This window comes from Coffea eugenioides, unplaced genomic scaffold (assembly GCF_003713205.1).
Source record: "Coffea eugenioides isolate CCC68of unplaced genomic scaffold, Ceug_1.0 ScVebR1_18;HRSCAF=85, whole genome shotgun sequence".
Lineage (NCBI taxonomy): Eukaryota > Viridiplantae > Streptophyta > Magnoliopsida > Gentianales > Rubiaceae > Coffea > Coffea eugenioides.
The window spans coordinates 744,238-816,326 of record NW_020862338.1 but is presented as its reverse complement, the minus strand read 5'-3'; the positions used below and the strand labels follow the sequence as shown (position 1 = coordinate 816,326).

General features: G+C 33.7%; 4 protein-coding genes and 2 long non-coding RNA genes across 6 annotated transcripts; 5 read left to right on the top strand and 1 right to left on the bottom strand.

The window, feature by feature from the left end:
• Window positions 1-3,026: 3,026 nt before the first annotated feature.
• On the bottom strand, window positions 3,027-4,456 carry LOC113756022. Its single transcript, XR_003465824.1, has 3 exons — window positions 4,384-4,456; window positions 4,191-4,239; window positions 3,027-3,146 (listed from the first exon to the last, which is right to left on the bottom strand). It is a non-coding gene; the product is annotated as an uncharacterized LOC113756022 (long non-coding RNA).
• Window positions 4,457-22,849: 18,393 nt separating this feature from the next.
• Window positions 22,850-24,805, top strand: LOC113756015 (calcineurin B-like protein 3). Its single transcript, XM_027299842.1, has 5 exons — window positions 22,850-22,973; window positions 23,916-23,998; window positions 24,169-24,228; window positions 24,410-24,518; window positions 24,789-24,805. The coding sequence occupies exons 1-5, from the start codon at window positions 22,850-22,852 to the stop codon at window positions 24,803-24,805; spliced, it is 393 nt and encodes a 130-aa protein (XP_027155643.1).
• A 7-nt stretch (window positions 24,806-24,812) lies between these two features.
• LOC113755998 lies at window positions 24,813-25,839 on the top strand. Its single transcript, XR_003465823.1, has 3 exons — window positions 24,813-25,043; window positions 25,133-25,228; window positions 25,426-25,839. It is a non-coding gene; the product is annotated as an uncharacterized LOC113755998 (long non-coding RNA).
• A 1,459-nt stretch (window positions 25,840-27,298) lies between these two features.
• On the top strand, window positions 27,299-28,083 carry LOC113756014 (cytosolic sulfotransferase 17-like). Its single transcript, XM_027299841.1, has one exon. The coding sequence runs from the start codon at window positions 27,299-27,301 to the stop codon at window positions 28,079-28,081; it is 783 nt and encodes a 260-aa protein (XP_027155642.1). The 3' UTR covers window positions 28,082-28,083.
• Window positions 28,084-46,534: 18,451 nt separating this feature from the next.
• On the top strand, window positions 46,535-48,833 carry LOC113756013 (pentatricopeptide repeat-containing protein At3g22150, chloroplastic-like). The gene has a single exon (XM_027299839.1). The coding sequence runs from the start codon at window positions 46,535-46,537 to the stop codon at window positions 48,812-48,814; it is 2,280 nt and encodes a 759-aa protein (XP_027155640.1). The 3' UTR covers window positions 48,815-48,833.
• A 19,171-nt stretch (window positions 48,834-68,004) lies between these two features.
• LOC113756012 (cytosolic sulfotransferase 12-like) lies at window positions 68,005-69,066 on the top strand. Its single transcript, XM_027299838.1, has one exon. It carries the CDS (start codon window positions 68,005-68,007, stop codon window positions 69,064-69,066), a length of 1,062 nt encoding a protein of 353 aa, XP_027155639.1.
• The last annotated feature ends 3,023 nt before the right edge of the window (window positions 69,067-72,089 follow it).

Sequence of the window (72,089 nt, the reverse complement as noted above, 5' to 3'; positions counted from 1 at the left end):
TAAAATGTATGAAAATAACACTAGAAAACTCCTAGAGATATGGAATTCCTTACTACTCTTGCAAATGAGATTACCGGTTAAGTGAATGCTATTATCTTGACTAGTTATGGCGTAATTTCCTAATGTATGTGAAACCAACTTTCGTAGTGAATCAACTATACTTGTAATTAAGCCATACCTACTCTCGTGGTTATGAAATTAACTACAAGTTCATTTCTTCTATGAAATTACATGAAACAAGTCACTTAAGCCACATAGGTGCACCTCTACTTTCGTGAGTGTACTCCCTAGGCTTATCACTTCTTTGAACTAGTGTTAAATTCCAATTTTCATTGCAAACTTAACACCTTATGATTATCATAATTAATGGCCAGTTAATCATGATTAGATAACCAAAAGTGATAAATAATGTACTCAAAATAATATCATCAAATAGCCAAGTAAACCTCACAAACAAAATATAGCAAGTTCAACCATAACTCTAGGCATAAACTTTAACTAAACATAATAAAAACACAAAGCCAACTTGTATTATAATTAAACATGAAATCCAATACAAGAGAGAAAGTAGTAGAAGAGATATCACCCTTGTCACATGAGATCAACCTCTTCATCTTTGCCCCTCCAATATTCATCCAAATCTAACTACAAATACAAGATGGATAAACTACTCTACCTATACTATACTAATGAACCAAGGAAACTCTAGTGAAAACTACATTTCTGGTGAGTTTCTCTAGCCTTCTCCCAAGTTATTTTGAATCCTGCAAGTCCATGGCTATATATAGATGAATGCAATCAGGAAATGAGGCTTGAAACATCCCTTTTACAGCTGCTAATTGGTTGTCATACGTTCATCCATAGCTGTAAATTGTTGAAGGAGAAAACAGGTTGTACCAGCAGCTATTTCTGACCAGAATCTGGCTACTTCAACTGCTATTTTCTCTATAATGACGGCTAAATTAGCTCTTGTGAAAAACATAGAAGTTGTAGCCCATTGAAATAGCTGTCCAATGCCTCAAGAATCATCCAATTTAGAGCTGTATAGACCGATATATGATAAAAATACCACTGACTGGTCAATTCCGCGTTTTCAGCTCTCAGCAGCAGACTTTTACTTCTGTATTTTGACATTTTGACCAGGAAAACAACCGAATTGGACTTTTGATGTCTTCATACCAAATGTAGATCTGTCTCTTAGCTTTAAAATGATATAAAGATCATCTGAATCCAATGTATGTAGCCCAAGATATAGCCAAAATACCAACAGATGCCAAAGCTGACTTTTGTTTGATTCTTTTGTTCTCAAGTTGCATTTCTCAGCTGAGTTGAATTTCGGTATTTCAACTTTTGGACAATGAAAACGGCTGAATTAGATTCTGATGTCTTCATACCAAATTTAGATCTATCTCTTAGCTTCAAAATGGTATAAAGATCACCTCAATCCAATCTGTGTAGCTCCAGATATAGTTAAAATACCAAAACGTGTCAGAGTTGTCAAAACTGACTTTTCTTGATTCAAATTGCATTTTTCCTTTTACACTTCATATTTTATTTTCACCACTTTAATCCATCTTCAACCATCCAAATATCTTCTCAATGCACTTCATTTGATGATTGAATCATTAAACCTACAAAATATGAAGTTTTTACCATAAAAATCAATAGAAATGCAATTTTCACACTTTAACCACAAAATGCATATTTTCACTAGAATCTTAGTTAATTATTTATAAAACTAAATAAAACACACCAAAACTAATTAATAAAGCACACTAAAAATATGTAAAATATATACTTATCAGAACGTCCGAAAGGATGAAACATCAAGAATAAACTCCTCGGGAAGCTCGTGAGGAGAGCATGGATGTCCGGGAGATCGACGCAGTTCTTCGACGCATACGAATTGCGCTTGGACGTCCTAAAATTTGCAAAGTTTTGATACCTCTCTGGACGTACATTCGACGCAATATGCTTCGGACGATAAAATCCACGGACGTCCGAACGACAAACTTGTGAGTTTGGACGATGGATGGACGATGAATTATCTGTCGGACGTCCGACAGCCCAACGGCTAGCTACTCTCATCTGCTTCTACGTTGAAAACATAATGAAAGCCATTTTTAGTCCCTTCAAATACAAATGACTCTGAACGAGAAAGTACTTTTGCACACTTTGACTACAAGATCTAAAAGATATTTTAGCTAGAAAATAGTCCCAGCAGATTGTTCTCCTAGTTGTGTGAAGTTTGAAGCTCTTCTCTTGTGATTTTCAATAGTGTACTTGGTGAGGGTTATCTGAGTGATAGTAAAACTCCTAACTTGACTAATGAGGCTGGGGCAAGAAGGAATGATCCCATATTGTACATTGAGTTAATTATTGTCATCAAAGAGAAGGTGCTCATCTTTGTGATTGGTTTTCAGGTTTGAGGAAAAGTTGGTAGACAATCGGTTTGATACTCTATCTTATTTTTTTGTTTAATAAAATTCTCATTGCTTATATATATTCTTATGTCTGATCAACATTGTTCTCTTTTTTAAATTTACTTGATTGATCTCTACTAGAAAAGAAGGTAAACTTTTTATTAAGTAAAAAGTGCCTAAACTCAATTAAGTTTTAATCAACCTAATTCACCCCCCCTCTTAGGTTGTCTTTGGACCTTACACCCATCATTCATCTAACCAAAATTGAAACTGAAGATAAAAGTCAGAAAATACCACGTATAATAGAGTTCGCTAAGAGTTCACTCCTAGTTTGTACAAATAAAAGTAGATACCCTGAGAGGGGGCCAAAAAAAAAATCCAGACCTAATGAGTTTTAAGAATCGATACAAGGCCCAAAAGCATTTGCTTTATCAGTAACTAAGCTTGTATGAAAAAGCTAGGTTGTGGAAGGGACTCATAATCTTTTGAGATTGGTTTTTCTTGAAGAAATCTAGTTTTCTTGATACTCTTTGAGATTGGTTGTGGATGATGCATGATAATACTTCTAGATCGCAGAGGAAAGAATAAAGGGTAAGTACCTTCCAGACTTTGAAAAGTGCCCTGCACCAAGTTCACATTTGAACAACAGCAGATTATTATCAGTTTTTGTATCTCTCAACTTTGCTACGTATTTCGCAGCTTCAGAATACATAACCCGCGGATCTGTCACAACATGAACAGGTATCATCAGGACCAGGAGAAGAGATTCCCCCCCCCACCAGAAAAAAAAAAAACCCCCACCCTAAAGGGAAAAAAAATACCAGGAGAAGAGATTCTGCTAAATCACTCTAGATTCTCCATAATGCAAGTTAAATACAAAAAATATGGCAGTGAAGGATAATTTAAAAGAGAAGATAAAAATCCACGATTATTGCGTCAGATAAAATAAACTTTCAAATATATGACAGGTGCTGATAATTATTGAATCAAACTGTATCTTTCATGTTATCCTCTCACAGTAATGGATCCCAAGATCAGACAGGTATCTAATTGTAAGTTGTAACTCGTAAACAAAACCATGACATAAGAACATAACACAAATACTGTACTAAAGATCTGCAATAAGGCTTTCCATTGCAAGAGATAATTCCAACAACTCACAGCCATCAAGTATTTCATCCCTCCTCGCAAATTCCTCAAAAGCATGCAACAAAAGATTTCACCAGAAGAATGATTTTAATATGCAACTGACTAGCTGACTTACCATTACCTTTCTCACGAGCCTCATTTTTTTTACTTTTTCCACAGTTTCTATTTTCATGCAAATAGTTTAGTTTCCAAAGGACAAATTCAAACTCTTACCTGAGTTGACCTAAATGGATGATAAGCAAGAATGGGCATTCAATAGACTTAAGATTGCTATAAGCAGCAACCAGGAAGGAGAGAAAAACATATTCTACTAATGTTTTAAGCTTAAAATTTACGAGCATGCACAATTCTGAATGTGCAAGACATAACTCTCTCGCAAGGCATATCTCAATGTCCTTGACAATTTACAGATTTAACCAAAACAAATTGCCAAAGAGCCATTAACTTCATTGTCACAAACCCCACATTCCAATTTTCAAGTAGAGACACTGTTACATGCAAGGATAATGCCATCTGTGACTGAGTTTTAATTATTTAAGCCCCCCACCGGTGTTGGGTTTTGATTATGTATGTCCTAAGACTTGAAACTAATATGTTACATTTGATGGTTCCACATACCATTCAAACCAGCAGTAACAAGAATTGCAGGATAATTTTGTGCCTTCACCTGTTCAGCAGGAGACAGACTTAGTTCAAAAGCTAGTGTAAAACAAACAGAAATCAGATAAAGAAAAGGTTACCTTAGCAGAATGAAAGACCATAAAGAAAATTATACAAGAGAAAAGGAAAAGAAAAGCAGTTTGTTACTGACATTATCAACAGGGGAATATGACTTCATATAAAAGTAAAACTCTTCTTTGCGAGGATCACCCCATTCCTGCAACGATTCAAGCGACTTTCTTAGTTCAAAAATACAAACTGCACAAACATCAAATCTCAAACTTCAAATAGAAAATGAGATCGCGCTTGATTAAAAAGTTAAAATTTTGCAATGGGAATAAAATACTAAAACAGAAGTGTTGAATAAGGTCCACGATAGACCTGATGGGAAGACAATTTTGGTGGAACTAGTTCAGGAGTTTCAGAATAAATCTCAATTGTAGCGTTACAATTATTATTACATCAAGTAAATTCCTATCCGGATACCCAGCAGAAGACGGGAAACGTCAGTCCTGGACCTAACTTATCCTAGTCATAGACTCCAAAGATCGGTTATGTACATACAAATGCAACATGTAATTGAATCAGATAAAGAATCTATACTTTCTCAAAACAGGCTCAGCAATTTGATTTGTCATACTTCCAAGATATTTACAAAAGATCTCTTTTCAATGTCAACCTCATAAAGAAGGGACATCCTTTCATAGGAAGGTAGAAAACCGGTGTAAGAAAAAACTTGCAAAGTTAAATAAAAGGATATAAGCAAGAGAGGGGTTTAAAGGACCTTCTTGTCAAGGAATAATGGAGTAAAACAAGATAGAATTTAGAGGCTTAGATTGTTTTCTAGCCTAGTTTTCAACCTAAATTAAGGAATCAGAAATGCTTAGACATGTATGACAGTCAATATATGGCTACTTTAAGCTATAGATGAACATACTGGTTCTCACACAGAGCATCATTTGGAAATTCCAGGAGACGATATCAGTTAATAGAATATAACAGAACCACACTCTAATTGGTTTTCCATTTCCATAAAGGATATAATTGACAAGCAAGGCTGGAATATACAAGCTTAGGATAGAATCTATGAAATCTAATAACTTGTTATAAGTTGTACACGCAGACATCCAATAAAAATGTAGATGTTTGTCTACACCTGTATAATAGTTCCATCATTTTGGACAATGTGTCATTGGCCCATGGACATGTTTTAAATTAGCCATCCATAAGGAAATATTTGGATAGGCTATTTAGCATATGATATAAATCAGAAATATCAGCCAATATATATGAAGATGATGCTTATTGTGTACCAGATCTGGTAGACTTATGCTTTTGCCACTTACCCAATAATCAGATAACTACATCTTTTTTCTTTGGCAGGAAACTTAGATTGAAGTAAGAGCCTAGAGACCATGACAGGCATACTTTTCTGGTAATATCTCTACCATGTATAAACTCACGTAGGATATTCAAGAGGCATGCAATGACTTACTTTTGACGACCATAATTTTGGGAGAACTAAGCAATCAATGCATGTGCGAAATCTTTCCAGAAACTAAAGAACTTGTGCTCAAGAACAAGATCTCGACATGTACTCGCTGCTTAGCATGAATTCTAGATTTCTTTCAAGTAAATCAAGCTTAAAAATGTCCACAGTGTTTTTATTCCTTTTAACTATAATGTTAACTTATTCTGAGTTAAAAAACAGTTAGTGCCGAACGCCATTTTTTCTTTTCAATACTCAAGGACAAAGGCAATTGCTTGTGATTCTTTTAGCATCAGTTTTAGGTATAAACTTCCTCATGTACATCTCAAAAAGCTAAAACCAACTAAAAACAGGTCAACAAAACAAAAAAGTTTGCACGTGGAGGCTTCAGAAAAATCCCAGCAATATAACTGACGGGTATTTTACATACGTGCAAGCTAAAAAATACCGAATTACACCCGTTCACTGCAAGTATACAGATCAACTAGTAGTTTAGGGTATATATCGGGTCGATCCCACAAGGAAGAGTGAACAATTACCGGTATTACTAAAGCTTCTCTATTATTTAGACTATCAATGAATGATAAGAAATTTAACCTACTGCACTTATACAAGAAATTAACAAATAAAAGCTCCTTAGGTTGTGGTATCCCTAACTACTCATGCAAGTGTTATATTTGGATCATTGAATACTACATCTAGGCTAGTTATGGTGTAATTTCCTTATGCATTTGAATCCTACTTTCGTAGTGAATCAATTATACTTATAACTAATCCATACCTATTCTCATGGTTATGAAATTAGCTACAAGTTCATTTCTTCAGTGAAATTACATGAAATGAATCACTAAAAACCACATAGGTGCACCTCTACTTTCGTGAGTGTACTCCCTATGTTTAGCACTTCTTGAACTAATGTTAAATCTCAATTTTTATTGCAGAAATAACACCTTAGATAATCAGAATTAATGGTACCAGATTAATCATGATTTAAAGAGCCAAAGTGCTAAATAACTTGCTCAAATCATAGCAGTCAAATAGCCAAATAATAAGCACTAACAATCATAGAAAGTTCAACCAAACCCAAGGTATAAACTTTAAAGACACATATTAAATATAAAATCCAGAACTTGTATATTAACTAAACTTAGAATCAAGTACAAAAGATAAAGAGTTGGAAAGGAAAAATGACCCTTGTCACATGAGCTCTTTCCTTGCCTTCTTCATCTCCTTCTTCATCTTTGCCTAGCTAATAAACAAGAAGGATGAACTACTACTCTATACTAAACTAATCTAACAATAAGAGAATGGAAAAACTACATTTCTGCACTTCCAAGCTTCTCCCGTATGATTTCCAATGTCCTCAAATGTCTCTGCATATAAGCTGATGAAAAGTCCTTCCCTTACCAGTCAAAAATTTCTGCTATGATTCTCCAAATCTGAATTTGTTAAGGGAGTCAAAAATAATGGCTTTTGACTTGGAACCTTGGCTATATCTCTTCCTTATGTCTTCTGAAGCATGTGCAGCCTACGTTTTCTCTCCAACTCTAGCTGGAAAGTAGTGTGAAGATGAGAAAAATGGCTGAGCAAATTACAGAAATTCGGCTGCCATACACGTTTTTACTTTTGACCTCACTTCAACTGCATTCTTCTCCATGATGAAGGCCGAACTGGCTTTTGTGGAAAACACAAAAGTTGTAGCCCTTTGAATTAGCGTTCCAATGCTTCAAGAATCATCTTATTTGGAGATCGGTGGACGGAGATATGGTCAAAATACCATAGACTGGTCAATTCTGGGCTTTAGCTTTCGACCAACCAGATAAGTTTCTGTGTTTCGACCTTTTGACCAAGAAAACGGCTGAATTGGATTTTGATGTCTTCATACCGAATTTAGATATATCTCTTAGCTTCAAAATGGTACCAAGATCACCTTGATCCGATCTGTGTAGCTCCAGATATAGTCAAAATACTAAAACGTGTCAGAGTTGTCAAACCTGACTTTTCTTGCATTTTTCCTTTTACACTTCATATTTTATTTTCACCACTTTAATCCATCTTCAATCATCCAAATATCTTCTCAATGCACTTCATTTGATGATTGAATCATTAAACCTACAACATATGAAGTTTTTACCATAAAAATCCATAAAATGCAATGTTTAGCCACTTTAACATAAAATGTAGTTTTTTTACCAAAACCTTAGTTATTTTAGTTATAAAACTAAATAATCAAACCAAAATTAACTAATAAAACACACTAAAAAATACGTAAAATATATTCTTATCAATAACACTTAAACGAAAGTCAAATAACCAGTGCCAACATGACTAAAGTAGTTATTATATAATTACACTAATATTATAATAAAATATATAATTGTAATATATATATTATATATAATTATATATTAATTTTTTTAACGAGTAACAGGACGAGCTCCGTTTCTAAAGGGGAATCAGACTTAGGTTTCGTTCAAAACCTTCCAGGTTACTAGAGAATTGGAGAATTTCAAATTTTTAGATATAATTCCAAAATTCCAATTAGGATAGTAATGATCCAAACAAAAATTATGTAGTTTATTTCAATTCTCCGTTCCGAAATTCTCTTACCGTTGGTGGCTTTTTCTCCCCTATTTACCCTTTGGGAATGCAAGGGCGGTTGTTTGGGTGATGTGGCCAATTGTGATTAGCTGGTGAGTGGTCCCAAAATTTTGCCACTTTGTGATTGGTTCAAATGTCGTCGTCCTTACCACCTGCACTTTGTTCCCCCTATTTTCCTTTCTTTTCATTCTTTGCTTTAGCCGGAAGCAATGGGCTTGAGGTGACCGCTCCAAGTCACATCCATTCTTTGTTCCTCGTGAAACATGAAACATAAGATGCAACATTCACGAAATACAAGTCTGGCTTTTTTTCTTTTTTTTTTTATAAGCAATGAAATAAGATATAGGATACAATTTCACAATACCTTCTCATGAACTGTGCATACAATCCATTTAAAGTTCACTCGTACAATACTTGTATATTATTGGAAAAAAATTCAATGTATTAGTCACACAGGAGTTTCTGGTTACTTTAGCAATTATTAGATGATAGATGCATATATGAATGTTAACTGTGGTTTTCTAATATACAGACAAATTATAAATGAGAAAAAAATTTGACTTGTAATGACATGTGTCGAATTTGGTCAATGATAAAAAAGAGTAAATCTTTCCTACACTGACGGTGTATACACTATCATCGTTAGATTCATGACATGTGTGCAAAAGTTGAATTTCAAATTCAAATTATGCATAGTTGTCAATCATCCAACTCTGATAGTGTATACACTGTCAGTGTAGGAAAGATTAATCCGATAAAAAAACCTACTCGAGAAAATATTAAATGTGTATCGTAGCGATGAGCAGGGTCGTCTCCATACGGATTCAGAAAATCTATTTCTTTTAGATCATGAGTTAATGGAGGGTTTTTGAAAAGTTAAAATAAACAATTAATTCACATATAAGTAATTAAATGGAATTAAACTAAAATTAAATCTATAATAAGCATAGCTCTAGTCAAAGGAGTAACTTTTAGAAATGCTTCACTCAACTGATCCTTGATGCATGAATAAATTCAAACATTCATTGATAAACTAGTTATAGCTATCAACAAGCTTTGACAGTGACCTTTCCTTACTGTATCAGTAATCAAGGTATGATTGTTAACTAATTTCCTAATCAAAAGATAACCCTAGGTATGATCATAGGATTCAATCTTCCAATTGCATTAAAAATTAGAAAAGTCTAGTTCTAACCAACAAAAATATTACGAGAGTTTATTTAGATTATATTGTATGTCTCCTTGATACAAATCTAATAATGCCAGTCATCACAAGGATTAAAATAGTCAAACGATTATGGATTCAACTATTTTAATTGGTAGTAGATTATTAGGTTAATTTAAATATCAGACCCTTGATATTCAAAACAATACAATAATCATAAGGAGTGAAATCAGAAACATACAAGTACAAATGAATTGAAACACACAATTAAAATAAAAGTTCTAGTCAAAGGAGAAACAATTGATGCACGACTAAATTCAATCATTCATTGATAAAATAGGCCCTGACAGCCAAATTTTCCTTACTATATTAGTAGTCAAGGTACAATTGTGAACTACTTCCCTAATCAAAAGATAACCCTAGGTATGACCATAGGATTCAATCTCTCAATTGCATTAAAGATTAAAAAAAGCCCAGTTTTAACCAACAAAAATGTTATGAGGGTTTATTTAGATTTGATCGTATGTCTTCCGAACACAGACCGAATCATGCCAGTCATCACAAGGTTTAAAATAGTCAAAAAATTATGGATTCAACTATTTTAATTGGTAGTAGATTATTAGGTTAATTTAAATATCGAGCCCTTGATATTCAAACAATACAATAATGATAAGCAGTGAAGTTAGGAAGCATACAAATACCAATGAATTGGAAGAAACAATTAAAATAAATTCGATCTCATAGTTATATGTAAAACCAAATTCTCAAGTTATCCTTTGACTGGAAAAGGGCTCTAATTGCTCCTGATGCAGATGACCCCAGCAAAAAGATGAAAATTGCAAAAGTCACGTTCCGAGAGAGAAACAGAGAGTCGAAGGATAGCTAGAGAAAAAAGAGAATTAGCCAAACCCTACTTCTAATTTGTTCCCTACTTTTATAGCAATAAAAAATAATAGCCAAATTCTGATAGGAAAAGAAATTCTAGAAAAAGGAAAACTAGACTAGTATGTTTCATAATGTGAGTTGGAAGCTCGCGTCTGAAAAGCAATCTCAAATTGTATCCGATGTTTGAGTACTCTAACTCTTCAAAAAAAAAATCACACTTCAAAATCTTGTTAGCATCTCCTTGTTATTCTAACTTGACGAACACCTAACATAAAAACCTATGAATCTGATACTACTTATTGGTATAAAAAAATTTCACACAGCAGAAGCGATTTTTAACACATAAAGAAATATGTGAAAAGAGAAAAATAATTAAATTCAACAAATACTTAAAAATTTTATTAATCAAATCTCAACAATAAGACCAAGCCATAGTTTTTTCTCTAACGCCCGGCAACTAACAAATCTCACTAGGCTCTCAAATTTCTTGGAGCTTCCCCTTCAATCAAACAATGATGCATGCAATGTATAAAGGCATCCTGCAGACTCAAATTATAAAGAAAAGGAAACTCGCTAAACCAATTATCACTAGGACTAGACTTACCAAGACTTGACTGTTCAACCCACTAGGACATATAAAAGAAACCAATAAGTGTAAGGACTCTAATCGACCAAAAAAAAAAGTAAACTCCTTGAAGATTTAGGGTGCATTTGATGATGTTTGAAAATTGAAATCTGAAATATGAATTTGTTAAATTATTAAATTGTTAAGTACTAAATTTGATGTATTTGAGTGTTTATCATATTAAATGATAGGTGAATAGTTTTTCACTTATTTTTCAAAGCAAGTTTTTTTAAAAAAATTTAGTGCCACTTAATTAATTTGAATGTTCTATTTTTTATTATTAAATACATTTGAACATGTTAAGATCTAAACCTATTAATTTTAAGTGTTGAATTGAATTATCAAACAAAGCTTTAATCTAGTAACGCCAAAACAAGAAACTAAAATAATTAGGATATAAAATAGCTTAGTTTGATTTTCATCATGGCCTCTCTATTGTCATTACTTCCAATACTATCAATGATGTATAAATGATGTATCAATGATGAATCTCCATGAATAATTCGATTGATGTATAAATGATGCAAACACTAACTTGCAAATGACTCTAAGTTTCATCTTCACACAAGGTATTGTATGGAACTCGTACTTGTCAAATAATTTCTTGGCATCATCTCCTTTGTTGAAAAACTCAAATATGTTCACGCACTCTTCATCAAATATTCCATAATTTAATTTTTCCATCACCAAAAAAATTTTCTAAAAGCACAAAATCATAATTATTAGCACCAAAATTTCTAGCATAACTATACTTTCGTTTTGATTGGTTCATGCCATCAATCCAACTAATTAAAGTAGAGATACAACTTTCACTTAATCTCACAACTTCATAATTGGTATTAACCAACTTCATTAATTAATTTTTCTCCTTAAATAATTTATCAATAGCAAAAATCAACAATTTCTGTCTCACCAATGTCTTCAATGACCTCTTCAATTCCACCAATGACTTCATTTCATCTTTGTGCGCATCCATAATTTATGCAATTTTTTTTATCTGCCTCATTCAAAAATTCTTGTTAATAATTGCACCAAACAATGCATGCAACCTAGAATCATTAACTAATTCAAAATTTTCATAAATTTCTCTATCTTCTTTTTTATAGTGTAAATTACAGGGTTCGAATTTGGAATCTCTCACTTACAATCCCTCCCCCGAACCACCCAACCCATCCCTCTATTTACTTCCAAATTTCTCCATTATCTGTATACCAGTCTTAATCAAAATCTACTTTCCATGTATTACCAAATTTTGAAACATAACCATAATAAGGATCCATATCTATCACAAAGTCCAAAATATCTTGCTAAAAGATATGAGGCACATGAGAATAACAAATAAGCTTTTTGAAAAGCATCTCAAAAATTGATTTTCTCACAATTTGAAAAAAAAAAAATTCTATCTTCTTTTTCTTTCTTTTTTTGTCATCTAATTTGCACGATATCATAAATAGTCTGTCCTAAATCGCATTAGTAAAGATATCTTTACATTGGTTATCTCCGACATATGTGACCAGAACAATATCTAATATAAGTTGTCATCACACCAAATTTTTCGTCAGTAACCAATCTATACACAATGGATAAATAGGATCAAATGCCAACTAACCTGTTTGACGAAAGTATTCATCAGTAATATATCTCGGTTAATTTTTTGGACTCCACAAATTGCAACAAGTTCAACTTCAACGAGGAACTTAAGTTTGTTTGATTGTTGTTGTCAATTCCAATCACCAAAATTAACAACCCTGGTAGGGTATCCTTTTAAATCTCTACCAAACTACCAATTTTCCATCCTAATTGTCAATAACAAATCTTCTAACTTTGTTCCCTAATTTCGTGAACAAGCTCCATGATCAAAGCGCAGAGCTTTGAAACCACTTATTGGGACAAAAAAAAAGCACACAACGGAAACAATTTTGATACATATAAAAATATATGGGAGAAGTGGAGTTTATTATTAATCACACAAACAACAAGTACACCCGACTTTCATATTAAGGCTGGCATAAATCTAGGCAAAATTGCCTTTACAAACACCTGTCCTCTCATTTTTCTCAACCGATTACAATACTAAAACACCTTATATGTAGTACATAAGACTTTGGAAATTAAAAAACTACTAAAACACCAAACTACCAAACAGTTACTCTTACGTTAACCAAGTAAACTACTAAAATATCACTAGACTCGAACATCTAATTTAGAAATAGGAAACAATAACTATTAAGAAGACCCTCTTTTGGATGGCTTTATCTACAAACGACCACCATACCAATCTTAACATAACAAAATTCAGGTTTTAGAAATACTGTTCCTTTTCTTCTCCTTCTCTCTTCCTTCTCTTTGAAGAAAACTCTTTAACTAAAACTTCCTTCAACTCTCCCATAGAAAAGATTAGATTTTTCTGATCTTTTCTCATGGGAGGAGCCCTCTCTATAGTTTTTTTTTTTATTTGTGTGAATAAAATTTCTCTTAAGATTTTCTAGTGCTTCCCTCCTTAGGATTGTCTATGCGAGTTTTCTTCTCTCCTAAATTTTGTAGTGAGAGTTTTATTCTCTCTTAGGGATTCTTAGTGAGAGTTTTTGATAATCTTTTCATTTATCTTTTATTAGATTTGAGTTTTTTCAGATTTTGATTATCAGATTTGGAATTTTTTTGATCTATTCAGCAGATCTCACCATAATATCTGGGCTTGAAGCACTTAATCAGCAAATTTGCGCGAGTGGAAGCATGCACAAATGTTCGCGGAGTTACAATTTTTTTATCTTATTTTTTAAATTTGGAGCTTTACAATATAATTTTTATTGTTCTTCAGATTTGGAATATCCTTTCTTCATATATGTCTTTTGATATCTGTAGATGTTTGATGATGTAATTTCTGTCATTAGTGTGGATTTTAATGAAATTATGATATTTTATCAAAAAAAAACCTTAAAGTAGATTCAATTCTTTTGATGTAGATTACAAATCAAAACAATGTGACTTTATCCACCAATATTCCAACTATAAAATAAAGTCGTCCTTCCTTTAATTAGAGCTTGTCTGGATGTCGTTGTTTGTCACCCTCATTTGATTCCACCAACTTGGCCAATGCAATAGACATTACATAAATCATCAACCGCTATTAATTGATAGGCGTATTGCTCTTTCTACCCCTTGGTGGTTTTTGCCAGCCACATGATTCCGCCACATTAGCCCCCAATTTTTTTTTCTTTTTTTCCAAATAATTAGTAGTCAGTGATGTTTAGGGCTGTTCATATACACCTCAGATTAATCTACGTGCTTAATTCATCAAGCCTTGCCATATTGCTATGATCAATTATATAACATGCTTCAATTTAGATTAGCAAAAGGAACTTATCTTTGCATAATATGCATTGCAATCATTCATGACCTGAATGTGAATGATTCGAATTATTCATCCCAAGTCTTTTTTGTGAATCATTTCTAGGGATTGCCAAAAGATATTTGACTAGAAATATTCTTGTCGTTACTTTCACTCATATTCGACAAAAAAGTGGATTCTAGTTCCAAGTAAATTAAGTGTGTGCATTATTTTTTCACTTTACTCCTTGCGAGTTGAGCAATTCCCTAACACAATTAGCCAACAATTTAAAAGGTACATGAAAGAAAATTATTTTCATAGGAGATGGTGGGTGGTGAATCCAATAAAATAAAATTTCTCACTCAACAAAAATACAAATTTATAAATAGCAGTGAGTAAGGTCGTATTTACAGGGACTAGTGAATTTATTTTCTTCACAAAATCAGGAATTAAGAGGGAAGTTTTGAGAAACTACACCACACAATAATATAAAAGAAATTAATAATGAACAATGAAGTAAAACTAAATCAATGAAAACAATCCTTGTAGCCAAAGGAGTAATTTCACCTTTTGATTTAATCAATTGATTGTTGATGCAAAAATCAATTTATATATTCACAAATAAATTGGTTATGATAGTCAATATGGTCTGATTCTTTGCCTTTCTTTACTTTCTCAATAATTAAAACAAACTCTTTAATTACTTCTCTTGCCAACAGACAATTATAAACAAGCTCTTAGGATTTAATCTACCGACAACATTAAGGTTAGAAAAGTCATCGATTCTATCCAACAAACTCATGATTTTGTTCATTTAGATTGGATTGTACATTTTCCCGACACAAAACCAACTATGCCAATTGTCACAAATATTAAAATTATCAAACAATTATGGAATTGACATTTTAATTGGCATTAGATCATCTAGTTAATTAAATATCGAACCATTGATATTAAACAACATAACCATGAGCAGTTAATTTAGGAAATATAAAAATATTCATGAATACACAAAATAGTAAGAATAAATTCTTTCTCACAATTTTTTCTGAACCAAAGCATTAATTATCCTTCAACTAGAAACCAGTCAAGAAAAATAAAAATAGAGCTAGAGTTTTTGTTCTCGAGAGGAGAGAGAAAGTAGATAAGATAGTTGTTGAAGAAGTTTTATCAAAAACATAAGAACATGTTTAAAACTCCTAAACATTATACTTCACATAAACAGAATCAATCGTGGCCTCCATGATTCTTCAAGAGATAACTTCTCATAACCTTGAAATTTCCTTACCAAACGTGCCACGTTCTTTTTCAACAAATCTTCTGAAATTTTCTCTTTTAAACATAGTTTAATCATGAATCCTGAATTCAACACAAAAAAAAAAAAACAAATTATGAGAAGAATCAGTGAATTAGCATCTTGCCAAAATTAAGAACCCTAAATTCAACACAAAAGACAAAGTATGAGAAGGATCAGTGAATTAGCATAATAATTTTCCAAAAAATTAAGAAAAGAAAAGTCCAAATAAAGCACCTATTAAATTCACTGTCAGGAGAAGAGGACAGTCTTCCAGTCGTCTTAAAATTTCCTGAATATTGAAAACAACCACTGAGAATGCAGTAACATTTAGCAGCTGGACGAGCCAGCAGTTTATCTCTAAAGCCAGAAGACATTTGTCATGTGACAGAAGCAAGCATGTGCAATTTATATTCTCTGTTTCTTCAAAGTTCCAAAACTATTAAAATTGTCTCCTACTGATTATATTATCCCTTTGGCCAAACGCCCTTTCATACGCAACACTTGTTTTAGGCATTTCACTGTTCTCAACTTCGTGATTTGACCATCTCTTTTTCATTAGTCTAATTTGTCTCAACTTTTTTGCGCACGTCATGTTGACATCACCTTTCTTCTTACCTATCAACTAGGAGCACTAAATATTTTTCTAGAATGTTAACAAAACATGCTAGAAGGCCAGTCGTCACTATGGTATATTTCTTTTTAGCAAGACTAATAGATTTCATAAGTACACACAAGAGAGGGGGTGTGGGGGTGGGTAAGGGGATTAGAAGGCAATAAGTCAATATCAATAGCTGTAAGGAAGCACCAAAACTGGCCATGAAAACACTCTATATGGTACTGGTTTAAGAAGAGGGCAGAGTGCATTTATAAAGTTGGAGAGGAGAGCCACGAGGGATTTCAGGCACAACCTCAACTTAAATGCTCCCAAAACACAAAAAACCCTATCGGAAAGCATCAATAAGCGCAATGGAAGTATGTTGTATACACTGAACTCTAATCCCTTATGTGCCATCAAGCCATCTTGTTCTTAGCTGGTATAGGTAATAATTAATGTCAGAAACTCAAACTTTGTCCTTGTCTTTTCACCACCTTTATTTCTTGCCTCAAAATAATATGAACCGTGGTCCTGCGTCCATTTTCTTTACTTTTTAGCCTTACATATTCCAGCAAAACTTTCTGAACTTTAGTGCAATCTTTCTTTTGACATACAATAATTAGGCAACCATGTGAAAGTTTTTGGACTCCGTAGCACTGTTTGAGGTCAAGGTTGAAAGGAAAACACTAATGATTGTTTTTGAGCAGTGTTGGGGAGATGTGATGGTCCTGCATTACTGCAATACCACATTTTGATTTTGGATGGACAAAATTTATGAATATTGGCCGTCATATTTAACATGTGCCCTGGATATCTGTCTATGAAAAATTTGAGCTAAATATTCCCGCTTGTTCTTTTCTCCTAAACAATCCCTACCTATGACTTTTAGCTTGGGATCCAGTTGTCAAGTTCTACTGTGAATTGCGCTGTTTACGATGCCATTGAAATAATTGCCCATGGATGACTCACATCAGCCATGTCTATATTGTTTCCTGCCATTTCAGCTCTCAAGCAGAAATGTTCCTGCTGGCCACGTGATTGCCTTGCTGGCTAGTGCATATTGATAATGTAGATTTGCTGTTCTAGCGATCTATTTGCTTCCATCAAATTTTGTTGTTATCTTTACTGAGATTCCATCACACGTTCTTATGCAGGAGAGGGATGCTAGTTCTCTTGTAAGGTCCATTTCTCTGTCGCCCTCTCTTTTATTGCGGTCCTCCTCGTCAAATTCGCAAGAATGATTGAATTTTGAGCCTGCCAGCTTGCACATGTACTAATCCAACTATCTTATTTACAATAGGAATAATTTCAGAAACCTCCCCTGAGGTTTCTGACATTTACACTTACCTCCCCTATAGTTTGAACAATTACACTGACCTCCCCTGAGGTTACTAATCCTTTACAAATTCAGTCCAAATGATTAAAATATTATTTTAGAGAGTGAAATTAGAATTTTGTACTTGATTTATCCTTTGTGCCACATGTCCAATGAATGACAAAGTATTACAAATTAATTAACAATTATTAAATTTTAACGAGCGTAGTTTATAGGCAAATACGTATTGCCTTTTTAAAGTACCAGCTCTTTACATGTATTTTACTTTCAAACATTTACTTTATCACAAATATTTATTCTCAAATACAGATTTGTATTTACTCTCAAATATTTAATTTTTGTTAAACACAAAACCTACCAGTTTTTCTTCCGTAGAAATATTAATATAATATAACACTTTTTCAATTTCAGTTATAAATATTTATGTATTTAACATAAATTAAATGATTCAGGATAAAATATCCATAAAGAGCCAATACTTTACTCATGTAATGGATGAAAGTCATAAAAAATTAATAGTTTATGAGGCCATTTATTTTTTTAAAAATATTTAATTTATATTAAATAGATAACCTACTAATTTTTTTTGCAAGAATATTACTTTAACAGTTTTTAATTTTTAATTACAAATGTTAATATATTTATCATAAATTAAATATTTGAAAATAAAATATCTGTAAAGAGCCGATACTTTAAATAGGATATCCGTATTTGCCTATAAACTACACTATTTAAAGTAAGGAGTATAGTTTATTGATTTAAGTTAAGGAGTGTAATTTATTGATTTAAGTAAGGAGTGTAGTTTATAGGTAAATACGCATAACTTATTTAAAGTACCGGCTCTTTACAAGTATTTTATTTTTAAATATTTAATTTACAATAAATATATCAATATTTGTAATTAAAAATTAAAAGGTGTTACAATAATATTCTTGTAAAAAGAAAATCGATAGGTTATCTATTTAATATAAATTAAAATTAAAAAAAAAAAAGAAATGGCCTATAAAATGTTAATTTTTTATGACTTTCATCCATTACATGAGTAAAGTATTAGTTCTTTATGACTATTTTATTCTGAATCATTTAATTTATGTTAAATACATGAATATTTGTAACTGAAATTGAAAAAATGTTATATTAATATTTCTACGGAAGAAAAACTGGTAGGTTTTGTGTTTAACAAAAATTAAATATTTGAGAGTAAATACAAATCTGTATTTGAGAATAAATATTTGTGATAAAGTAAATGTTTGAAAGTAAAATACATGTAAAGAGTTGGTACTTTAAATAGGCAATATGTATTTGCCTATAAACTACGCTCGTTAAAGTTTATTAATTGTTAATTAATTTGTAATACTTTGCCATTCATTGGACATGTGGCATAAAGGACAAATCAGGTACAAAATTCTAATTTCACTCTCTAAAATAATATTTTAATCATTTGGACTGAATTTGTAAAGGATTAGTAACCTCAGGGGAGGTCATTGTAATTGTTCAAACCACAGTGGAAGTAAGTGTAAATGTCAAAAATCTCAGGGGAGGTTTCTGAAATTATCCCTATTGATAATGTAGATTTGCTGTTCTAGCGATCTATTGGCTTCCATCAAATTTTGTTGTTATCTTTACTGAGATTCCATCACACGTTCTTATGCAGGAGAGGGATGCTAGTATTTTCTTCTCTTGTAAGGTCCATTTCTCTGTCGCCCTCTCTTTTATTGCGGTCCTCCTAGTCAAATTCGCAAGAATGATCATAGTTTGTTTGGATAGAGAGAATTTGGAAAAAAATATTTTGCCTCACAAATCCCAATCACCTTTTTATCTTCCCAATCACCTTTTTATCTCACACACATCACATCACAAAAAGTGCTACAGTAAATATCTCAAATAAATCATCCAAAGAAACTCTTATCCAAACAAACTCTTTTGAGCCTGCCAGCTTGCACATGTACTAATCCAACTATCTTATTTACAATAATCTCGTATCATAAATATAGTGTCTACCAGCCTCCAGATTTCAAGTCCCAATTCCTCATGGCAATCCCTTCATTGACCCAAAACTCTTCTTCCTACATTGAAGGTGGTGATGAACAAACATTAATGTTTAACAAAGAAAAAGAAGATGACAGTGATCAAATCCTCTCTGTGCTCCCTAGGGAAAGAGGGTGGTTAAGTGAGCACATTCACTTGTACCAAGGTTTTTGGTGTCCCACCATAGTTCTCAAGGGACTCCTAATTCTCCAGAAACATTTTCGGGCACAACCAAGTGACATTCTCCTGGCCACATTACCAAAATCGGGAACAACCTGGTTAAAGGCACTTCTTTTTCAACATAAGTAGATAAAGAGCCGAAGAGCTCTGATGACCTGGATGGTTTTCGTCGTCCTTTCACGTGCCAAGCATGTGAGTCACCAGCCTTTTTTTTTCCGCGCGACGCGCCAACGTCTGCATATACTTCCTCTCTAGGGTTTTCGTAAATTTCCTCCGCTGCCGCCGCTTTCTCTCTTCTCCCCTTCTCTCATTCGCCCGACCTTTATCCTCAGAAGCTAAACCCATCCCAACGCCAACAGATTACTCGCTCGGTGCTGCAGTTTCACTACTGCTGGTGGCAACAGTAGTAGTAGTAGGTAGGACCATAGCTGTCACACTCAAATGGACCAAAATGGCACCGTTAATTCCCGTCATCGTCAATTGCTCATGTAGTAGATGTTTTTGGTCCATCGTCAATTACTCTTAGTTTTGTCATCGTTAATTCCCGTCAGTCGTCAATTACTAGAGATTGGAGTTTGTCAACGAGTAGTCTGGATTGCTCACGTAGACTATTGATATTGATGGAGCTAGGCCTTTACTGCCGCTACGCTTATTGGTGCTGGAGGAGGAAAAGGAGAGCTAATTATGTGGTGGTGCCATGGAGGAGTAGTGGTGGTAGAAGGTAACTCCTTAAATTTGCCTGTTTATTTTCGTTTCTATTTTTTTCTAATTTTTAACCTATATGTCCTCCTTTTTTTTGCCCTCTTCGAGATGATCTGAAAGAAAAGCTTCAACTCCAGATCTTCAAGCTAAAGTAGTAGAGCGAGGTATGCTTGATTTTCTCCACTTTTTTTCCTAATTATTTCATTTCATTGGGATTTTTTTTTCTGATTTTTCCTAAAAAAGAAAGAAAACAGAAAATCGTTCTTTTTTTCCCTTTTGTTTCTTAGGGTATTTTTTCCATTAATTGAACTAGGATCTACTTATTTTTCTAAATTTGTATGGACCATCTAATCATTTTCATTTAGTGCCCTTTATTTATTATTGGTGATTTTTATAAATTGAGTGCTTAACCTTTACTATTGTAGGTTTGACTGTAACAATCCTAATAGCTATATTAGTAGCAGCAGTAATCCCAAAAAGAAAGATGGATTCCTTTAGGTTATGCCACCGTCAAGCAAGAGGTACTTTTTTCCTCCTCTTTTTTTTTTAGAGCATTGGTTTTATGTGTTCAATTTTTTTTTAATGTTCCTTTATGAATTGACATTGTTCTTTTTCTTTTTTCTACCTCTTGGATTCTGAATTTTTCTCATGAGTTTTGAATCAAGGAGCTGGAGTAATTGGGTCCCAATAAAGGCTGGTGAAAGATGTTGTCCAGAGTTTTGTGGATGATGACCTTGTTTCAAAAGACAAGATAGGGACTACTGTGAGTAAACTTGTCCGTATGGAGTTAGAAACATAATTCATATTTGACATTCTGTAGCTGAACATTGCATAGAGTAGAGCATTGGAATCACTGCATTTGCTGCTTCTGATGTTTTTTTTGTTATCATACACTTGTGCTTTGACATACCAGAGTAGTATATGTTTGCGCAATATCTCAGTTTTTTTATTGTTTAAATTCCAGTGCAAATATTTAGGTAAAATTAACTTGGAAAAAAAAGACTGTCCTTGATGATTGATGTGATAATTTGGTTTCCCTTTCTTTCCCTTTAGTTGACTGTCAGTTAAAATTTGCAGCAGTGTGGCCGCAAATTAAAATAATCTCTAATTTTGTTGCTTGTTACCTGGCATTTGCTTGCAGTCTATGCCAGTGTCAGGGCTTTTGTTTTTCTTAATCTAAATCTTCTTTTCTGTGTTATAAATGTTGAAAAAATTATGGGATATTACTAATGTGATATTTTCTTGAACTGTTGGGGTTTTTCCATATTGGATCAGCATCGAGGATTGTGGGGTACAAACTGGGTTTGGTGGTTAAGGGCTTCCTTACAAGCATTGGTTTTGGACTATTGAGCTGATCATTATTTGTTGACTGGCAGGAGCACAGCCGTGTAAAAAAAGGAATTTTATGTTCTGTTTCTTCTTCTTCTTTTCTTTTTTTCTTCTCCTGGTAGGGGAGGGTTGGAATTTAGGAAGCAGGATAGGGGAAGGGGGATTTGACCCGGGACCTCTAGATCCTGGGGTCTCAGCATCTGTTCTCTTTCAGAAAGTCCAGACTTTTGGGAATGTTATGTTCGTATAAGCTACTTTGAATTATATAAATGTTAAACTGAAATAATTGATTATCTGGTGGCCATGGTGTCGTTTTTCGTCTGGCTGTTGTGGTCAGTTCACTTTTTTGGTATCTGTTTTTCATTATTGACTCCAAGTATGCTTGATTTCTGCTTTTCTAACATTGGGTGTGCTATGGTGGATTCTATCCTTTCTTTTTTCTATCGCTCAGCCATACACATCAGCTATTAATTCAAAGAGGAGATTAATAAATAAGTTGGTTTTAAGTTCAATTTGTATGCATTATCAGGTTTTAAACATCAGCGTTTGTAGTTCAAAAATTCTGGAACATATCTTTGTATGTTATTTTTTTTTTACTGACATATAAGCACACGAGGATATCATGTTTACTAAGATACTGATTTAATATTGCTATCATCAGTAAACAATTCAACTGTGTTCGTGCTACTGTATGGCCAAATACTTTTATTTCTATTCAAAAAAAGAAAAAAGAAACATATGTTGTGCAAGTATGTCAAAAGTATGGAAAACACATTAATGAATTAAAAGGTGATGTCTTCAGTTAAAGACAAAAGTGTATGGACAAGTTACACCTTCAATTGTTTGCAATTACCTATTCTTTTGCAGTCCATTCTTTTGAGTTTTTTTACTGTTATCTCATTGATTTGTATTCTTTTTAAGTATATCCTATTCTTTGACATATCATTAGATGTTTTTTCACTAATTCAAGCATCAACACTTTTTCTGAAATGATATGTCAAAAATTTTGTAACATTTAATTTACAGGTATGGAGTGTTTTGGTTTCTGTAAGATATCATGTTGCGTTGCTTAGACGGTGTGAAGCATTTACTTTCTGCTGTTGTCAATTGCTGTGATTCTGAAATTTATAAGCAACCCCGAGGATTAGAAAATCTTGAAGCTCTTGCAAGGGAGACTGTCTGTATGTCACTCAAGACTGATTTCTAGCATTGTACCAAGAGCCTATATTATGTCACTTGCATTTCTTTTTTCACACTGAAGGAAACGAAATTGTTACTTAGATCACGTAGCCTTATTTTCATTGAATGGCACGTGCTTCATCAACATAATTGTTGCGCAAATTGAGAAATTAATTTTACTTAGTTGAACTTATGGCATCTGACTGGACTGAAATTTCTACTGCTGATTGGCCAGGGGTGATTTAAATTAACAAAGACTGCAGTATTTGCTCTATGCTATTCTTTTCACAGTGCATTTAAGCTCTGAGTTAAAGCTGCATGAGGCAAAAATAAGTTACCAGTGTCCATATAAATTCTCAAAGACCGAAGGAGTTTCTCTAGCACTTGGTGACTCCTCCTTCCATGTTAATATCAGGTGCCATGTCTTAACTTGATGCAAGCTCAGGCCACAGATTGAACCATGGCTTCTTTTGGAGAATTGGTGTCATATCTAAGGAAAGGCAAAGGTATACAAGAAAGTAGTGGCGTAGAAGATATTAATCATGAAGAGACCACACTTATTTGAAGCACATGTAGATGATTTAAATAGTCTTGAAGATAGTAGACATGATCATCTAGCTGGTTCTTACTTCGCATATCTCCTATGTGATAAATGGTCTAACAAAGATGTTGAGGTTTGCAGACCTTACAAGTGTTTTTTGAAAATGTGGTGCATTTTCTTAGTAGTAGATTGCCTAAAATGGGGCCATCTGGAGAGTTTGTCTTCTTTGTACCGTGCTCAGCTCATTTTCCTTGACTAAATGGAATTTCTAATATTCAGAGCTTACTTCATTTTCGTGCTGATAAGAATTTTTTTTATATCAGTTGTCTACCAGTTGTTCTGATTTGGAAATTTTGCTGTTATTTTTTTTTCTTTTCCCCCTTTTTGGAAAATCTAGCTGCAGTCAGTGTCAGTGAGATAGAGGCACTGTATGAATTATTTAAGAAGATCAGCAGTGCTGTGATTGATGATAGGCTTATCAACAAGGTAATAGATTTCACTGTAAGTGGTACAAGTGCTATTCAAACATAGCCATACTGTCAATGCACTGACTTGTACTTTTTCTGTCTCAGTTACATCCCTCATGTTTTTGTTTTTCTATATTTTGTAGTTGATTTATGTTTTTTCCTTAATTATGCTAATTAATTGCTTTGCAGGAAGAGTTTCAACTTGCACTATTTAAGACAAATAAAAAGGAGAGCTTGTTTGCTGATCGGGTACTTTCTGCAAATGTTGAACAATAGAATTGATATGTTTGATTCATGTCTGTCTCCATTAGGAGTATGTAGCTTTTCTGAGCTGTTTTCCGACGCCCCCTGTTCTCTTTGTGCGGAAAGTATTCAAACTTAGTCACCTTTCCTTTTGATAATCGATGACAAAATCATTAAAAATTCCCAGGTATTTGACTTGTTTGACACAAAGCATAATGGGATATTAGATTTTGAGGAGTTTGCACGCTCTCTTTCAGTCTTTCACCCAAATGCTTCGATTGATGATAAGATTGAATGTAACCATCTTTCTTATTTCTTCTTTACGCCGTTGTTTCATGCATATACTCCCTGGTATATCAATATATCTCTTTCAGTTCAGTAAAAGATTCTTATTTTTCTATTCTGTGCTCCTTTTCATTTTATTTACCTATTAGTTGACATTTAATTATTGTGGCCTGTGGTCGAACTTGCCTTAATTTGAATGCGGATTTTGTTGTTCATACCTTCTCCTCCTTTTCTTTTCACCAAGTCTTCTGAATCTCTTTAGTTGCTCTTTATTGTTTCAGGTTTTGCTTTGCGGTAGAAAACAGTTGATTCTACAACAGATGAAGAGCAAAATAAAGGCTTTTTTAGAGCTGCATATGTAACTTCTTCCTGTATCTATATTTCAACAAGTTATAATTTTGCATATCCTTGCATTCAACTTGAACAGTAGCCTTCAGGTCATTTCAGGGATCCTGCTGGTGCCATTGACTCTCGCGCTGACCATCTTTATGTTTTGGCATGTTTATCTTATTCTGCAAAACAAGACCACAATAGAGGTTTGCATTGGTGGTGATAGTATTTTTTTTTCATCTATCTGGCATCTGATCAAGTTTGATGACCACTTCCTACCTTTTTTACCGTACAGTACCATGAAGGTGTGAGAGCTATGTGGCTTGCTGAAAAATGAGGTTATCTGTATTCACATCCATATGATCTTGGTACTTATGAGAATATGATATCAGTAAGTCGTTTCTCTCTTCTCTTGTTCTTAGTAGCAAATAAGAGAGCCTAGAGTAGGCACTTCATTTGGCTGATCAAATTAGGCTTCTTGTGCATAGAAGTTTACTAACTAATACTGTAGATATCATGGTACAACATGCTCTCCGAGATATGGTCTTAGCTTTCTAGGCATTTATACGTGATTTACTTGACTTGCAGGTTTTAGGTCCAAATATCTTTTGCTGGGTATGTCCCACCTCAGAGCAGATTGGTTCTGGCCTTCGTTTCCGCACCAACAATCTGATGGTCCTATATCATTATTGATGATAATCAAATTATGGTGTCCGCATGCTTTCTTTTTGGAAATACAGCCATTAAAAAAGTGTCTTGTGTAGCTCCTCCTTACATCCACGTTGTTGCAGAAGTAGTCAAAGTTGACTGGACTTCTGAAGCAGTCAGATGTAAAATAGGACCCTCCTCATGACTTTTTTTTTTCTTTCAAAAGTACCATCCTCATACAATCATGTACAAATGACAGAGTTCCAGGCTAACTCACAGCAACTTCAAGTAGAAGAGATAGGCCAAAAATTGTAACTTAAAGATGTTGTAATGTTGTGACTCTCAGGAAGTGTATGAACCATAATTCATTTAGTTGATGTTTTGATTGAATTTGTTGCAAAATTTAGGTCCCGACTCTGAAATTGGAGAGTTTTATATGGGGCTTCTATTTTCCTTTGTTTGATGAGTATTTGAAATGTGATTGATGAAAGCATTATTACTAGGAGGCATAAACCGCGTGATGTGCATTGGAATGAATAAAAAACATGCCTAATTTAACATAGATTCATGAAATAAGAATGTTTGGTGGATAATAACCTTTATAGTTTATCAAGAATAAATATTCTTCAGGAGACTTGAGATCCTTGGTCACATATTTGTCTTCAGCTAGCATTTTATCTAGAAGAGATGACATTTTATCTAGAAGAGATGACCGCTGGCGAGTATTCTTCTCAGAAGTTGTCATGGCGGCAACAACAGGATAGTTTATCAAAAAGGGCCTTATCAAAAAGAGCAGCCTTTATGGGTGAAGCCAATGCCTTTAACTACTTTCCAGTCCTACAATTTTCCAGTTTAAAATAGTGTCTTGGCACTCCGCCAGCTTTTCTAAAGCTACTACAATCTCCCAGTCCTGCAAATACAAAGCAACAAAGGAAATTCATAAATCATGATATTTCCAGTTTATTAGTAGGAGAGAAATGACTGTTAGTAAAGGATTATGCCACCATCAATGAATTACGGAAAGATCTGAAAACAGTTCAACAATCTTAGAACTCTTTGCGTTAGCGAGATATTTCTTTATATTTCACAATTTTAGAACTCTTTTATTGTTAGCCAATTCAACTAAAGAGGAATTCAAAAACTGTACCCATTTCATTTTTATTTCATTGATCAACTCGATTAACTCATAGTCAACTAATATGAGAATTCAATCACTTTTTTTTCAAACTACTATAATCACAATTGGATCAGTATTGCTATATATAATGAAAATGCCTTCAATTTAGCTTAGTATTTCCCTTTTTGTCCTATGAAGCATAATATATACTTGTGGTCACACTCTATGTTTCTACACTTCATGAAAAATAGTAAACTTGATTCTCATGTTAAACAAGAAATGGAGTGAGATAAAAGAAGAATTTCCCAAGTTCCAACGAAAGTAGTTCTATATCTCGACAGTACTTTTTCTCTCTTATAAAGTACGATATATTTAGATCATCACATCCTACGCTTCTGCACTTCATGAAAAATGCTGAACTTTATTCTCATGCTAAACGAGTAATAAAGTAAGATAGGAGAAGAATTCACCAAATTTTAACTAAAAAAATATTAACTTTAAATCCTAGCAGTACCTCTCTATAAATCTAAATAAATATTCGTACTATTTTTGTAAAACGATTTTGCCGTCTACTTATTCATGTATATTTATGCTTAGCTGTGTACACATTATTAACCAACAAACATTTTTGTTCCATGAATCCACATGCTTAAGGGGGCATATTTTATGTTTATCCCAACGCGCAACGCGCGTTATATGCCTCCTAGTACCATAACAAATCGTACATGTATCAGTCATCCCGATCAAAATCCTTTGCTAACGGCAAACCCTCATGAACTGGTTCCCACGCTGGAATCATATGCCGCCGCGAATCCTGTAAACCCAAAGCCACCCAATTCTCTCATGCACACTCACATTCCTTACAACTCTTTACCAGAATCAACAAAATCTTCAGGCTGCCATATTGTTTATGTTTATCGAGACCCGAAGGATGTGTTAGTGTCATGGTGGCACTTTGTCAACAAGCTGAAACCCGAAGCAGAGCCACGAATTTCATTAGCAGAGGCATTTGAAAAGTTCTCTAAAGGTGCTTTACCATTTGGATCATACTGGAATCATGTGTTGGGTTATTGGAAAGCAAGTATAGAATGGCCTGAAAGAGTATTCTTTCTTAGATATGAAGACTTGAAGAAAGAGCCTTGCTTCCATACAAAGAGATTAGCAGAATTCTTGGGGCAGCCTTTCACCACAGACAAAGAAGGTGAAAGCCTGGTGAGTAAAGTGGTAGAGTTCTGTAGTTTTAAGAATCTGAGCAATCTGGATGTGAATAAAACAGGATCACACTCGGTGGTCGGGTTTCGGGTCATAGAAAACAAGATCTATTTCAGGGAAGGTCAGGTTGGTGATTCCCAAAACTATCTTGAAAGAGAAATGATGGATCATTTGGATCAAGTTACTGAAGAAAGTTTTAAGAAATTTCATTTGAAGGCGTTTTCCTCTGAGGATGATGAGAAGTCAGAGGTGTCTACTGCCATGTGATTTTAGACGAGGAAAATTGTGCATCCGCGTAATTGTTAATTGTCCAGTGCCACTATCTCCTGTTGCAGCAACAGGAACATGAGAATGTCATTGTGGAACATCAGAATGCCATTTCCAATTAGGATAAGAGCAAAGCTGTTGACAAAATAAACCAAGTGTGGAAGAACCTATTTACTTATTTACTAGTTTTATTAGAGGCAGATTTCAACGGTTAAGTTATTTAGGAGTTTGTGTTTTATTTGATAATTTCTTATTTTACAAGTCCGAGAAAGTTATAGATAGAACATTTGTTGAGGTATTTTCTTAAGAAAGTCCAAAAACATCGATAAGATTTTATTATGGTGTGATTTTGTTCCATTATTTGAGATTTCAATAATAGTAGTGTGTGTTATTTATTTTCATCCCTCTTTCATAAATATTTTGAGTGATTATTTTATCTCTTCAGTATACATTAATTATTACTAAAACCCAAAATTTGGATTCTGCAATTAGTATCAGAGGCAAACTACAAGATTAGTCCTAAGCGTTTCCAATGTCAAAAAATTAAGGCATAGGGTTCGCTAAAAAATATTGAGTTGATTGAGTTAGGCATGAGGTTGGTCCTGAAATACGTAGTTGGTGAAGAATTCGACCATAAGATTGGTCTAGGAATTGTCAAATTGCTACAGATGTCATGATAGAAATTAGAGAAGAAATGGTTGTTAGATTGAAGGATTTGATTGGTTAATCAACTAGAAAAACCAAGAAAACTTGACGAAAGAGACATAAAAATTTTATTTAGCCATATGAATTGTTAAATAAAGGCAGAATTTTTAAAAAATTTGGTTGATGATTGACGGGTATTTTACATACGTGCAAGCTAAAAAATACCGAATTACACCCGTTCACTGCAAGTATACAGATCAACTAGTAGTTTAGGGTATATATCGGGTCGATCCCACAGGGAAGAGTGAACAATTACCGGTATTACTAAAGCTTCTCTATTATTTAGACTATCAACGAATTATAACAAATTTAACCTACTGAAATTATACAAGAATAACAAATAAAAGCTCCTTAGGTTGTGGTATCCCTAACTACTCATGCAAGTGCTATATTTGGATCATTGAATACTACATCTAGGCTAATTATGGTGTAATTTCCTTATGCATTTGAATCCTACTTTCGTAGTGAATCAATTATACTTATAACTAATCCATACCTATTCTCATGGTTATGAAATTAGCTACAAGTTCATTTCTTCAGTGAAATTACATGAAATAAATCACTAAAAACCACATAGGTGCACCTCTACTTTCGTGAGTGTACTCCCTATGTTTAGCACTTATTGAACTAATGTTAAATCTCAATTTCATTGCAGAAATAACACCTTAGATAATCACAATTAATGGTACCAGATTAATCATGATTTAAAGAGCTAAAGTGCTAAATAACTTGCTCAAATCATAGCAGTTAAATAGCCAAATGATAAACACTAACAATCATAGAAAGTTCAACCAAACCCAAGGCATAAACTTTAGAAACACATATTAAATATAAATTCCAGAACTTGCATATTAACTATATTTAAGAATCCAATACAAAAGATAAAGAGTTGGAGAAGAGATAACCCATGTCACTTGAGCTTCAACTTCTCTTTCTTCATCTCCATTTTCATCCTAATCTAGCCATTATACAAGAATGGATAAACTACACTTACTACACTAAGGAAATGGAAGAACTACATTTCTGCACTCTTCAAGCTTCTCCCGTATGTTTTTCCCCCTCTCAGACCACCCAAAATGTCTCTGCATATAAACTGCTTAAGAGCTCCATTTTTCCAAGTCAAATTCCACATTTTGATTCCCAAATCTCAACTTTGTTAGGATAGTCAATAACAAATGTTTTTGACTTGAAAATAAGCCACCTTGTCTGCCCTTTTGTCTTCTGAAGCATGTGCACCGAATTCTCTTGCAACTTATAGCTGGAAAGTGGTATGAACACAAGACAATTGACTGAGCAAATTGCAGAATTTCGGCCAGAAAACGCGCCTTTACAAAACGCGTCTACAACTCGCGTTTTGTGCACTCGCGTTTTCACTTTGTCCTTACTTCAACTGCGATTTTCTCCATGATGCAGGCCGAACTGGCTTTTGTGAAAAACACCAAAGTTGTAGATCTTTGAGTTAGCTTTCCAATGCGTCAAGAATCATCCAAATCGGAGCTTTGTAGACTGAGATATGATCAAAATACTAAACACTGGTCGGAACTCTGTTTTCCACTTTGGACAGCTGAGTTGAATTTCGGTATTTCAACTTTTGGACTATGAAAACGGCTGAATTGGACTTTGATGTCTTCATACCAAATGTAGATCTCTTTATTAGCTTTAAATTGGTGTAAAGATCACCTCAATCCGATCAGTGTAGCTCTAGATATAGTCAAAATACCAAAACGTGTCAGAGTTGTCAAACCTGACTTTTCTTGATTCAAATTGCATTTTTCCTTTTACACTTCATATTTTATTTTCACCACTTTAATTCATCTTCAATCATCCAAATATCTTCTCAATGCACTTCATTTGATGATTGAATCATTAAACCTACAAAATATGAAGTTTTTACCATAAAAATCCATAAAATGCAATGTTTAGCCATTTTAACATAAAATGTAGTTTTTTACCAAAACCTTAGTTATTTTAGTTATAAAACTAAATAATCAAACCAAAATTAACTAATAAAACATACTAAAAATACGTAAAATAAACCCTTGTCAAATACCCCCACACTTGAACCATTGCTTGTCCTCAAGCAATAAAAATACAAACCAACAATGATCCAAAATTTGAAAATAAATATATGTAGCATTTCAACTTCATTTCCTCAAAACAGAGTAAATAACCATTATGCAATTATTCAATTAAGTTCAAGTACTCATGATATCAAGTAAAGGAGAGCCAATTATACCATCATTATAACAAATTCAAATCGATTTTTCATCCTTACCTGATTTCACAAGCAAGCAACTCATATGGTCAATAATAATGCTTCCTAAACTCATGATCATCTTTTAATTCTGTTTAAAAAGATATTTATTAATATTACATATCTAAATATTACTTAAGACGTGAGAATGCCTTTTGACGCGAGGATCGACATTTTTAGATGAAAATTACCGGTTACTCAACACTTCACATACCCAAGTTGCTTTGCATACTCTTAATTCAAGTACCGTTTTACGCGAAAGTCGACATTTGTAGATGAAGACTCCCGGTTACTAAATACGAGAATCATTGGAGTAGAATAAATCTTATTTTCTCTCTTTTTTTTTTCTTTTTTCATTTTTTTTTTCTCTCTCTTTTTTTTTTTAAAGTAAAAATAATAAACATTCCCTCAAATGATTAATCATGAGAGGAGTGTTGCAATTACTGACCATATTTATCACTTAACTTATAAAATCAAATAAAGCGAAGAAATTTCATCAAATATGCAAAAAAAAAAATATAGGCATAATTTTCTCCACTTTAAAAGATATATTTTCCTACAAATGCAAAAATTATAATCGCATAATAGTCATTTCCAAGTTAAATGAGAAAAGAAGTTTCCAAATCATATATATTTATCTCAAATGTAGAAGAAATTTGAACTACTAATGGTATGAAACTTGTTACCCCTTGGATAAAATTGAAAAAAAATTTAAAAATTGTTGAGGCAAGTTTGCAATTTTGGACAAGATTTTGGAAAAATTTTGAATTTTAACACAAGTCCAATATTCGCAACTAATAAGTCAATCACATACAATATATATAATCTCAATTCTCCCCCCACACTTAACATACACATTGTCCTCAATGTGTAAAAAGGAAAATCAAGATAAAGAAAGTAATACTCCCCTATGTAATGATTGAATATGAAGCTTCAAAATCCATTGTCCGTGTAACTCCAACGCTTCATAAGTTCCATTGAATAACCATTAGTAATAATAATCGAAACATAGAAAATAAGAAACAAAAGTGATAACAAAGGCTTAATAAAACAAAACGGCGATCCGTAATTTCAAACCTTTGTTTTGGTGATGTACCTATATAAAATATACAATAAGCAACTCAAGGTACAAGAAAATATATGAGGAAAAGAAGAAAAAGAGAATCAAGGAATCTGCATTTTTTTTTTCTCCGAAAACGCGACTCATCAAAACGCGCCACCAAGCCGCGTTTTATGAAGTCGCGTTTCTTCACATATCTTGCAGGATCGAAAACGCGACTATGCTTAAAAACGCGACTTTGAGTCGCGTATTTGAAGTCGCGTTTTTGGTTTCTGAACAGGCTGGAAAACGCGACTTGGTAGAAAACGCGACTTCCTGTCGCGTTTTGAAGGCGCGTTTTCTTCAGTATAGGCGCAGAATCGAAAACGCGATTATGGAAAACGCGATTCTAAGGCGCGTTTTCAGCCCAAATGCGTTTTCTTCTGCGAAATTTTTGCAGAAAGCCAACTTTGAAAAATTACCATTTGTACCCCAATCACTCAAAATGCATCATAGATCATTTGTTTGCTAAAATTCTCAATGCATGCACATGTAAAATGATCAAAATATGCATTTTAATCCCTTCTAACAAATCAAAAACAACAATTACTCAAATTGAGGGGTTGAATTCCTTGATCAAATTTCGCCTTTTTCACCTCATTTGGTCACTTTTGCTTCCATTTCCAATACCTACAAATGAAAAATAACAAAATAATTCAAACATATACTTTAAACATAAAATCACCCCAAAATAACATAAACTTAAACAAACATTGGGTTGCCTCCCAATAAGCGCTTCTTTAAAGTCAATAGCTTGATTATTTCACCTTATTTTTCAAGGAGGCTTAGTTAACGAATAATCCACCATTTTAGGCCGTGGTGGATCATTAAAAGGTGGCTTTATCGCGAAAGCCACATAATCTAATGATGTGAGAAATGGAATTGACTTACCTATCTCAAGTGTTTCATAAATATTACCTTGAATATGCACCACTTGAGAATTCACCAAAGAAAATGTCATGAGAGTATCTTGGACAGCAATACCTTTAAAACATATACTTTCACTGCACTCCTCAAGAGGGGTGAAAAATGAGTCATTAAAACTCACCTCTTGAGGCTCAAAGTTAGTTTCAAAGGTATTATCATGTGAAATGGATATTTGTTCATTTAAACACAATTGAAATTTATCATTTTCATCCAAATATAATTCATTTTCACATACAACATTCCCACCATTCATGCTAGGATCATTTTGCAAATTATTAGAGGAAATAACTTCACACAATGCATGCAATTTCTCTTGTATTCTACTAAAGTGAGAAGTCAGTTCATCTATTCTTTCTTCAACCCTATCAAAACGGTTGGAAGTTGCATTAGCTAATTTTTCTAAAGCTAACTCCCAAGATGGCTTAGAATCATTAGCTACCATTTCAATTGCCAACTCCCAAGATGGTTTTGATTCATATTGGACACATTCAGGTTGGTAATCGTAAAAATATGAGGAATTATTATAAGTACATTGATTATTCCAACCATAAGCAGGAGAATTGCTCAAATTAGCACTATATCGATCAAAACAAGGATTGTAATGCTCTAATTCATCATAATAATCCATATTTTGTGCTTGTCTACATGTATTAGAAGCATGATAATCTCCACACAAGTCACAAATCACATGATAAGAATTAAAAACATTTGCATTCCTCCTTTGTTCAATTTCCTGCACAATTTTGTCCATTTGAACTTGTAGCATCATAACATCAAATTTAGCCTTTAAGCACCTTATACCATCTTCAAAAGACATACCTTCAGTAATTTCTTGGTTACCTCTGTTGAAGGAGCTTTGCACTAGGTAACCATCCATTGCCAATCTTTCATTTCTCAAGCTTTGTCCTCCCAGTTCACCTACCCTCCTCATTATCTAAAATTACTTTTAAACAATCTCAAAAGTAAGATTAGTTAAGAAGGATAGATTCCAAGACACAAACTAAAACAGAAAAAAAATAATAATAATAATAAAATTTGACTCAAAAAAAATGACATAAAACACACAAGATACAACAAAAACAACAAAAATAAGAAAAATTGTCTAAATTAATAAAGTTGCTCTTCACACCGATATTACCAAATCTTCCCCGGCAACGGCGCCAAAAACTTGACGGGTAATTTACATACGTGCAAGCTAAAAAATACCGAATTACACCCGTTCACTGCAAGTATACAGATCAACTAGTAGTTTAGGGTATATATCGGGTCGATCCCACAGGGAAGAGTGAAAAATTACCGGTATTACTAAAGCTTCTCTATTATTTAGACTATCAACGAATTATAGCAAATTTAACCTACTGAAATTATACAAGAATAACAAATAAAAGCTCCTTAGGTTGTGGTATCCCTAACTACTCATGCAAGTGCTATATTTGGATCATTGAGTACTACATCTAGGCTAATTATGGTGTAATTTCCTTATGCATTTGAATCCTACTTTCGTAGTGAATCAATTATACTTATAACTAATCCATACCTATTCTCATGGTTATGAAATTAGCTACAAATTCATTTCTTCAGTGAAATTACATGAAATGAATCACTAAAAACCACATAGGTGCACCTCTACTTTCGTGAGTGTACTCCCTATGTTTAGCACTTATTGAACTAATGTTAAATCTCAATTTTCATTGCAGAAATAACACCTTAGATAATCACAATTAATGGTACCAGATTAATCATGATTTAAAGAGCTAAAGTGCTAAATAACTTGCTCAAATCATAGCAGTTAAATAGCCAAATGATAAACACTAACAATCATAGAAAGTTCAACCAAACCCAAGGCATAAACTTTAGAAACACATATTAAATATAAATTCCAGAACTTGCATATTAACTATATTTAAGAATCCAATACAAAAGATAAAGAGTTGGAGAAGAGATAACCCATGTCACTTGAGCTTCAACTTCTCTTTCTTCATCTCCATTTTCATCCTAATCTAGCCATTATACAAGAATGGATAAACTACACTTACTACACTAAGGAAATGGAAGAACTACATTTCTGCACTCTTCAAGCTTCTCCCGTATGTTTTTCCCCCTCTCAGACCACCCAAAATGTCTCTGCATATAAACTGCTTAAGAGCTCCATTTTTCCAAGTCAAATTCCACATTTTGATTCCCAAATCTCAACTTTGTTAGGATAGTCAATAACAAATGTTTTTGACTTGAAAATAAGCCACCTTGTCTGCCCTTTTGTCTTCTGAAGCATGTGCACCGAATTCTCTTGCAACTTATAGCTGGAAAGTGGTATGAACACAAGAGAATTGACTGAGCAAATTGCAGAATTTCGGCCAGAAAACGCGCCTTTACAAAACGCGTCTACAACTCGCGTTTTGTGCACTCGCGTTTTCACTTTGTCCTTACTTCAACTGCGATTTTCTCCATGATGCAGGCCGAACTGGCTTTTGTGAAAAACACCAAAGTTGTAGATCTTTGAGTTAGCTTTCCAATGCGTCAAGAATCATCCAAATCGGAGCTTTGTAGACTGAGATATGATCAAAATACTAAACACTGGTCGGAACTCTGTTTTCCACTTTGGACAGCTGAGTTGAATTTCGGTATTTCAACTTTTGGACTATGAAAACGGCTGAATTGGACTTTGATGTCTTCATACCAAATGTAGATCTCTTTATTAGCTTTAAATTGGTGTAAAGATCACCTCAATCCGATCAGTGTAGCTCTAGATATAGTCAAAATACCAAAACGTGTCAGAGTTGTCAAACCTGACTTTTCTTGATTCAAATTGCATTTTTCCTTTTACACTTCATATTTTATTTTCACCACTTTAATTCATCTTCAATCATCCAAATATCTTCTCAATGCACTTCATTTGATGATTGAATCATTAAACCTACAAAATATGAAGTTTTTACCATAAAAATCCATAAAATGCAATGTTTAGCCATTTTAACATAAAATGTAGTTTTTTACCAAAACCTTAGTTATTTTAGTTATAAAACTAAATAATCAAACCAAAATTAACTAATAAAACATACTAAAAATACGTAAAATAAACCCTTGTCAAATACCCCCACACTTGAACCATTGCTTGTCCTCAAGCAATAAAAATACAAACCAACAATGATCCAAAATTTGAAAATAAATATATGTAGCATTTCAACTTCATTTCCTCAAAACAGAGTAAATAACCATTATGCAATTATTCAATTAAGTTCAAGTACTCATGATATCAAGTAAAGGAGAGCCAATTATACCATCATTATAACAAATTCAAATCGATTTTTCATCCTTACCTGATTTCACAAGCAAGCATCTCATATGGTCAATAATAATGCTTCCTAAACTCATGATCATCTTTTAATTCTGTTTAAAAAGATATTTATTAATATTACATATCTAAATATTACTTAAGACGTGAGAATGCCTTTTGACGCGAGGATCGACATTTTTAGATGAAAATTACCGGTTACTCAACACTTCACATACCCAAGTTGCTTTGCATACTCTTAATTCAAGTACCGTTTTACGCGAAAGTCGACATTTGTAGATGAAGACTCCCGGTTACTAAATACGAGAATCATTGGAGTAGAATAAATCTTATTTTCTCTCTTTTTTTTTTCTTTTTTCATTTTTTTTTTCTCTCTCTTTTTTTTTTTAAAGTAAAAATAATAAACATTCCCTCAAATGATTAATCATGAGAGGAGTGTTGCAATTACTGACCATATTTATCACTTAACTTATAAAATCAAATAAAGCGAAGAAATTTCATCAAATATGCAAAAAAAAAAATATAGGCATAATTTTCTCCACTTTAAAAGATATATTTTCCTACAAATGCAAAAATTATAATCGCATAATAGTCATTTCCAAGTTAAATGAGAAAAGAAGTTTCCAAATCATATATATTTATCTCAAATGTAGAAGAAATTTGAACTACTAATGGTATGAAACTTGTTACCCCTTGGATAAAATTGAAAAAAAATTTAAAAATTGTTGAGGCAAGTTTGCAATTTTGGACAAGATTTTGGAAAAATTTTGAATTTTAACACAAGTCCAATATTCGCAACTAATAAGTCAATCACATACAATATATATAATCTCAATTCTCCCCCCACACTTAACATACACATTGTCCTCAATGTGTAAAAAGGAAAATCAAGATAAAGAAAGTAATACTCCCCTATGTAATGATTGAATATGAAGCTTCAAAATCCATTGTCCGTGTAACTCCAACGCTTCATAAGTTCCATTGAATAACCATTAGTAATAATAATCGAAACATAGAAAATAAGAAACAAAAGTGATAACAAAGGCTTAATAAAACAAAACGGCGATCCGTAATTTCAAACCTTTGTTTTGGTGATGTACCTATATAAAATATACAATAAGCAATTCAAGGTACAAGAAAATATATGAGGAAAAGAAGAAAAAGAGAATCAAGGAATCTGCATTTTTTTTTCTCCGAAAACGCGACTCAAAAAACGCGCCACCAAGCCGCGTTTTGTGAAGTCGCGTTTCTTCACATATCTTGCAGGATCGAAAACGCGGCTATGCTTAAAAACGCGACTTCATATCGCGTTTCTGAAGGCGCGTTTTCAATTTTTGATCAGGCTGGAAAACGCGACTTGGTAGAAAACGCGACTTCCTATCGCGTTTTCAGGCGCGTTTTCTTCAGTATAGGCGCAGAATTGAAAACGCGATTATGGAAAACGCGATTCTAAGGCGCGTTTTCAGCCCAAATGCGTTTTCTTCTGCGAAATTTTTGCAGAAAGCCAACTTTGAAAAATTACCATTGGTATCCCAACACTCAAAATGCATCATAGATCATTTGTTTGTTAAAATACTCAATACATGCACATGTAAAATGATCAAAATATGCATTTTAACCCCTTCTAACAAATCAAAAACAACAATTACTCAAATTGAGGGGTTGAGTTCCTTGATCAAATTTCGCCTTTTTCACCTCATTTGGTCACTTTTGCTTCCATTTCCAATACCTACAAATGAAAAATAACAAAATAACTCAAACATATACTTTAAACATAAAATCACCCCAAAATAACATAAACTTAAACAAACATTGGGTTGCCTCCCAATAAGCGCTTCTTTAAAGTCAATAGCTTGATTATTTCACCTTATTTTTCAAGGAGGCTTAGTTAACGAATAATCCACCATTTTAGGCCGTGGTGGATCATTAAAAGGTGGCTTTATCGCGAAAGCCACATAATCTAATGATGTGAGAAATGGAATTGACTTACCTATCTCAAGTGTTTCATAAATATTACCTTGAATATGCACCACTTGAGAATTCACCAAAGAAAATGTCATGAGAGTATCTTGGACAGCAATACCTTTAAAACATATACTTTCACTGCACTCCTCAAGAGGGGTGAAAAATGAGTCATTAAAACTCACCTCTTGAGGCTCAAAGTTAGTTTCAAAGGTATTATCATGTGAAATGGATATTTGTTCATTTAAACACAATTGAAATTTATCATTTTCATCCAAATATAATTCATTTTCACATACAACATTCCCACCATTCATGCTAGGATCATTTTGCAAATTATTAGAGGAAATAACTTCACACAATGCATGCAATTTCTCTTGTATTCTACTAAAGTGAGAAGTCAGTTCATCTATTCTTTCTTCAACCCTATCAAAACGGTTGGAAGTTGCATTAGCTAATTTTTCTAAAGCTAACTCCCAAGATGGCTTAGAATCATTAGCTACCATTTCAATTGCCAACTCCCAAGATGGTTTTGATTCATATTGGACACATTCAGGTTGGTAATCGTAAAAATATGAGGAATTATTATAAGTACATTGATTATTCCAACCATAAGCAGGAGAATTGCTCAAATTAGCACTATATCGATCAAAACAAGGATTGTAATGCTCTAATTCATCATAATAATCCATATTTTGTGCTTGTCTACATGTATTAGAAGCATGATAATCTCCACACAAGTCACAAATCACATGATAAGAATTAAAAACATTTGCATTCCTCCTTTGTTCAATTTCCTGCACAATTTTGTCCATTTGAACTTGTAGCATCATAACATCAAATTTAGCCTTTAAGCACCTTATACCATCTTCAAAAGACATACCTTCAGTAATTTCTTGGTTACCTCTGTTGAATGAGCTTTGCACTAGATAACCATCCATTGCCAATCTTTCATTTCTCAAGCTTTGTCCTCCCAGTTCACCTACCCTCCTCATTATCTAAAATTACTTTTAAACAATCTCAAAAGTAAGATTAGTTAAGAAGGATAGATTCCAAGACACAAACTAAAACAGAAAAAAAATAATAATAATAATAAAATTTGACTCAAAAAAAATGACATAAAACACACAAGATACAACAAAAACAACAAAAATAAGAAAAATTGTCTAAATTAATAAAGTTGCTCTTCACACCGATATTACCAAATCTTCCCCGGCAACGGCGCCAAAAACTTGACGGGTAATTTACATACGTGCAAGCTAAAAAATACCGAATTACACCCGTTCACTGCAAGTATACAGATCAACTAGTAGTTTAGGGTATATATCGGGTCGATCCCACAGGGAAGAGTGAAAAATTACCGGTATTACTAAAGCTTCTCTATTATTTAGACTATCAACGAATTATAGCAAATTTAACCTACTGAAATTATACAAGAATAACAAATAAAAGCTCCTTAGGTTGTGGTATCCCTAACTACTCATGCAAGTGCTATATTTGGATCATTGAGTACTACATCTAGGCTAATTATGGTGTAATTTCCTTATGCATTTGAATCCTACTTTCGTAGTGAATCAATTATACTTATAACTAATCCATACCTATTCTCATGGTTATGAAATTAGCTACAAATTCATTTCTTCAGTGAAATTACATGAAATGAATCACTAAAAACCACATAGGTGCACCTCTACTTTCGTGAGTGTACTCCCTATGTTTAGCACTTATTGAACTAATGTTAAATCTCAATTTTCATTGCAGAAATAACACCTTAGATAATCACAATTAATGGTACCAGATTAATCATGATTTAAAGAGCTAAAGTGCTAAATAACTTGCTCAAATCATAGCAGTTAAATAGCCAAATGATAAACACTAACAATCATAGAAAGTTCAACCAAACCCAAGGCATAAACTTTAGAAACACATATTAAATATAAATTCCAGAACTTGCATATTAACTATATTTAAGAATCCAATACAAAAGATAAAGAGTTGGAGAAGAGATAACCCATGTCACTTGAGCTTCAACTTCTCTTTCTTCATCTCCATTTTCATCCTAATCTAGCCATTATACAAGAATGGATAAACTACACTTACTACACTAAGGAAATGGAAGAACTACATTTCTGCACTCTTCAAGCTTCTCCCGTATGTTTTTCCCCCTCTCAGACCACCCAAAATGTCTCTGCATATAAACTGCTTAAGAGCTCCATTTTTCCAAGTCAAATTCCACATTTTGATTCCCAAATCTCAACTTTGTTAGGATAGTCAATAACAAATGTTTTTGACTTGAAAATAAGCCACCTTGTCTGCCCTTTTGTCTTCTGAAGCATGTGCACCGAATTCTCTTGCAACTTATAGCTGGAAAGTGGTATGAACACAAGACAATTGACTGAGCAAATTGCAGAATTTCGGCCAGAAAACGCGCCTTTACAAAACGCGTCTACAACTCACGTTTTCACTTTGTCCTTACTTCAACTGCGATTTTCTCCATGATGCAGGCCGAACTGGCTTTTGTGTAAAACACCAAAGTTGTAGATCTTTGAGTTAGCTTTCCAATGCGTCAAGAATCATCCAAATCGGAGCTTTGTAGACTGAGATATGATCAAAATACTAAACACTGGTCGGAACTCTGTTTTCCACTTTGGACAGCTGAGTTGAATTTCGGTATTTCAACTTTTGGACTATGAAAACGGCTGAATTGGACTTTGATGTCTTCATACCAAATGTAGATCTCTTTATTAGCTTTAAATTGGTGTAAAGATCACCTCAATCCGATCAGTGTAGCTCTAGATATAGTCAAAATACCAAAACGTGTCAGAGTTGTCAAACCTGACTTTTCTTGATTCAAATTGCATTTTTCCTTTTACACTTCATATTTTATTTTCACCACTTTAATTCATCTTCAATCATCCAAATATCTTCTCAATGCACTTCATTTGATGATTGAATCATTAAACCTACAAAATATGAAGTTTTTACCATAAAAATCCATAAAATGCAATGTTTAGCCATTTTAACATAAAATGTAGTTTTTTACCAAAACCTTAGTTATTTTAGTTATAAAACTAAATAATCAAACCAAAATTAACTAATAAAACATACTAAAAATACGTAAAATAAACCCTTGTCAATGATGAAAAGTTTTCTATTTTGACTCCTATAATCACAAATAGATACATATTTTAGTTGAATTTTATAAGTGAAAAAATATCTAGAGTTGATTGATAGTGTGAAGTTCTTTTTCCTAATTATGGCGGTGGAATTTTTCAATTATTTGGTGGTGATAATTTTGCTAAGAAAGCAGTCTATGATATTCTATGTTTCAGCACTTATATTGATGGTAAATATGGTGACTCTAAAGATGAATGAATTTATATGACTGAGTATTTTGATCAAGAAAAAATTGCTGAAAAATTATTTGCAAAATACAAAGTTGATAAAATAAACCAAGTCTAGAAGAACCCCTTTATTTATTTACTAGATTTATTGGAGTGAGGTTTTTAGTAGTTATGTTATTTAGGAGTTTGTGTCTTATTTGGTAATTTCTTATGCAAGTGAATTCTTATTTTACAAGTCTCAATAAGTTATAAGTAGGATATTAGTTGAGGTATTTTCTTAAGAGAATCCAAAAGGGTCGATAAGGTTTTATTGTGGTGTGATTTTCTCCCATTGTTTGAGATTTTAATAATAGTGTGTATTATTTATTTTCTTTTCTTCCACCTAAATATTTTGAGTGATTATTTTATCCCTTCAATTCTATAATCCTGAATGCACTAATTATTATTAGAACCTTAAATTTGGATTCTACAAAAGCTATTAGAAAACTATAAAGAGGAGATTTGAAGTGTCAAAAACTTGCTCATGCTGTTCAAGGTGTTAGGTGTTATAGTTTATTTCTAAGAGTGTCAAGGATATTGGTCAATGATTTGAATCATTTTAACGAAGGAGCATTTTAAACCAACATGTGTCAATTTGTATTATCAAGTCATCTCATCTCCCTTTCCCATCGTTATCCTTAATCAAAATAAGAGACTGAAATACTACCATTTTCAACACAGAAATGTTAATTTAATACTTGGATTAATTTCACATACCTCCCTTGAGGTTTTTAACAATTGCAGAAAACTCTTCTCAAGTTCTAAAAATTACACTTACCTCCCTATTTTCACTATTTAAGTAACATTCTTGAAGCAAATGTGTTTATATAGAGAAGAAATGGTCCAAAAAATGGTCCTCGATCTACTCATTTACAGCTAAACAATCTCCAAATTCGTCCCTCACAAGAAGTGAAATAATGAAGTTGAAACAAAGTTATGCACGTTGAAGCTGCAGAGTTTTACTAGAATCCCTCCAAGCAATCCCTCCAAAAATTGGCTGGATTCCTCCCGTATTTTTCTTCAAATTTTAATTCTTCAATCCAACTCACTGCCTCAAATGTCTCCAATGAATCCCTTCAAAAATTGGTGGAGGGATTCGAGTCGACTGTCGTTTTCAACATTTCTTCATTTTTCTTCTTCTAGTGATTTGAACCACATTTGAAGCTCATCATCCTTGCAAACTTTAGAACTTCAATCATCATAATGTAAGCTTATTTCTTGTCCAAAATGAAGTCCATTTTCAACTTTACAAAAAATATAAAAAAATGTACAAGTAAAAGGGACAAATTCTCAATTAAGTATTAGATTGCATTTAGAACCAATTCCGGCAAATTTTGACCATTTCTTCATATAATATTACAAAAGTGACTAAAAGTAATATAAAATATCATTTAAATATAACACAAAATAGTCACTTATCAATCAACAATAGAAAAATCCCATGAAACTTTAGAGGAAGACGACCAAGACAACGGGCCATAGGTATTTGTAGAATCCAAAGCAAAGGTAATTTTTTTTTTTAACTAGCAAAGAGGTAACACTAATCATTCAAATAATGAGCAACTAAAAAGAATTATTCTATACATAATATTCAATGCCATAATTGAGAAAAATTTAGTCATTATTAATATAAGTGTTGTTCTAGTAATTTAATAGAGATATGCATGCTAAATGGGTAGAAAATAATAGTAAACAAGAGGAGAATCTTATTTTCTAGCTCTAAAGTTGAAGAACATAAATGAATAATTATTTTTTGGGTAAAATACCCAAAAACTCCTTATGGTTTGCTAAACGTTCAATTTAACTCATTCTGATTTGAAAACCTATACTATAACTCCCAGTGGTTTCAATTAAATTGAAAATTGGATCGAAAGCATCCTATCTAATGGTTATAGGTGAAATGTTAATATTGCTCCTATATAAATGAACTCTCTATAGTTTATCGAATATTCAATTTAACTCTCCCTGATTTGAAAAATTACATTATGACGTCCTTATTGTTTCGACTAAATTGAAAATTGAATAGAAAGCATCTCACATAAGGTAGGGGTAATATTGATATTTCACATACAACCGTTAGATTTGATGCTTTCTATCCAATTTTTAATTTAGTCGAAACCACAATGAGTTATAGTGTAGGTTTCCAAACCACAAGAAATTAAATTGAACATTTGTCAAACCACAGGGAGTTTTTTTGATATTTTACCCTTGTTTTTTAGACTAGGTTGTAGCAAATAGCAACAATATGGATTCAAGGATATGTTTACTCAAACTAAAGAAAGGGTGCCATATTCTTATAAAAGAAAAGTTGGTAATTCTTTGGACTTTTGGACAGATTCATTAGTAAGATCAATACAAATGCTCAAAATGTTCACTTGAAAACTCATGAAATCCATTTGTTATACACTAGGATGCTAGTCTTTAATCTCCTATCTTCAGTTGCATGACCAAAGAAAATTTGAATTTATGCAATTGAAACTTTTCCAATAGATATGAGAAAAGAAAAGACAATTTAAAGCAATAGCAAACAAAAACTGCTACTAATTTAATAGAACAATTGTGTATTTAATCCAAAAAGCAAAATGCAGCATTTGAAGCTTGAATGATGTCCAAATGCATCCAGGTCAGACCATCATGTCTTTCTCTGCACTAACTTTTGATAGCATGTAACAGTCAAACATAAGATTGACTAATAGAAGGATTAAAGTAGCACAAAAATAGAGGATGTTTAATTACCAATTATTTGAAAATTTTATTTATATACACTATAACATTTTTTGTAGTGTGCATGATATATTTGAGATAAAATTGTAGTTGAAAAAGATAAAAAAGGGATCGAAAATATGTTTACAATGTAAGTCAAAGAATTTTTTTTCATATAATGAGGTATCTAAATACTTACCAAAATACTGAAATGTTAGGGGGATTACAACATTTAATTCCTCAAGTAACACATAATTAACATATATCTCAAGCATCTTATAATTTTTCTTGACAAAAATCTTTGTATTCCAAATTCATTGATCAAGCACCAATCTCGGTGTTTCCAATTCTAAAATCCAACCCTTGATCTTTCAACTTCTTTGAACTCTCTCATTTATTCAACACTAATAGATAGAATACAAAAATCGAGAAACAAAGAGCCCTGTATGTAGATTTTGTGACCCCTTCATATCATAAGTTTAGGCTTAATGATTTTCGAAGGCTTATGCAAGAAGAATTCGAAATGAGTAAGAACATTATGCAGGAAGGGTTCGAAGGTTTATGCAGGAAGAATGATTATGCATAGTACCTAAGGAGCACCATTAGAAAATTGTATAGTAATTTATAGTTAAACAAGCTTTCAATTATAGAGCATCTCCTAATTTATCTTTTTCTCCTTTGATTTCTTTCAATCACTACATGCCCAATTTTGCAAACGATAGTGCTTGAAAAATTTAAGTTTATGCAAAGATTTTTTCTCCACCTAATTTATAAAGAACTACTTCTAGTGACAGGAATTAGAAAAATTATATAAGGCTTAATAGCCTGGCGCGAGGGTTGTAGGGGCCCTGACTATGGTATTCCTTTAGCCCTCCAAGTACACTACTTTTAGTGGGACATTTCACATTTCTTCAAAAAATTGTTAGGACCTCCCAGAGTTCAACCTAAAATTCACGGTAATCAAACAGTAAAAGCCACTAAATTGAACCCACCAAATCTAATATCAGAAACCTCCCTTGAGGTTTCGCTTAATATCACTTGGTACCTATGAGATTTTAGAAATATAACTTATCTCCACTAGTAATTATAAAATGACTATAATAACCCTCACTTGACACATAATTTACAATATATTGTATAAATGGAACTCAAAAATTTTAAAAAAATGAGAGTCACTTTCTTTTTTTTTCTCCCTTTTCCCCATCATTCTCTCTCACTCATATTTTTTGAATGATTATGCAAATCTTTTATTTCTAGATTATAATAAATTAAATTTTGTTTATCTTTTACTTTTTGTGATTGTGATAAAGTGGGGTATGATTTATTTGCTTATTTTGAGTTGATTTGTATAATGATTGGCATTGTTTAATGGTTTGAGTAAGGGCTGAGAAGATGTTAAAAAAAATATAAATTCATAAGAAATTAGTTTTGAGCATATAGAATTAAATTGATGCAAGTGTGTTTCTTTTCAAATATCTTTTTTATTTTTCAAATTTATATTCTTATGTGGTATAGCATTGTGATGTGGTAGTACTACAAGATATTGTATTTGAGGTGATGGTTTTCTTGAAGTGAACAAAGTGGTTTAGGAATATTTTTTATTTAGCAAGTGAAAGGGTAGTTTAGGTTTTTTAAAAATTTTGTTACACAAATAATAAAAAGTAAGGGAGGTAATTGATATTTTTAAAACCTTAGGAGCGTCAAGTTATATTAAGAGAAACCTCAGAGGTGGTTTATGATATTATCCCATCTTACATATCTTATACACTATCATAATAATTTCCTATATATCATACTAGTTGAGAACAAATTCATATGTCCATGGTAAGGACTCTGGTAACACTAGCTAGTAAAAAAAATGGATTTTCGGTTATACTTGAAATGTGTAACTGATTGAAGACTTGAGCATAAATATGATTTCCAAAAAATGTTCAAGTTTCAAAAAAAACAGGCTAGAAATAAGAATTGGCATATTTATTTAAACTAAAAACTTGCCATTAAATTTGATGACATTACATAACCCTTATCAAAGGTATAGTGTAGGTGTGAGAACCAAACAGGGCCATGCTATCCAAATGCGGCTAAGTCAGACCATCATGTCTTCCTCCGCTTTGTCTTTGCCACACAGATGCTCGTTCACCACCACCACCTCATTCGCCCAATCCAACCGTACATATTCTTCTTCAACACCAGCCTGATCGCCCAAGCCATTGCTTTGTATTCCAAAATGATGAAGAGTTCCAGTCAGCACCAGCCTGATCCTTACACTTACTCATCTGTTCTGAAAGCTTGCGCCGAAACCAGAGGGCTCAGAATAGGTAAAGCAGTTCTTTGTCATATTTTGAGGTCGGGTATATACGCTGGTAGGATTGTCTATAACTCTCTTTTGAATATGTATGCCACTTGCCTGAGCAGTTTTGATGCTTTATATAGCTGTGACTTGGTGAAAAGGGTGTTTAGTACTATGCCTAAAAGAAATGCGGTTGCTTGGAACACCATGATTTCTTGGTATTTGAAAACAGAGAGACCTGTTGAAGGGCCAGTCCATTTTGTGATGATGTTGAAAATGGGTATAAAACCGACTCCTGTTAGTTTTGTTAATGTGTTTCCGGCCACTTCTAGAGTGATGGATGTTCAAATTGCTCATGTTCTTTATGGCATGGTTATTAAATTTGGGGATGAGTATGTTAATGATTTGTTTGTCGTGAGTTCAGCAATATATATGTATGCTGAGCTCAGTTGCGTTGCTGATGCTAGGAGGATTTTTGACCATTGCTTGGAGAGGAATATAGAGATTTGGAACTCTCTCATTGGTGGATGTGTTCAGAATAATTGTGCCATTGAAGCACTTCATCTTTTTCTCGAAGCACTAGAGGCACAAGATGATGTTGGAGTTGATGATGTGACTTTTCTTTCAGCGTTAACTGCAACATCACAATTGCAGAGTCTAGGTTTTGCTCAGCAGCTACACGCATCCTTGATTAAGAATTCATTGGTATCACATGCTATCCTTCAAAATGCCATTGTGTCCACGTATTCGAAGTGCAATAGCATTAGTGAATCATTTCGAGTTTTTAATGGAATGCAAGAAAGAGATATTGTTTCTTGGAATACAATGGTTTCTGCACTAGTACAGAATGGAATGGATGTTGAGGGATTGATGCTTGTGCACGAGATGCAATCTCAAAAATTTATGATTGATGGTGTAACTATCGCTGCTGTACTTTCTGCAGCATCAAATTTAAGAAATCTGGATATTGGAAAACAGACCCATGCTTACTTGATCAGGCATAGAATTCAATTTGAAGGGATGAATACTTATCTAATAGATATGTATGCTAAATCTGGTATGATGAAAGCTGCACAAGCAGTGTTCAATATGAACTGCTCAAAGGATAGAGACCCAGCCATGTGGAATGCTATGATTTCAGCAAATACCCATAATGGGTTAATTGAGAAATCTTTTGCTGTCCTTAGGCAGATGCTTGAGCTGGATCTCACTCCAACTGCTGTCACATTGGCATCAATTCTCCCTGCATGCAGTCAGTCGGGAAGTTTAGCTCTGGGTAAGGCAATTCATGGTTTTGCTATTCGCAACTTTCTGGATGATAATGTCTTTGTGGGCTCTGCCCTGGTGGACATGTACTCAAAATCAGGTGCAATCCACTATGCAGAAAGTGTTTTTGAAAAGTCACCCAATAAAAATTCTATTACTTATACTAACATGATAGTGGGTTATGGCCAACATGGGATGGGTGACAAAGCTATCTTGCTTTTTAATGCCTGGAGGGGAAGTGGATTCCAAGACGGAGTTCCCTTCCTAGCAGCCTTGTCTGCATGCAGTTATTCAGGATTGATTACTGAAGGTCTTCAAATTTTTGAGTCAATGAGAGATCATGAGGTGCAGCCCTCTCTGGAGCACTATGCTTGTGTAGTGGACATGTTAGGACGAGTTGGTAGAGTGGTTGAAGCATACATGTTTGCTGATGAAATAGATGAGGAGTGTAATGTTCTGGGAATCTGGGGTTCACTTCTTGCTGCTTGTCGAATACATAAAAATTTTGAATTGGGAAAAGTTGTTGCTGACAAGTTGCTTGCCTTGGCCGGAGGAGATAAGACGACAGGTTACCATGTGCTACTTTCAAATATTTATGCAGCCGAAGGAAACTGGGAATATGTAAATAGGGTGAGAAGAGGAATGAGGGAAAAAGGTCTGACAAAAGAGGTAGGGTGCAGTTGGATTAACATTTCTGGTATAGCACACTGTTTTGCATCTAAAGATGAAGCCCATCCTGTCTGTTGTGAGATACATGAAATGTTAGGGTATTTGAGCACCAATATGAAGGATGCTGGTTATAGTGCTTCTTTGAGATGGCAAGAAGTTTGGATCTCAGAATTTGGGGAGTGAATATTTATACTGTATTCAATGCAACAGGATCGCATAATTGGAAGAAAATTCATGTGATTATGTAGTCACCAGTTCGGGTTGGGCAGCATAAGGCATTGCCAAATAAGGTTTTTCAGAATTTGTGGTTTTCTCTGCAGAAAGGTAAGCTGATACTGTTGCACTATCAATTCTCCCTGTTGCACTGAGAATTTGCACTGACCGGGCAGGGAGACCCCCGAACAGCTCAGCGAAGGTCGAAGATCTAATTCAAGGCATCTCAACAAATCTCCACCTTGACTTGAATCTTCCCCGAATAAGATGTAACAGATGCACTAATGAAGTGCTAGATGTACTCAGAGAATTATGTCTAAGTACCATCAGAATGCCCATAAAGGGCCATCAGAAACTTAGGACATTTAGCAAATCCAAACAATGTTTGAACTTGCTATGAGGAACCGGCTTGGTGAACATATCAGCAGGATTGTCAGCAGTGCCAATTTTCTTCACCTTGATCCTTGTCTCAGATCTCAAGAAGTGATATCGGACATCAATGTGTTTAGTCCTCTCATGATGAACTTGATCCTTGGCTAGACATATTGCACTGAGACTATCACAATATATATTAGCCTGACCCTGATGTAGGCCAAGATCTCCAACCAGCCCCTTTAACCAAATTCCCTTTTTAGCAGCCTCCGTCAGTGCCATATACTCTGCCTCAGTAGTGGACAGAGTCACTGTAGGTTGTAGAGTTGCTTTCCAATTAATTACAAAATGCCCAAGAGTGAAAACATAACCAGTCATCGACCTCCTACTATCAACATCTCCAGCATAATTAGAATCTGAATAGCCTGTAACCAAACACTCTGTATCACCTCCATAGATGAGACCAACATCAGATGTACCCCTCAAGTACCGAAAAATTCGCTTCACGGCCAGCCAGTGCTCCTTCCTAGGATTAGCCATAAATCTGCTAACAACACTGACTGCATGTGTCAGATCAGTCAAGTGCAGACCATGGCATACATCAAACTACCCACTGCACTAGAATAGGGAACCTTAGCCATATACTCTATCTCGGCTTCTGACTGTGGTGCGAGTGTAACTGATAGTTGAGCATTCGCTGCACTCGGAGTATTCAAGGGCTTTGCTGTAGACATGCCAAATCTGGATAGTACTTTCTCAATATAGCTCTTCTGTGATAAGAAAAGCTTCTTCTGACTTCTATCCCTGAAAATCTCCATTCCTAGAATTTTCTGTGCTGCACCCAAGTCTTTCATCTCAAACTCTGCACTGAGAAGACTTTTCAACTTCTGTATATCAGCTTTATTCCTCGCAGCTATGAGCATATCATCTACATACAGAATCAAATAGATCATCGAACCATCTTCAAGTTTGTTGTGATATACACAACAATCATACTGATTTCTGTTGTAGCCTAACTCAATCATGTAGCCGTCAAATCTTTTATACCAATGCCTTGGGAACTGCTTTAATCTATACAAGGATTTCTTCAACTTGCATACATAGTATTCTTTTCCTGGAACATGGAATCCATCTGGCTGAGTCATATAAATCTCTTCATCTAACTCTCCATGTAGGAAAGCTGTCTTCACGTCTAGCTGCTCAAGTTCTAAGTCTTGATGTGCAACCATTGCTAGTAGCACCCTGATAGAAGTGTGTCTGACCACTAGTGAGAAAATCTCATTGTAGTCTACTCCTTCTCTTTGAGTGAACCCTCTTGCAACAACACGTGCTTTATACTTGATGCCCTCAGCTGGAGAAATTCCTTCCTTCCTTTTAAAGATCCATTTGCAAGTCACAACCTTTCTCTCTGCTGGTCGTTTGACCAATTCTCAAGTGTCGTTCTTGTGTAACGACTCCATTTCATCACCCATTGCAGCAAGCCATTGAGCTGACTCACTGCCTGAAATAGCTTCTCTATAGGTAGAGGGCTCAGGAGAATCCACCTCCTCAGCAACCTGAAATGCATAACCTACAAAATCCCGATACCTGCTGGGAGCTTGTACTCCCACTCTCCTCGCACGATCATAAGCAATACCATGCTGCTGAGTTTCTGACGCAGTATGGGATATAGGTGCCAACCTTTCTGCTGTTGTAGGTTCTGGAGACTCTACTTCTGCAGGAGGTTCCGTTTCAAAGGATAACTGTTGATGATCACCAAATTGCTGCTGTGATTCAAAACCATTTTGAATGATTTGTATCTCCACCTGTTTATCAACACCTGCATTTTCTTCAACAACAGTCTTCACAAGGGGGTTAAGTGTAGAGTTTTCATCAAAAATTACACTTCTACTAAGTATAACTTTCTTTTCTGAGGGTGACCAGATTCTATACCCTTTAACCCCGTCTCCATATCCCAGAAACACTCCCTTTTTAGCCCTTGGTTCTAGTTTGCCCTCACTGACATGATAATACGCAGTACAACCAAAAGCCTTCAAATTTGAGTAAGTAGGGGACATACCAGACCACACTTCATAAGGTATCTTGCAGTCTATACCTGTATAGGTGCACGATTGATCAAGAAGCAGGTTGTGCTCACTGCTTCCGCCCAAAACCTCCTTGGCAACTCAGCATTGAAGAGCATACACTGTGCTCTCTCTAGAAGTGTCTGATTCATGCGTTCTGCAACACCGTTTTATTGTGGTGTGTGTCGAACTGTGTGATGCCGATCAATTCCTTCATCTTTGCAGAACTCATCGAATTCCTTTGAACAGAATTCTAGACCATTATCAGTTCTCAGCCTTTTGATCTTCTTTCCAGTTTGATTCTCCACTAAGGCCTTCCACTGCTTGAAGTTCTTGAAAGCCTCACCTTTTTTCTTCATAACGATTACCCAAGTCATCCTTGAATAATCATCAATCATGGATAAAAAATACCGACAGCCTCCCAAAAACTCAACTCGTGAAGGACCCCAACAGTCAGAATGGATGTAATCAAGTGTGCCTTTTGTCCTGTGAATCGCCTTCCCAAACTTTCTGCGATATAGTTTACCGAAAGTACAATGTTCACAGAATCCAAGATCGTGACCTTGTGGCCTTCTAGAAGATCACGTTTAGACAGAATCTGCATCCCCCTTTCGCTCATATGACCAAGCCTAATGTGCCACAGTTTGGTCATATCAGACCTGCGATCTTCAGAAGATGCAACAGCAGCAACGGCAGAACCTGTTAGCGTAGAACCTTGTAAGATATACAGGGTGCCATGCTTAACTCCTTTGAGAACCATTAATGAACCTTTGCTGATGCACAACTCTCCACTTCCTCTGCTGAACCTGAAACCCTTACTGTCAAGAGTACTAAGTGATATCAGATTCTTCGTCATTTTGAGGATGTGCCTGACTTCATTCAGTGTGGCAATTTTTCCAGTATGTGTCCTGATCTTAATCGAATCGATTCCAACAGCCTTGCAGACAGCGTTATTAGCCATCACGATATTTTTGCCATCTATCTGCTCATCTGTTGTAAACCATTCCCTATTTGGACATATGTGATAGGACGCCCCAGAATCAAGAACCCACACATCAGAGTGATGTGTTGGTTCGTTTGCAATTAGGGCCAGGTCTTCTTCTGAATTTTTCGCTTCCTTTTCTGCGACTGAAGCTGAAGCGTGTTGTTTTTCCTACTGTTTCTTCTTCTTGGGACAATCAGATTTCTAATGACCCTTTTCCTTACAATAGTTACAGACATCATCTGGCTTGGGACCTTTAGAAAACTGCTTCTTGTTTTCGGACTTCTTTTTTCCCAATTTTCCTTTACCACTGCTGACAACTAGCCCAGCAGCCTGATTATCTGTAACATTACCAGCCGCCTTATGGCGCAACTTTCTACTATGCAGTGCTGATCTTACTTCTTCTAAAGTCACTGTATCTTTACCGCTAATAAAAGACTGAACAAAATTCTCATACGATAACGGTAGAGACACTAACAGAATCAACGCGGCATCCTCATCCTCAATTTTAACATCAATATTACGCAACTCAAGAATAATCGTATTTAATTTATCTAAATGTTCTCGAAGAGGAGTACCTTCCTGCATACGCAGACTGAACAGACGTTGCTTTAGGAGCAACTTGTTGGTTAAAGACTTCGTCATATACAGACTTTCAGGTTTAACCCACAAACCCGCAGCAGTTTCTTCACCGGCGACCTGAGTGATGACATCATCTGCCAGGCACAGCATGATTGTTGAGTGAGCCTTTTCCTCCAGGCTCATCGACTCTTCATCAACGGAATCCGATTTCTTCTTCGTCAGCGGACTCCACAGATCCTGTTGCTTTAACAGAGCCCGCATCTTGATCTGCCATAAACTGAAACTATTTCTCCCGGTGAACTTGTCGATCTTGATGTTCAAAGCAGACATGTTGTTGCGTGATCTGAGCCCTAGGATAAACCTAGAGCTCTGATACCAGTTTGTTATAACAGATGCAGCGGAACAGAAGAACAAACAAGAACAGACAAGAACAACTTGAGGGAAATCAGATTTTATTAGGGTTGTAATCGGAATAGTTTACAAACTAAAATAAGATGTATATATATACAACCAAACAGACTGGACCCAAAAATAGGCCCAAAACAAGACCCAAAATAAAACAGACACGGTAACTAATATATACCGTACAGCTCAGCGAAGGTTGAATATCTAATTCAAGGCATCTCAACATAATCGTCCTCCATTTGCATGTGATTCTCACGTGTTTGTTGGTTAACAATTAACAATTGGAAGAAAGAGTTCTGAGGGCGATTTTTTAATGCGGGGCTCGATGGACATCGGCAGCTTACCCACTTCGCTAGGCAACTTCGCACATTTCTACCCACTCCCTCAGTGCTTTTCCGTTTTTCATTTTTTCATTCATCTCCTTCTCCTCTTCATCCTTTTTCTTCCTCTTTTATTTTGTTTTTTAAATTTTTTTGGTCAAAATTGCCTTCTTTCGTTTACCCTTTCTGCTGTATGTAGAAGTATGTGATAAACGAGGACAAAGCTGAGATTCTTCTAAGCTTTTAGGTGGTATTCTTCTCTCTCCTCCAAACCCCAAAGTTCCGCCATCCGTTTCTTGCTTGGTATCAGGAACAATGGTTCAATGTATATCAAAAGTAGACCTTGTTCTACCCGCTCCCTCTCTTTGGTTTGTCTCTTGGATATCTCCTTCGTTGTCGACCAGGTGTTCTTGATTTCCCAAGGGAAGAGAGTCAAATGCAAATTTCTAGATCTCCTGCCAATCAAATGTGCAAATGGTTCCTTCCTGAATAGAAGTGTAAGTTTACAATTATCAATTAAATAGTATCCTCAACTTTGAAAGAACAATTTTGTTCCGAAGATTCTGCCTTCCCGCTTGGACTTTCAATTGGATATGAGAATGTAGTAACTCTGTATTGCATGTTGTCTAAACAAGCTTGTTTTCCAGAATATACAAGGTTTTTCTTCTAGGTTTCCGGTGTTTACTTGTTGAGCAGGCCAAATTATTGAAGAACTTGAGCATAGGATTGTAATGATGGAAACTTCATTAAGCAGGTTTGGAATGATCTTGGATTCTGTTCAGCGTGACATCAACCAAGTCGATAAAGAAAAAAAAGAATTAGTGTTTGAGGATAAGTATTCAATTCTACTACTGCCATTTTTTTTTCTGTATTTTGTGCGGACCACATCCATCGAGCTTTGCATGTCCGTTAACTTTCATTTTTTTATGACTTTTATTACCTGTTGATGACTATAAACATTCAGAAGCCCAAACTTCTTCACTCTTCAGGCACTTAATTCAATCAATTACCGGAAAAAAAGGAATGCTACATAATTTTCTTGAAGGCAGTAAAGAGTTCAGAGCTTCATAGTCACGGTGGTAAGTCTGGCACTCTCGCTTTTGTGCTATACAAAAGTTTTTCCTTTTGAAAATTTCTACATTTCTGAGATTGCTATATGCTGTTTAATTGCAAATTGCTTTAGTTTACCGAGTACCCTTTTGAGTTTTGTATACAATTCCGCCAAAGCAGTTCAGTTTATACAGAAATTGTCTGTACATTGTTCTGGATACCAGCATGATTGCATACTATTTTTCATCAATTTTTTGGCATTTAGTTCAATTATTTAGGCAATTGTTCAATTAGTGCATTTTAATTTTATATAGTTGGTAATCTTCTGCAGTATCAGATGAATTTCAAGTCTTGGGCTCTTTAATTTGCTCAAGGACAGTTTGCCTAACGCAGATTTTTTCCCTTGCAGTTGGGTCCTTTTTTTACTATAGGTAATGTTTTATATGCATTGTTACAAGTTTTAGCATGGGTAATAGATTCTGTCTTCTTCTTCTTATTCTTCTTCACATATCTGCTCCCATTGTCAACAAAAAGAAATACAAAATGAAACTTCTTTCCCATCTTTAGATTATCTCTTCATAGCTGTTATGCTAGTTGTGCCTGATTTGATAGCTACCAGATGTCCTACTCATTTCTTTCTTGAAGTTTAGACCATAATTATCGAACTTGATTAATAAGAATACAAATGAAAACCTATTCTGGTCACGTGTTGTCAATTTGTATGCTGCAAATTGCTATAAATCTGAACATTTGAAGAGACCAGAAAATTGTATCATGGGTGAGCATTTTTTCTGTTTCTGTTCCTTTTTCCATTTATAGGTAATATTCTCTTGTGGTCTGATATTTGATCTGTTCTGTTGGTATTTGGGCAGTTGAAAATGTTGGGCCTGCAATGAAAATGTTCTTTCTATTGCCATACTTTTCTTCTATCTGCTGACAATCTATTGTCAAATGGAAATGGTGTGTGCGTATGTATGCAAGTTTTCTGCAGCAGGCATTAGGTGTGATGTCAAAAGCTGTGAATCCACTTGAAATTGATCAAAGCATGCTTCAGAGATAATGAGAAAGCATATTTTCAGGCTCCTTTTCCATCATTTATATCGTCACTGGTCTTAATTCTCCATCTTTTGTACTTCTCTGGTCAGGTTTTAATAAACTCTACTTGAGTCAGTCAGCCTGCTAAATATTGCAAAATGACTGCTGTGCTACTTCATTTTTCGAGTTCTTAGTTGTATCTATGTGTATTCAATAGTGGACTTCTTCTCACATTCTTTTGTCGCGTCTAAAATTTGTTGGAAACCAAAAAAAAGATTGTTCTTTTTGGAAAAGGAATCGTATGCTAAATGGAATTCATTTCGTTGTCTTTTAGCTACTTGATTGATTTTAATGATGACTTTCAGAATTACTGGACAATTTAAGACCACCAGTTTTCGAATAATAATAGAAGTATAGTGCCACAAAAATTCAAGACATTTATTAGAAGATTTTAGAATCAAAACAGGGAGGAATAAGGAACATCATAGGTTTTTTGCAATATGACATTACAATTTTAGTTTATTTAGCTGTATTTCAGGCTTTAAGTTGATTGCCATATATTGGTGAGGCAACCCTGATGGCATTTGAGGTTCATTTTTCCCCTTCAAATGCAACTGGATCTGCAGCCATGGCAGTACCCTCATCTCTGCCTGACTTTTGATAACAGACCTGAGCCTTACTTTAAACTTTCATTATCACTGCTCCACATGCGTCTGAGGCCAATAATGCGTACAAAAAATTTTTGGTCTTTTATTTTTGTTATTTGTATTTTCAGTTGTTAAAGTTGAGGGTTGTGGCTGGTTTTGTTCACTCTGAATTAGGGGTTCTTGCATGTGAAAAAGCCTAGGAATTTTATGTTTTAGAATCCTGATCATCAGGTGAGTCAATAGAGTTCTGGGTTTTCATTTTGTATTTTGTCTTTTTTTTTCCATTTTACAAATTTTACTCAAAGTTAAAATTTGATTGTTGTGAGGTATAGCATGTTGATGTTTCTTACATTGTGTAATAATCTTTGCTGAGGGAAAGAAATATATACATATATATATACATACATACACGTACACATATATGTATATATATGTATGCATGCATGCATATGCATGTATGTATTTATTTTAGTCTTGGACTAAAATGTTCACAGTTTGATGAACTCTAGGTTTTTCAGATTATGCTGCATAGTGGACGTGATGATTAATCAATTGAGTGAGGAGAATGGTCAGGGGGTTATGTGCTATTCACAATTTGCATTTTAATCTGCTGCTGTATTAATTTTGTCGAAGTATGTGGCATTGGATATTACTGTGAATTTAAGAAAATAGACATTATTGCTTGGTCTTGGTTCATATTTTAAGTTTGTGGGTGAATTTGTTGTAGCTTTTACAAGTGCAGTTGACGTTAGATGTATTTAGAAAATATATATATATATATATATATGTATATATATAGAGTTGTATTTGTGCTTCTCTAGATTGGCTCAACTTATAAAAATCACTCTTGAATTCTCTATAAAACTATTTCATCTTAATGTTTGGTAATGTAAGTTTTGCTCATTAGTTCATTGAGAAAACCGTGTTTGAAAGTCCTCATTCTCAAGTTGTTGGTGCAGAAGTTTTGTCTCCTATTTCACGGATCCGGACCGTTGACAGGCCTACCCCGCCCCATTGCCACCCCTAGACATGCACGGTTTTCACCTCATAGTATATGTGTATATAGGGAATCCAAGGGCTCAAATGAGTGGTTGTCTTGGTGATGTGGCCAATTGTGATTGGCTGGTGGGCGGTCGTCCAAAATTTTGCCACTTTGTGATTGGTTCAAATGTTGTTCTTCTCCGCATGTGAACTAAGGTGGCGTTTGGTTCGTACTTTGAAATCGAATTCGAAATTGGGATTACATATCTTGGATTTGGAATTGAGTCAGTCATTCCAATACATCTGTTTGGTTCAGTACCAAGAATATATATCATTATTATAGTTGATGTTTGGTTCGTTGGCTCTTTCGAAATGAGATATAAGAAATTTTCACTAATTAAATGTATTAGCAAATTTACTATAATTATCAATTATACTATATATACTAATATACATTATATAATATATATAGCTAATAATATCATTATTATAAGTTTGTAACCATTTAAATTAAATATTATGGATAATTATGTATCATATATAATTAAATATAATTATACAAATATTATATTATAATTATATAATTATATTATATATATTAATTACACTACTATATTATAATTATAATGTATTTTGTATATTAAATATAATAATAATTATTATATTTATAATAATAAATAGAAATATATAGTATATTATTATTATTATATAGACATATATATAATAACTATATGTACATATAATATAAATTTAAAAATATATTTATAAATACTACAAATATAATATTATATAATATTAATAAATTTATAATATATATTTATATAATTATAATTATATTTAATTAAATAATTATAATATATGTATTTATATAATATATTATATATGTGTATATAATAATGATAATAATAATGATTATTATTATTATGAATATATATTATAATAGTTATAAATATATTATATAATTACACTAATATTATAATAAAATATATAATTGTAATATATATGTATATAATTATATATTAAATTTTTTAACGGATGACGGGACGAGCTTCGTTTCTAAAGGGGATCAGACTTGGGTTGCGTTCAAAACCTTCCAAATTACTAGGGAATTGAAGAATTTCAAATTTTTAAATATAATTCCAAAATTTCAATTAGGATAGTAGTAATCCAAACAAAAATTATGTAATTTATTTCAATTCTCCGTTTTGAAATCCTCTTACCAAACGCGACGTGACTTTTTCTCCCCTATTTTTCCCTTTGGGAATGCAAGGGCGGTTGTTTGGGTGATGTGGCCAATTGTGATTGGCTGGCGAGTGGTCCCAAAATTTCGCTACTTTGTGATTGGTTTAAATGTCGTCGTCCTTCCCACTTGCACTTTGTTCCCCCTATTTTCCTTTCTTTTCATTCTTTGCTTTAGCCGGGAAGCCCACCGCTCCAGGTCACATCCATTCTTTGTTCCTCGTGAAACATGAAACATAAGATGCAACATTCACGAAATACAAGTCTTTTTTTTTTTTTTTATAAGCAATGAAATAAGATATAGGATACAATTTCACAATACCTTTCTCATGAACTGTGCATACAATCCATTTAAAGTTCACTCGTACAATACTTGTATATTATTGGAAAAAAATTTAATGTATTAGTCACAGAGGAGTTTCCGGTTACTTTAGCAATTATTAGATGATAGATGCATATATAGGGCTGCAAACGAATCGAGCCGCTCGCGAGTCAAGCTCGAGTTGAGCTCGATATTAATCAAGCTTGAGTCGAGCTCGAGCCGGCTCGAGTCAAACTCGAGCTCGAACTCGAACTCAGAATATTAAACTCGTTAGCTCGCGAGCTTGAGTATATATATTTATATATATATATATATATTTATTTATTTTTATTTAATAATAAAATTATGTATATTATATATATTTTTTATTTTTTATTTTCATAGTAAAATTACGTATATATCCTTAATATTTTATTATTTATTAAAAAAAATATTATTTTATTTATTTTTTTAAAAATAAAATAATTATTTTTTATTTTTTCGAGCTCGAGCTCGGCTCGACTTGATTCGAGTCGAGCTCAAGCTCGAAAATTGCCGGCTCGTCGAGTTTGCTAAAGTTTAGTCGAGACTCGGCTCGATTAGCTTAAAACTCGACTCGACTCGGCTCGTTTGCAGCCCTATGCATATATGAATGTTAACTGTGGTTTTCTAATGTATAAACAAATTATAAATGAGAACAAAATTTGATTTGTAATGACATGTGTCGAATTTGGTCAATGATAAAAAAACCTACTCGAGAAAATATTAATTGTATGTAGCAGTGAGTAGGGTCGTCTCCATAAGGATTTAGAAAATCTATTTCTTTTAGATCAAGAGTTAATGGAGGGTTTTTGAAAAGTTAAAATAAACAATTAATTCACATATAAGTAATTAAATGGAATTAAACTAAAATTAAATCTATAATAAGCATAGCTCTAGTCAAAGGAGTAACTTTTAGAAATGCTTCACTCAACTGATCCTTGATGCATGAATAAATTCAAACATTCATTGATAAACTAGTTATAGCTATCAACAAGCTCTGACAGTGAACTTTCCTTACTGTATCAGTAATCAAGGTATGATTGTTAACTAATTTCCTAATCAAAAGATAACCCTAGGTATGATCATAGGATTCAATCTTCCAATTGCATTAAAAATTAGAAAAGTCTAGTTCTAACCAACAAAAATATTACGAGAGTTTATTTAGATTATATTGTATGTCTCCTTGATACAAATCTAATAATGCCAGTCATCACAAGGATTAAAATAGTCAAACGATTATGGATTCAACTATTTTAATTGGTAGTAGATTATTACGTTAATTTAAATATCAGACCCTTGATATTCAAAACAACACAATAATCATAAGGAGTGAAATCAGAAACATACAAATACAAATGAATTGAAACACACAATTAAAATAAAAGTTCTAGTCAAAGGAGAAACAATTGATGCAAGACTAAATTCAATCATTCATCGATAAAATAGGTCCTGACAGCCAACTTTTCCTTACTATATTAGTAGTCAAGGTACAATTGTTAACTACTTCCCTAAACAAAAGATAACCCTAGGTATGACTATAGGATCCAATCTTTCAATTGCATTAAAAATTAAAAAAGTGTAGTTTTAACCAACAAAATGTTATGAGGGTTTATTTAGATTTGATCGTATGTCTTCCTGACACAGATCTAATCATGCCAGTCATCACAAGGTTTAAAATAGTCAAAAAATCATGGATTCAACTATTTTAATTGGTAGTAGATTATTAGGTTAATTTAAATATCGAGCCCTTGATATTCAAACAATACAATAATGATAAGCAGTGAAATTAGGAAGCATACAAATACCAATGAATTGGAAGAAACAATTAAAATAAATTCGATCTCATAGTTGTCTGTAAAACCAAATTCTCAAGTTATCCTTTGACTGGAAAATGGCTCTAATTGCTCCTGATGCAGATAACCCCAGCAAAAAGATGAAAATTGCTAAAGTCACGTTCCGAGAGAGAAACGGAGAGTCGAAGGATAGCAAGAGAAAAAGAGAATTAGCCAAACCCTACTTCTAATTTGTTCCCTACTTTTATAGCAATAAAAAAATAATAGCCAAATTCCGATAGGAAAAGAAATTCTAGAAAAAGGAAAACTAGACTAATAAGTTTCGTAATGTGAGTTGGAAGCTCGCGTCTGAAAAGCAATCTCAAATTGTATCCGATGTTTGAGTACTCTAACTCTTCAAAAAAAAAAAAAATTCACACTTCAAAATCCTGTTAGCATCTCCTTGTTATTCTAACTTGACGAACACCTAAACATAAAAACCTATGGTTCTGATACTACTTATTGGTATAAAAAAAATTTCACACAGCAGAAGCGATTTTTAACACATAAAGAGATATGTGAAAAGAGAAAAATAATTAAATTCAACAAATACTTAAAAATTTTATTAATCAAATCTCAACAATAAGACCAAGCCATGGTTTTTTCTCTAAGTCCCGGCAACTAACAAATCTCAAATTTCTTGGAGCTTCCCCTTCAATCAAAAAATGATGCATGCAATGTATAAAGGCATCCTACAGACTCAAATTATAAAGAAAAGGAAACTCGCTAAACCAATTATCACTAGGACTAGACTTGCCAAGACTTGACTGTTCAACCCACTAGGACATATAAAAGAAACCAATAAGTGTAAGGACTCTAATCGACCAAAAAAAAAAAGTAAACTCCTTGAAGATTTAGGGTGCATTTGATGAAATCTGAAATATGAATTTGTTAAATTATTAAATTGTTAAGTACTAAATTTGATGTATTTGAGTGTATATCACATTAAATGATAAGTGAATAGTTTTTTACTTATTTTTCAAAGCGAGTTTTTTTTAAAAAAATTTAGTGCCACTTAATTAATTTGAATGTTCTATTTTTTTATTATTAAATACGTTTGAACATGTTAAAATCTAAATCTATTATTTTTAAGTGTTGAATTGAATTATCAAACTGAGCTTTAATCTAGTAACGCCAAAACAAGAAACTAAAATAATTAGGATATAACATAGCTTAGTATGATTTTCATCATTGCCTCTCTATTGTCATTACTTCCAATACTATCTTGAACTTGAATCTCCATGACTAATTCGATTGATGTATAAATGTTGCAAACTCTAACTTGCAAATGACTCTAAGTTCCATCTTCACACAAGGTATTCTATGGAACTTGTCAAATAATTTCTTGGCATCATCTCCTTTGTTGAAAAACTCAAATATGTTCACGCACTCTTCATCAAATATTCCATAATATAATTTTTCCATCACCAAAAAAATTTTCTAAAAGCACAAAATCATAATTATTAGCACCAAAATTTCCAGCATCACTATACTTTCGTTTTGATTGGTTCATGCCATCAATCCAACTAATTAAAGTAGAGATACAATTTTCACTTAATCTCACAACTTCATAATTGGTATTAACCAACTTCATTAATTAATTTTTCTCTTTAAATAATTTATCAATACCAAAAAGCAACAATTTCTGTCTCACCAATGTCTTCAATCGCCTCTTCAATTTCACCAATGACTTCATTTCATCTTTGTGGGCATCCATAATTTATGCAATTTTTTCTTTATCTGCCTCATTCAAAAATTCTTTTAATAATTGCACCAAACAATGCATGCAGCCTAGAATCATTAACTAATTCAAAATTTTCATAAATTTCTCTATCTTCTTTTTTATAGTGTAAATTATAGGGTTCGAATTTGGGATCTTTCACTTACAATCCCTCCCCCCGAACCACCCAACCCACCCCTCTATTTACTTCCAAATTTCTCCATTATCTATATACCAGTCTTAATCAAAATCTACTTTCCATGTATTACCAAATTTTGAAACATAACCATAATAAGGATCCATATCTATCACAAAGTCCAAAATATCTTGCTAAAAGATATGAGGCACATGAGAATAACAAATAAGCTTTTTGAAAAGCATCTCAAAAATTGATTTTCTCACAATTTGAAAAAAAAAATTCTATCTTCTTTTTCTTTCTTTTTTTGTCATCTAATTTGCACGATATCATAAATACTCTGTCCTAAATCGCATTAGTAAAGATATCTTTACATTGGTTATCTCCGACATATGTGACCAGAACAATATCTAATATAAGTTGTCATCACACCAAATTTTTCGTCAGTAACCAATCTATACACAATGGATAAATAGGATCAAATGCCAACTAACCTGTTTGACGAAAGTATTCATCAGTAATATATCTCGGTTAATTTTTTGGACTCCACAAATTGCAACAAGTTCAACTTCAACGAGGAACTTAAGTTTGTTTGATTGTTGTTGTCAATTCCAATCACCAAAATTAACAACCCTGGTAGGGTATCCTTTTAAATCTCTACCAAACTACCAATTTTCCATCCTAATTGTCAATAACAAATCTTCTAACTTTGTTCCCTAATTTCGTGAACAAGCTCCATGATCAAAGCGCAGAGCTTTGAAACCACTTATTGGGACAAAAAAAAAGCACACAACGGAAACAATTTTGATACATATAAAAATATATGGGAGAAGTGGAGTTTATTATTAATCACACAAACAACAAGTACACCCGACTTTCATATTAAGGCTGGCATAAATCTAGGCAAAATTGCCTTTACAAACACCTGTCCTCTCATTTTTCTCAACCGATTACAATACTAAAACACCTTGTATGTAGTACATAAGACTTTGGAAATTAAAAAACTACTAAAACACCAAACTACCAAACAGTTACTCTTACGTTAACCAAGTAAACTACTAAAATATCACTAGACTCGAACATCTAATTTAGAAATAGGAAACAATAACTATTAAGAAGACCCTCTTTTGGATGGCTTTATCTACAAACGACCACCATACCAATCTTAACATAACAAAATTCAGGTTTTAGAAATACTGTTCCTTTTCTTCTCCTTCTCTCTTCCTTCTCTTTGAAGAAAACTCTTTAACTAAAACTTCCTTCAACTCTCCCATAGAAAAGATTAGATTTTTCTGATCTTTTCTCATGGGAGGAGCCCTCTCTATAGTTTTTTTTTTTATTTGTGTGAATAAAATTTCTCTTAAGATTTTCTAGTGCTTCCCTCCTTAGGATTGTCTATGCGAGTTTTCTTCTCTCCTAAATTTTGTAGTGAGAGTTTTATTCTCTCTTAGGGATTCTTAGTGAGAGTTTTTGATAATCTTTTCATTTATCTTTTATTAGATTTGAGTTTTTTCAGATTTTGATTATCAGATTTGGAATTTTTTTGATCTATTCAGCAGATCTCACCATAATATCTGGGCTTGAAGCACTTAATCAGCAAATTTGCGCGAGTGGAAGCATGCACAAATGTTCGCGGAGTTACAATTTTTTTATCTTATTTTTTAAATTTGGAGCTTTACAATATAATTTTTATTGTTCTTCAGATTTGGAATATCCTTTCTTCATATATGTCTTTTGATATCTGTAGATGTTTGATGATGTAATTTCTGTCATTAGTGTGGATTTTAATGAAATTATGATATTTTATCAAAAAAAAACCTTAAAGTAGATTCAATTCTTTTGATGTAGATTACAAATCAAAACAATGTGACTTTATCCACCAATATTCCAACTATAAAATAAAGTCGTCCTTCCTTTAATTAGAGCTTGTCTGGATGTCGTTGTTTGTCACCCTCATTTGATTCCACCAACTTGGCCAATGCAATAGACATTACATAAATCATCAACCGCTATTAATTGATAGGCGTATTGCTCTTTCTACCCCTTGGTGGTTTTTGCCAGCCACATGATTCCGCCACATTAGCCCCCAATTTTTTTTTCTTTTTTTCCAAATAATTAGTAGTCAGTGATGTTTAGGGCTGTTCATATACACCTCAGATTAATCTACGTGCTTAATTCATCAAGCCTTGCCATATTGCTATGATCAATTATATAACATGCTTCAATTTAGATTAGCAAAAGAAACTTATCTTTGCAATCATTCATGACCTGAATGTGAATGATTCGAATTATTCATCCCAAGTCTTTTTTGTGAATCATTTCTAGGGATTGCCAAAAGATATTTGACTAGAAATATTCTTGTCGTTACTTTCACTCATATTCGACAAAAAAGTGGATTCTAGTTCCAAGTAAATTAAGTGTGTGCATTATTTTTTCACTTTACTCCTTGCGAGTTGAGCAATTCCCTAACACAATTAGCCAACAATTTAAAAGGTACATGAAAGAAAATTATTTTCATAGGAGATGGTGGGTGGTGAATCCAATAAAATAAAATTTCTTACTCAACAAAAATACAAATTTATAAATAGCAGTGAGTAAGGTCGTATTTACAGGGACTAGTGAATTTATTTTCTTCACAAAATCAGGAATTAAGAGGGAAGTTTTGAGAAACTACACCACACAATAATATAAAAGAAATTAATAATGAACAATGAAGTAAAACTAAATCAATGAAAACAATCCTTGTAGCCAAAGGAGTAATTTCACCTTTTGATTTAATCAATTGATTGTTGATGCAAAAATCAATTTATATATTCACAAATAAATTGGTTATGATAGTCAATATGGTCTGATTCTTTGCCTTTCTTTACTTTCTCAATAATTAAAACAAACTCTTTAATTACTTCTCTTGCCAACAGACAATTATAAACAAGCTCTTAGGATTTAATCTACCGACAACATTAAGGTTAGAAAAGTCATCGATTCTATCCAACAAACTCATGATTTTGTTCATTTAGATTGGATTGTACATTTTCCCGACACAAAACCAACTATGCCAATTGTCACAAATATTAAAATTATCAAACAATTATGGAATTGACATTTTAATTGGCATTAGATCATCTAGTTAATTAAATATCGAACCATTGATATTAAACAACATAACCATGAGCAGTTAATTTAGGAAATATAAAAATATTCATGAATACACAAAATAGTAAGAATAAATTCTTTCTCACAATTTTTTCTGAACCAAAGCATTAATTATCCTTCAACTAGAAACCAGTCAAGAAAAATAAAAATAGAGCTAGAGTTTTTGTTCTCGAGAGGAGAGAGAAAGTAGATAAGATAGTTGTTGAAGAAGTTTTATCAAAAACATAAGAACATGTTTAAAACTCCTAAACATTATACTTCACATAAACAGAATCAATCGTGGCCTCCATGATTCTTCAAGAGATAACTTCTCATAACCTTGAAATTTCCTTACCAAACGTGCCACGTTCTTTTTCAACAAATCTTCTGAAATTTTCTCTTTTAAACATAGTTTAATCATGAATCCTGAATTCAACACAAAAAAAAAAAAACAAATTATGAGAAGAATCAGTGAATTAGCATCTTGCCAAAATTAAGAACCCTAAATTCAACACAAAAGACAAAGTATGAGAAGGATCAGTGAATTAGCATAATAATTTTCCAAAAAATTAAGAAAAGAAAAGTCCAAATAAAGCACCTATTAAATTCACTGTCAGGAGAAGAGGACAGTCTTCCAGTCGTCTTAAAATTTCCTGAATATTGAAAACAACCACTGAGAATGCAGTAACATTTAGCAGCTGGACGAGCCAGCAGTTTATCTCTAAAGCCAGAAGACATTTGTCATGTGACAGAAGCAAGCATGTGCAATTTATATTCTCTGTTTCTTCAAAGTTCCAAAACTATTAAAATTGTCTCCTACTGATTATATTATCCCTTTGGCCAAACGCCCTTTCATACGCAACACTTGTTTTAGGCATTTCACTGTTCTCAACTTCGTGATTTGACCATCTCTTTTTCATTAGTCTAATTTGTCTCAACTTTTTTGCGCACGTCATGTTGACATCACCTTTCTTCTTACCTATCAACTAGGAGCACTAAATATTTTTCTAGAATGTTAACAAAACATGCTAGAAGGCCAGTCGTCACTATGGTATATTTCTTTTTAGCAAGACTAATAGATTTCATAAGTACACACAAGAGAGGGGGTGTGGGGGTGGGTAAGGGGATTAGAAGGCAATAAGTCAATATCAATAGCTGTAAGGAAGCACCAAAACTGGCCATGAAAACACTCTATATGGTACTGGTTTAAGAAGAGGGCAGAGTGCATTTATAAAGTTGGAGAGGAGAGCCACGAGGGATTTCAGGCACAACCTCAACTTAAATGCTCCCAAAACACAAAAAACCCTATCGGAAAGCATCAATAAGCGCAATGGAAGTCTGTTGTATACACTGAACTCTAATCCCTTATGTGCCATCAAGCCATCTTGTTCTTAGCTGGTATAGGTAATAATTAATGTCAGAAACTCAAACTTTGTCCTTGTCTTTTCACCACCTTTATTTCTTGCCTCAAAATAATATGAACCGTGGTCCTGCGTCCATTTTGTTTACTTTTTAGCCTTACATATTCCAGCAAAACTTTCTGAACTTTAGTGCAATCTTTCTTTTGACATACAATAATTAGGCAACCATGTGAAAGTTTTTGGACTCCGTAGCACTGTTTGAGGTCAAGGTTGAAAGGAAAACACTAATGATTGTTTTTGAGCAGTGTTGGGGAGATGTGATGGTCCTGCTTTACTGCAATACCACATTTTGATTTTGGATGGACAAAATTTATGAATATTGGCCGTCATATTTAACATGTGCCCTGGATATCTGTCTATGAAAAATTTGAGCTAAATATTCCCGCTTGTTCTTTTCTCCTAAACAATCCCTACCTATGACTTTTAGCTTGGGATCCAGTGGTCAAGTTCTACAGTGAATTGCGCTGTTTACGATGCCATTGAAATAATTGCCCATGGATGACTCACATCAGCCATGTCTATATTGTTTTCTGCCATTTCAGCTCTCAAGCAGAAATGTTCCTGCTGGCCACGTGATTGCCTTGCTGGCTAGTGCATATTGATAATGTAGATTTGCTGTTCTAGCGATCTATTGGCTCCATCAAATTTTGTTGTTATCTTTACTGAGATTCCATCACACGTTCTTATGCAGGAGAGGGATGCTAGTATTTTCTTCTCTTGTAAGGTCCATTTCTCTGTCGCCCTCTCTTTTATTGCGGTCCTCCTAGTCAAATTCGCAAGAATGATTGAATTTTGAGCCTGCCAGCTTGCACATGTACTAATCCAACTATCTTATTTACAATAATCTCGTATCATAAATATAGTGTCTACCAGCCTCCAGATTTCAAGTCCCAATTCCTCATGGCAATCCCTTCATTGACCCAAAACTCTTCTTCCTACATTGAAGGTGGTGATGAACAAACATTGTTTAACAAAGAAAAAGAAGATGACAGTGATCAAATCCTCTCTGTGCTCCCTAGGGAAAGAGGGTGGTTAAGTGAGCACTTTCACTTGTACCAAGGTTTTTGGTGTCCCACCATAGTTCTCAAGGGACTCCTAATTCTCCAGAAACATTTTCGGGCACAACCAAGTGACATTCTCCTGGCCACATATCCAAAATCGGGAACAACCTGGTTAAAGGCACTTCTTTTTACCATAACAAATCGTACATGTATCAGTCATCCCGATCAAAATCCTTTGCTAACGGCAAACCCTCATGAACTGGTTCCCACGCTGGAATCATATGCCGCCGCGAATCCTGTAAACCCAAAGCCACCCAATTCTCTCATGCACACTCACATTCCTTACAACTCTTTACCAGAATCAACAAAATCTCCAGGCTGCCATATTGTTTATGTTTATCGAGACCCGAAGGATGTGTTAGTGTCATGGTGGCACTTTGTCAACAAGCTGAAACCCGAAGCAGAGCCACGAATTTCATTAGCAGAGGCATTTGAAAAGTTCTCTAAAGGTGCTTTACCATTTGGACCATACTGGAATCATGTGTTGGGTTATTGGAAAGCAAGTATAGAATGGCCTGAAAGAGTATTCTTTCTTAGATATGAAGACTTGAAGAAAGAGCCTTGCTTCCATACAAAGAGATTAGCAAAATTCTTGGGGCAGCCTTTCACCACAGACAAAGAAGGTGAAAGCCTGGTGAGTAAAGTGGTAGAGTTCTGTAGTTTTAAGAATCTGAGCAATTTGGATGTGAATAAAACAGGATCACACTCGGTGGTCGGGTTTCGGGTCATAGAAAACAAGACCTTTTTCAGGGAAGGTCAGGTTGGTGATTCCCAAAACTATCTTGAAAGAGAAATGATGGATCATTTGGATCAAGTTACTGAAGAAAGTTTTAAGAAATTTCATTTGAAGGCGTTTTCCTCTGAGGATGATGAGAAGTCAGAGGTGTCTACTGCCATGTGATTTTAGACAAGGAAAATTGTGCATCCGCGTAATTGTCCAGTGCCACTATCTCCTGCAGCAACAGGAACATGAGAATGTCATTGTGGAACACCAGAATGCCATTTCCAATTAGGATAAGAGCAAAGCTGTTGACAAAATAAACCAAGTGTGGAAGAACCTATTTACTTATTTACTAGTTTTATTAGAGGCAGATTTCAACGGTTAAGTTATTTAGGAGTTTGTGTTTTATTTGATAATTTCTTATTTTACAAGTCCGAGAAAGTTATAGATAGAACATTTGTTGAGGTATTTTCTTAAGAAAGTCCAAAAACATCGATAAGATTTTATTATGGTGTGATTTTGTTCCATTATTTGAGATTTCAATAATAGTGTGTGTTATTTATTTTCTTCTCTCTTTCATAAATATTTTGACTGATTATTTTATCTCTTCAGTATACATTAATTATTACTAAAACCCAAAATTTGGATTCTACAATTAGTATCAGAGCCAAACTACAAGATTAGTCCTAAGCGTTTCCAATGTCAAAAAATTAAGGCATAGGGTTTGCTAAAAAATATTGAGTTGATTGAGTTAGGCATGAGGTTGGTCTTGAAATACGTAGTTGGTGAAGAATTCGACCATAAGATTGGTCTAGGAATTGTCAAATTGCTACGGATGTCATGATAGAAATTAGAGAAGAATTGGTCGTCAGATTGAAGGATTTGATTGGTTAATCAACTAGAAAAACCAAGAAAACTTGACAAAAGAGACCTAAAAATTTTATTTAGGCATATGAATTGTTAAATAAAGGCAGAATTTTTTAAAAATTTGGTTGATGATGAAAAGTTTTCTATTTCGACTCCTATAATCACAAATAGATACATATTTTAGTTGAATTTTATAGGTGAAAAAATATCTAGAGTTGATTGATAGTGTGAAGTTCTTTTTACTAATTATGGCGGTGGAATTTTTCAATTATTTGGTGGTGATAATTTTGCTAAGAAAGCAGTCTATGATATTCTATGTTTCAGCACTTATATTGATGGTAAATATGGTGACTCTAAAGATGAATGAATTTATATGAATGAGTATTTTGATCAAGAAAAAATTGCTGAAAATTATTTGCAAAATACAAAGTTGATAAAATAAACCAAGTCTAGAAGAACCCCTTTATTTATTTACTAGATTTATTGGAGTGAGGTTTTTAGTAGTTATGTTATTTAGGAGTTTGTGTCTTATTTGGTAATTTCTTATGCAAGTGAATTCTTATTTTACAAGTCTCAATAAGTTATAAGTAGGATATTAGTTGAGGTATTTTCTTAAGAGAATCCAAAAGGGTCGATAAGGTTTTATTGTGGTGTGATTTTCTCCCATTGTTTGAGATTTTAATAATAGTGTGTATTATTTATTTTCTTTTCTTCCACCTAAATATTTTGAGTGATTATTTTATCCCTTCAATTCTATAATCCTGAATGCACTAATTATTATTAGAACCTTAAATTTGGATTCTACAAAAGCTATTAGAAAACTATAAAGAGGAGATTTGAAGTGTCAAAAACTTGCTCATGCTGTTCAAGGTGTTAGGTGTTATAGTTTATTTCTAAGAGTGTCAAGGATATTGGTCAATGATTTGAATCATTTTAATGAAGGAGCATTTTAAACCAACATGTGTCAATTTGTATTATCAAGTCATCTCATCTCCCTCCCTTTCCCATCGTTATCCTTAATCAAAATAAGAGACTGAAATACTACCATTTTCAACACAGAAATGTTAATTTAATACTTGGATTAATTGCACATACCTCCCTTGAGGTTTTTAACAATTGCAGAAAACTCTCCTCAAGTTCTAAAAATTACACTTACCTCCTCTATTTTCACTATTTAAGTAACATTCTAGACCCAAAAGACTATACTTTTTCTCAAAATTTCTATAATGCCCTTGAGTTATAATTCACAACAAAAATGTTGATAAGTGACTAATTTACGTAATAATTGTATGACATTTTATATTATTTTTAGTCACTTTGGGTATATTATTGGAAGATTATGAATCATTTTGGCTATAATTGGTGAAAAATGCTTTTAAGTGATTAAATGAGGTTTTTATCACTTTTTACTTGGATTTTGTGTATTTTGACAGTTTTGACACATTTTCGTATTTCGGCTATAACTTGAGTTACAATGATCGGATTGGGATGATTCTTGAAACCATTTGAAGATAAGAGATAGATCTACAACTTTGGTGAAGACATCCGAATCCAGTTTGAAGGTTTTCCAGGTCAAAAAAGCCGAAGTACAGAGTCAATTGCTATTGGTCGAAACTGGAACAAGGCATGGAGCAGGCAAGGGTATTTCAGTCATATCTCAGCCTACACAGATCCAAATGAGGTGATTCTTGATGCATTGGAAAGATAAATCAAAAGGCTACAACTTTCGTGTTTTAGGCATGAGCTGGTTCAGCCTCTAACATCAAGAAAAGATCGGTTGAAGTTGGGCCAAAAACAGAGCAAGTGATCCACACTCGGATCCACTATTCATCCGAACCCTCGGCTGTTTCTGGGTTAGTGGATCCAAGCTCGGATCCATACGGATCCGAGGTACTGTAGCAGATCGGATCACTGGTCAGAAAAGGCTGCTCTGTACGCGTAAAACTCAATTTCACCTCCACCAACTCACATTGGATGCTAGACATGTGAGAAACATTCCCAGCTGTAAAGGGGAGATGTAATCCTCATTTCTTGACCACCTTTCATCATAAAAGAGCAAAATTCATTGCAAAAAGGGGAGGGGAGTTCATAGAGAAAAATAGAGTGAGCTACGGGAGAAAGCTTGAAGTTGCAGAAATGTAGCTCTTTCATCTTCCTAGTGTTAGTTTAGCTTAGTATAGAGTAGTGTAGCTTTTCCATTCTTGTTTATTATCTAGATTAGGATGAAGATGGAGAATGAAGAAGGCAAGGAAGAAAGCTCATGTGACAAGGGTTGTATTCCTTCCAAACTCTTTATCTTTTGTATTTGATTCCAAGTTTAGTTAATATACAAGTTC

What these genes read in the sequence shown, in the direction of transcription:
- LOC113756015 (XM_027299842.1), top strand. Translation starts at nt 22,850, where the DNA reads ATGTTGCGTTGCTTAGACGGTGTGAAGCATTTACTTTCTGCTGTTGTC. An exon ending in ATGATAGGCTTATCAACAAG is followed by an intron (nt 23,999 to 24,168) that starts GTAATAGATTTC and finishes ATTGCTTTGCAG; the next exon opens with GAAGAGTTTCAACTTGCACT. An exon ending in AGAGCTTGTTTGCTGATCGG is followed by an intron (nt 24,229 to 24,409) that starts GTACTTTCTGCA and finishes AAAAATTCCCAG; the next exon opens with GTATTTGACTTGTTTGACAC.
- LOC113756014 (XM_027299841.1), top strand. Translation starts at nt 27,299, where the DNA reads ATGCCTCCTAGTACCATAACAAATCGTACATGTATCAGTCATCCCGAT.
- LOC113756013 (XM_027299839.1), top strand. Translation starts at nt 46,535, where the DNA reads ATGCTCGTTCACCACCACCACCTCATTCGCCCAATCCAACCGTACATA.
- LOC113756012 (XM_027299838.1), top strand. Translation starts at nt 68,005, where the DNA reads ATGGCAATCCCTTCATTGACCCAAAACTCTTCTTCCTACATTGAAGGT.